The sequence below is a fragment of the Fundulus heteroclitus genome, chromosome 21 (genome assembly GCF_011125445.2).
Source record: "Fundulus heteroclitus isolate FHET01 chromosome 21, MU-UCD_Fhet_4.1, whole genome shotgun sequence".
NCBI classification, from domain to species: domain Eukaryota; kingdom Metazoa; phylum Chordata; class Actinopteri; order Cyprinodontiformes; family Fundulidae; genus Fundulus; species Fundulus heteroclitus.
In genome coordinates this window covers 39,386,601-39,458,689 of record NC_046381.1, presented here as the reverse complement: position 1 = coordinate 39,458,689, position 72,089 = coordinate 39,386,601, and the positions used below count along the sequence as shown (strand labels likewise).

The following is a 72,089-nucleotide window of genomic DNA, read 5'->3' as shown; positions in this document are numbered from 1 at the left end:
ACATTAAAGTTTATCGGTTGAGCATTAGATATCTTGTCTTTGTATTGTAATCAACTGAATATAGGTTGAAAAGGATGTGCAAATCATTGTATTCTGTTTTATTTACATTTTAAACAATGTCCAAACTTCATAGGAATTGGTGTTTTCGCTTGTTTTTTTGTTTCAGATATTTTCATTTTCACATTATGTTTTTATGGAAGATTACAATCAGGCATTTTAAGAAAATATAATGATAAATGTATTAATATTTTAGTACCAGAAAACATTCACAGTTCTACCATAAATAGTTAACAGTTCTACTTTCTTCTGTTTTTCTGTAAGTTTTGCTGTTTTGTGATGCACTGAGAGCTTTTTATAATTGCCTGTTGTTATGCACTCAAGTTCAGTTTATTACACCAATTAGTAAAACAAAGGTTTGCTAACTGGTGACTCAAACACTTGCATCAAACTGTTATCTAGGTAAATCGTAAAACATAGTGTAGAAAGTCTTCTTCTTAAGGATGACAGGAATGGTAGGCACGACTGTACATGAGGCTCCACAGTTTAACCAGTGGGTACGCCAACCAGTGAGGGTTCTAGACCAAATTTAGCAGGGGGGGCAGGGTGGGGTCAGTGTTTTTTCACAGGGGCACAGATTAAAAGATTTGGGGGGGGGGGGGGGGGGGGGGGGAACTTAACAGGTCAACATTTCATCGTTTAATATATTAAGTAAGCCAAAGAGCGAATTGTGGCTCTGGAACTGCAGGTTGCAGACCCCTGATCTTTTCTCAATACAGCAGAAGCGTAACGTGAAACAGCTTAATTTTTAATTATTGTTATTTTTTATGTTTATTTTTTAATTATTTTGTTATTTTATGATTGGGTAAAAACATAAACGAAAAAAAAAATACAACTGATCCAAATGACCAGTCAGTCACAGTATCTTTGTCAGCATTTATCATCCTAAGAAATTTAATATCATGTCTTTAGGACAGGGGCCATAACAGGGGCAGGAACAGTTCTACAGGGGCACAGGCCCCTGTTGGCCCCTGTCTAGAACCGCCCCTGACGCCAACACTAAAAGACATTTGCTTTCATTGGTCCATCTTTGCATCTTTAAGCAGCAACATCAAGAGCTCCCTTCTCCGTAGCTCCTCCACAAAGAGGCAGTGCACGCTGGTATACAAAAGGCTTTAAGAGGCTGACCTTCACTGGAACAGTGCAAATTGTTGTGTATACATTAAGCAACATTGTAAAAAACACTGTAAATGTCCAAATTCAGAACAAAACCTGACACAGAGAAGTCCAGAAATACAGACTACACTTCTGACAATCACAAAATTATTCTTCTTTACACTGAAATTATTTTCAAACTATTTTGAAATGCATATTGAAAACAGGCCCTCAATAATTGTTGCAGCTCAGCACTGTTTAGAGAAAGATAACGTCTAAATCCCCTGCAAACATCAGGTGGTACATCTGTGAGGCCCCAACCTTGTACCGCAATCATTTAAGTTTTGATAAGTCATACAGAGATTAAACGAAAAAGGACCCATGCTTCATGCCTAGAATAATGAGCATACTAACAGGATTCTTACTGATGATTTGGAAACTCATGTTTGCTGGACTTGACAACTTGAATTAAAAGAAAATTAAACTTTCAAGTAATGACTTTAAGTTTCTCTGCAAAGCAATTATTACAATTTGGTTGAATTTAGCATGTCTATAGTGCTTATTCACTAACTTTCTATCAACGAAATGTCTTCAGGTTGCTATGTCAAAAACAAGAATAGGTCTCATTAGAAATCTATCTTTGCAGAGACAAATTTACCAGAGTCATTTCTAAACAATTATAGTTTAGGTTAAAGTTCCTTACTACATTGGCAAACAGATGCTTGAAAATCTTTGACGGTTATGGAGTCATTGTAAAAATTGCACATCTTTAATTTACGTTATTTCATGTAGTTTGTAGTCAAAGAGGGTTTTTAGTTGTTTCACAAATGTTTCATTTCAGCTTTATGTTTTATGGGTTTATATTATTTTTTCTGTTTCTGATTAGTTAAAGTTGGATTCAAATATGAAACTTTCACTGAGATATTTTATACATTATAAGTAACCATACAATAGTAGTTTCTTTTACTGTGTCTTAGTTTGTACATGTAGGATGTTGTACCTCTAAACATCTTCCACTGATGGTGCCCGAGCTCCCTCTGCTGGTTTGGAGGTGTAATTTAAATTTCATCACAATTACAAGTTTAGTGATATGTTTCCACCATGTAATTTGTACAAAGAAATAATGTATATTTTACCCTAAACTGACTTATTCTAAAAATGCATAATCAGACATATTCTTTTCTTGGTAGAGTAGCTTTATGTATTATTCTTTAAGTATTCTCTCTGGTCTTTACCCCTGCTTGGTGTTCAGAGCCAAAACTGTTGTGGTGGTGTTCATGCAGCGCCCTCTTGTGGTTGAGCCTTGAAACTGGAGGGGCAGGGTAATAAATTAGACTCACCACGTTAAGAGAAAGTCTGGCCAAATGGTTTGGACATTAAAGCTACGGTATAGCTGGTTACCCTGTTCAGGAATTCGTTTTATTATTCTGGATGAAATCATCCCTCTATTCTAACAGTAGTCAATGCATTTTGCGGCAAGAGTTCTGATGAAAATCAACAAGAGGGATCATATTTCTCCAATTTTAGCTTCCCGGCTTCCTGTTAAATCAAGAATAGAACTTAAAATTCTTCTTCTAACGTATAAAGCCCTTAATAATCAAGCTCCATCATATATCAGAGCTCTGATTACCCCGTATGTTCCTAACAGAGCACTTCGCTCTCAGACTGCAGGTCTGCTGGTGGTTCCTAGAGTCTCTAAAAGTAGAATGGGAGGCAGATCCTTTAGCTATCAGGCTCCTCTCCTGTGGAACCAACTCCCAGTTTTGGTCCGTGAGGCAGACACCCCGTCTACTTTTAAGACTAATCTTAAAACTTTCCTTTTTGACAAAGCTTATAGTTAGAGTGGCTCATGTTACCCTGAGCTACCTCTATAGTTGTGCTGTGATAGGCCTAGGCTGCTGGAGGACATCAGGGTCTAATTTTCTCACTCTACTGATTTCTACTGTTCTTCAGTCTACTGTTCTCCAGTTTTGCATTGTATTACATTGAAATGACTGTCGTCATTTCAGCTTTTAACTTTTTGCTCTCTCTCTTTTTCCTTCATAGTAGGTACACCTGGTCTGGCGTTCTGTTAACTGTGACATCATCCAGAGAAGACGGCTCACCCGCTACTACCATCTAATGTAGAACAGATTACTGGATCAATGTGTGCTTCTGTGCTTTTTTGTCTCTCTTGTTGTGTCTCTGCTCTGTCTTCTGTAACCCCAGTCGGTCGAGGCAGATGACCGTTCATACTGAGCCCGGTTCTGCCGGAGGTTTTCCTTCCCGTTAATGGGGAGTTTTTCTTCCCACTGTCGCTTCATGCTTGCTCAGTATGAGGGATTGCAGCAAAGCCATGTACAATGCAGACGACTCTCCCTGTAGCTCTACGGTTCCCCAGGAGTGAATGCTGCTTGTCGGGACTTTGAAGCAATCAACTGGTTTCCTTATATAGGACATTTTTGACCAATCTGTATAATCTGACCCAATCTGTATAATCTGATTGAACTTGACTTTGTAAAGTGCCTTGAGATGACATGTTTCATGATTTGGCGCTATATAAATAAAATTGAATTGAATTGAAATTGAATTGAAATTTTATGTTCAGAAAAAGGAATGAAAAAAGGTGATATCCGTGAGAGCTTCATCACTGTAAAAACGGACTAATCATGGCATTCAGGCAGGGAGAGAGAATGAGAGTGAAGTGTTTAACAAACCAAGAATTTATCCATGATAATATTCTTAGTTGTAGTCCATCCTTGTCTAATTAGTCATGCAAATTAATGTAATTATATTTTAGGATTTTTGTATGTCATAAAATACAGTCTACATTGTAAAATATTTTGTCCTGAATTAGAAAAAATTACAAAAGTAAGCTTTTTATTAGTTGTCAAAATGGCCTGAAAGAGAAAAGGTTCAGAGTAGCTAAATACAAAGTAAACAGATAAGTTCAGTAAATCACACTAAAAGGATTACAATGAATTTCTAATACAGGAACGCTAAACTAGCCTGAATTTCTCAACAAAATTAAGTGATTCAATAAATTAATAAATTGGCAGAGAGCTTATAATAATCTACTTGGAAAAAATACACACAAAACATGTCGAAAAAAATTTGTATTATACATGTGAGAATTTTTTTATTCAATTTGATTTGATTTATATAGTGCCAATTCATGAATCACGTCATCTCAAGGCTCTTTCCAAAGTCAGCTTCCATCAGATCCTCCAGGTTGGTGAGAAAGTTTCCTCTCTAAGGAAACCCAGCAGGTTGCATCAAGTCTCTCCAAGCAGCATTCACTCCTCCTGAAAGAGCGTAGAGCCACAGTGGACAGTCGTCTGCATTGTTGATGGCTTTGCAGCAATCCCTCATACTGAGCATGCATGAAGCGACAGTGGAGAGGAAAACTCCCCTTTAACAGGGAGGAAAACCAATCATGAGATATATTAACGGTTATTACTTTTTAGTGATAATTCCCATGGGCTCTAAAGGAGCTTCTAAAGCTCTAAAGGAAAGCTTCATTATTTTTGCTGACTGTAATTATGCATTCAGCCACTAGGTGGTCTCATGTGCAAATGAAGCTTTGAGATATGATCCCTGTCCTCAAGGAAATACAGAAAGCTGTTATACAGTATCCTAAGAACGAAGGAATATATTAAAAGATTTAAATTTTATGCATGTGTGTGTACATATATATATATATATATATATATATATATATATATATATATATATATATATATATATATATATATATATATATATATATGTATATATATATATACATATATACGGGTGGTGGTCCCCCTATTTAAAAAGGGGGACCGGAGGGTGTGTTCCAACTACAGAGGAATCACACTCTTAAGCCTCCCTGGTAAGGTCTATTCAGGGGTTCTGGAAAGGAGGGTCCGTCGGATAGTCGAATCTCGGATTCAGGAAGAGCAGTGTGGTTTTCGTCCTGGCCGTGGAACACTGGACCAGCTCTACACCCTCAGCAGGATTCTTGAGGGGGCATGGGAGTTTGCCCAACCAGTCTACATGTGCTTTGTGGATCTGGAGAAGGCATTCGACCGTGTCCCCCGGGGGATCCTGTGGGGGGTACTCCGGGAGTATGGAGTACCGGACCCTTTAATAAGGGCTGTCAGGTCTCTGTACGACCGGTGTCAGAGTCTGGTCCGCATTGCCGGCAGTAAGTCGGACTCGTTTCCGGTGAGAGTTGGACTCCGCCAAGGCTGCCCTTTGTCACCGATTCTGTTCATAACTTTTATGGACAGAATTTCTAGGCGCAGCCAAGGTGTTGAGGGGATCCGCTTTGGTGGCCTTAGGATTGCGTCTCTGCTATTCGCGGATGACGTGGTCCTATTGGCTTCATCAGGGCGTGATCTACAGCTCTCACTGGAGCGGTTCGCAGCCGAGTGCGAAGCGGCCGGGATGAAGATCAGTGCCTCCAAATCCGAGACCATGGTCTTGAACCGGAAAAGGGTAGAGTGCCTTCTCCGGGTTGGGGAGGATGTCCTGCCCCTAGTGGAGGAGTTCAAGTATCTTGGGGTCTTGTTCACGAATGAGGGGAAGATGGAGCGGGAGATCGACAGGCGGATTGGTGCAGCGTCTGCTGTGAAGCGGGCGCTGTACCGATCCGTTGTGGTGAAGAGAGAGCTGAGCCAAAAGGCGAAGCTCTCGATTTACCGGTCGATCTACGTTCCTACCCTCATCTATGGTCACGAGCTTTGGGTCGTGACCGAAAGAACGAGATCCCGGATACAAGCGGCTGAAATGAGTTTTCTCCGTAGTGTGTCTGGGCTCTCCCTTAGAGATAGGGTGAGGAGCTCAGTCATCCGGGGAGGACTCAGAGTAGAGCCGCTGCTCCTCCACGTCGAGAGGAGCCAGTTGAGGTGGCTCGGGCATCTGGTCAGGATGCCTCCTGGACGCCTCCCTGGAGAGGTGTTCCGGGCACGTCCCACCGGGAGGAGACCCAGGGGAAGACCCAGGACACGCTGGAGGGACTATGTCTCCCGGCTGGCCTGGGAACGCCTTGGGATTCCTCCTGAGGAGCTGGCCCAAGTGGCTGGGGAGAGGGACGTCTGGGCCTCCCTACTGAAGCTGCTACCCCCGCGACCCGACCCCGGATAAGCGGAAGACAACGGACGGACGGACGGACGGATATATATATATATATATATATATCCATTTTCCACCATGATTGTTTTAGGATCTACTTAATCTGACTGTATCGTCTGATTACTGGACTAAATATGAATGGATCACACTGAAGTCCATTTGGCCAAATTGAACGAAATATAAATTAGATTATACATCCTTACACTCATAATTTGTCTAGTCATTAAAATGTTAAATACAATTTAAAAAACTGCTACTTTCCTTATTTGGATTGCCATACAGGTCTGGGTAATTATATTTCCTGGATCCTTGAAACGGACCAATACCATAGATTTATTTCCGCCTCACTGCTCCATTTGACCAACATGTTAATTGGCTGTATCACCTCCCAGGTGTATTTCCTTTTAGAGAGCCGTTAAAGCGGTGTTACAGTAAAAGAAAGCAAACTTTAACATGTTTAACATGTCTAAACACAAACCCATTCCTTCCTTTCCAATGGGCCACAGCAGGTGAATGTAACAAACACAACTGTGTGGTGCACCAGGGATGTGTAACCTCTCCATTTGTGTTTACATCATACTCCAATGACTGTGTTGGTTCTGAATCTGGTCCAGTATGAGGTTAAACCTTCAGAGGAAACATCTGGCTCTGTTCCAGGCAGCCAAACAGCTGCAGGGGGCAGATGGTGTGACGCTTATCAGCTGCTAATTAACACTAACGGACCCCTGCTGTCACCCATAGTGAAACCATGAAATGGGTTGGTTACTAAAAATATCCCTGTGTTCACATAGTAATCTCTGCTGCAAAACACACGGTGCTAAAGTTTGTGCACAGATTCCTCAGCGCCTTAATTTTATCATTGTGTTCATTTTTTTTGCAAAGCAACAATAAAACCCATCCTTTAATACGGGAGAACCTGCTGGTTTGGAAATTCAACAGTTAAGTCCAAATCTCTTCTCTCAGGAAACTATCAGACCAGCAGATGTGAAGCTGGACACCACACAGGTTCTGAAACCTGAGTCCATTTTATTGAACTCAGGAAGATGGGAATGTAAACACAACCAATATAAAACTTCTTCCATCCCCCTCGTTAACATTATCGATTCAGTATTTAATGACAGAGGTGACATGATAACAGTTCTCACCTGTGAGGAAAGAATGAACCTGACCAGGATATTTCTTTGGCCCGGTGAGACGGAGCGGCACAGGCAGGAAGACTTAATGACGTTCTTCAGGAGGCTGTGGCTGAGGGTGAAGTAGAGATGATGAGCGTAATCTGACTGATAAAAACAAAACATGATAGCAGCTAAAGAGAAATAACTCTGAGTACATGAGAAACAGAATAACTAGCAAACTGGAAGATAATCTAAAAATGAAAACTTCAAACGACAATAAACAGAGAAAATTCAACTATGAGGATAAAAACTGCAGAACATAACAAAAATCCTGAAGATCACAACCAAACTATTTTCTGTAATGGAGATCTTCATTACTTTTACTGAAACAAATTTAAAATGTTGACTTGTCTTGAATGTTATATTAATAAGTGGAATAATTGCACAATGGGAAACAGATTGAAGTATTTTATTGTTTCTGCTTCTGATTGTGCTTTGGCAGCTTCTTCTCAGCTGGCCCTCATAGAGGCTGATCCTGTGAATAAAACGAATAAATTAAATGGACAACAAAAGTCTTTAAAAGGAGTTGTAAAAAGGTGATGTTTGGTAATACTTGTGCAGATTACTTACCCGTCTCTGCAGGGTGTTAAGGCTAAAGGATTCCCCCGGATGCTGAGCAATTTCTGAAGTTTCCAGAAGAGTTCATTTATTAATTTAGAAGGGAGAAGATAAACTCAGATTTATGGCTTTATATTGTAGATTTAAAGTTTAGATACTCTCCAACGTTAGATATTTGTATAAATAAAATATTTATTATGTTTGTTGTGCATGCTTTAGTTAACCTCTGTTTTTTTTTAGGGTGTTATGGGTGATAAATCATTGCCTGTTAACACGTGCTGAACCTGATTGTTTTACCTGTTCAATGTTGGATGATGAACACCTGGGTGGTCAGCTCCTTCTCTCTGCCTTAAGCCTGCTGCTTAAACCCGGCTGCTAACGGCCGTTTCTACATCCCTGAATGTTCGTTCAGGAGGAGGGATTGATGCAAAGTCAGAGCCTTGATTGGCTTTGCTTCCTTAGATAGAAAACAGATTTACCTGTTGGTTTTATAATACCTGTACTTTTTAATTACTGGACTGAATTATCTTTGTATATTAAAGTTATGAGTCTCATTAAACCCAGCCCCTCGCCCAGTGAATGCTGGAGATAGGCACCAGCAACCCCCGTGATCCCATGAGGGATTAAGCGGGTCAGAAAATGGATGGAAGAAGTCTCATAAAGAGCCTTTATGTTACATTTGTTGTGAGTCAGAGCTTCATGGATAAAATTATCTGAAAGGCAATTAATTAGATTTTTCAGCATTCCTGTTCCATGTGGGGTCATTATTAATGCCCTTCTAAATGAAATCCTTCAAAGCTGAGAGAAACTAGATCAATTATTGTATATTTCTGCTTGTAACCTTTTGGCTTCCATGTGACGTCACGCTGGTCTCTGATTGGTTATTTGGTCTCTTTGGGGTACAGCTTTCTCCTCCTGGCAGATTAGAAGCACATAAAGTCACTCAAACATACGAATGCAGGCGGACGAGTTGGACCATAAAAACAGTAAAGACAGGAGAGAATAGCACAGTAAAGTAAAATTTGGTCATTTATATATAAAAAATAATTTTAAGTGGCTTGTAATGGAGGAAAAGCAGGCAAAGGAACTTTGAAGGGACCGACCAGACCCAAAAATGCTGCAGAAAAAATGTTTTTAATTACAGTTGGTCATCTCTGACCTCTTGTGCGCATCCTGAAAATATTTTATCTCCAGCCGCCACTGCTCATACGTCACTATTTACTAGCAACTTATGAATTTAGCAGAAAACAAGACACTGAGTCATCTTGTACCAACTTTTCATGTGAAACTGATGAGCCACCTCCCAGACTGATTGGAAGAATCTTCTGGGCTTCTGAAACATGGTCACTGTCTCCTAGACCTTGTTGATGATTAAGAATAAATGAATGTTGCATGACACCAGCACCTGCTTTTCATCCATAACTGAGACAACAAGGACATCTGACATGACTCATGGTTTTAGTGATGATCTGCTCTGTACACCTAGAAATAAAGATGAGCTGTAGGAACTCAGGCCAGACGTAACTGGATGTATACTTTACAAATACAAGTTATAAAATGCTGGCAAGACACTCGTCATCTAAACAACTCTTCTACTCTAATAGAATTAGAGTAGAAGAACCCAGAAAGACAAAGAAACCATGTTTAAGTTTTTGTTTCACTTTGAATATTCTATCAGTTTAACATCTAATCCAAACATGCATCAAATGTAACAAGATTTGCATATAGTACCGTGTAGAACAAGTCCACATGTGTACATTTTCATTTCCTGATGTCAGCAGAATAACAAGAAAATGTTTTTTATCTTTTTCAGACATCCCTGAAGAGATTAAGATTATTAACAAGCAGGAACTTAAAATGTCGTAAGTACATGTCTGGCAGCTGATGAAAAATCTTTCATCTTTTTTGTCTCTTACTGATAAATATCAGGACATGTTCAAACTAGAAATGAACTCTCTCAACTCAACGTCATCTTTTGTCAGTGACAACATGGTTTTGGTGACATTTAGAGTTAAGCAGGATTTGTCAGACAGCATGATAAAATCCTCCACCACCTGACCAGGTGAATCCTTCTCTACCTGTAACTGCCATCAGCAAATGCTTGAAAACTCCTGCAATCATTGGTGCAAACACCATAAAATAAGGAGAAGGGACGCAGTACTGAGGACCACTAGTGGAGAAAAATCACTGAAACAAATCCAGTAGTTTTGTAACCATTGATGTAATATATATTAATGTTAATAACTTGTCAGACATGTCTCTGACTTTAGATGCATGGGAGTGTTGAAAGGTAAATTGGTCCCTGGATCACAGCGCAAATATACAAACTTTGAAGCTTATCGCCACAGATCTATGCATCCTTTTCTCTGTGCGTTTTGGAATCTGGGTTTTACTTGTAGTCCGTGGGCCAGAATCTGTGGGACGCTTCCTTAAGAAGTTTCGTATGAACTGTCAGGGGGCAACTTTCTTCCACTGGGAAAAGTTGCTACACATAGCAGTGATCTCAAAACACCAATGTTCCCACATTTTCACTTGCACATTAATAAGTTATAGCAGATAAAAAATCTAAACTGTGGCGCTCCGGTCAATGATGTCACGTGATTCGATTTTTGCTGCTCAGCCAATCAGATCGCTGTATTGTCAGCTGAGCGAGTTTACCACGTCATCATGGCTGCGCCTGTAAGATGTTTGTATGCATCTGTTTCCAGACGAAGAAAGCCCAATAATGGCATTTTCTGGTGCCAGCTGGCAAAGATCTTGATGGCAAGAAAAAAGAAATAGCCCAGACAATCCATCCATCCATCCATCCTTCCACCCCCTAAAAGCCTTTACTGCAGCCTTTGGCTCCCTATTTTCTGCTTCAGCTTTCCAAACCCTCAAACACTTCATGCGCTTCTCATACATTTGTACTGCATTACTTGGGAACTTTTATGTATTTTATTTTATTTTCCTTTTTTTCCTAATTTGGATATCTTGTCCATTTATTAACACATGCAAGACACCCTGGTCCACGTTTCTTTAACATGTCCCTACAAATGGGACTGTCAGGAGGAGGATCAAGACTCTTTCTGTATCTGGATCCCATTATAGAGTTAGGCCTTCCTTCCTTCCTTCCTTAATTAGGTGTAGAAATGCTAAGAAACCTTTAACTTTTGGCACAATTTGTGCCTTTACAACAAGAGGGGGCTCGAACCCCATCTGTTTTATTCCAGGGAACTTTAACCCGTCTGTCCAGCTCCTTCTCCTGACAAGACCAACTAACACTGTAGATTGATATTTATTACTTTATTATTTTTGGAATGGAAATGGAGAAGGTTTTCATGGAAGGGCCTTTTAGCCCTTAGCCGGGGCCTACCAGCAGGTTCAGTAGGCCCTGCATATGACATAACATTTGGACACATGTTGTAATTTAGTATTACATTTAACCGTTTTGGAAAACATTTAAAAGTAATTTATTTTGTTAACACCAAAATAGCTTTGCTTACTTTGCAGTCATATGGACATTGTCACTTTAAAATGATTAAATCTACCAAAGAAGACAACTCCCCTCCAAGCTCACAGTCAAACCAGAGCTAAACTTTTTCTGAGATACAACGAGTCTCTGCCAGTCAGAGCTTTCCTCGGTCCACTGCAGATTAAATGAACGTTGTGTGGTTGTGGTGCAGCATGGCCACCCTTTTATCTTATTTGAACTGGCAGAGAAATACACTCATGAACAAATAGACTTAAACTTAATTGAGGATGCATTCTCCAACCAGATGCTAACTTTGATCTAACTGCTAAAGTCATCAACTTGGAGGACCGTCACTATCAAAAAATGCATACATGTGTCCTTATTGACCCGTCTGGAAAATGCTGCCTAATCCGGGCTCTTTGTGGAATGGGATTATAATCCTGACTACTCTGGACACTGACCAGGCTCACCCTATCGATGAGGCCAGACCTGTAAATCTCTGTCTACCCTGCTACCAGACCAACAAGCTCATCACAGTTCTGAGTCCTAAGTGTTTGTGATTGGCATGGACACAGATAGGTCTTTATAGTTCTTTAACTTGAACTATAACCACACAAGTAAGCGCTAAAGCACACTGAATGGAACTTTTTCTTTTTACTTTTTTGTATCTGACTCTAACAGTATTTTATCTTTACTATTTACAATTTTCTCCACAGAGCAAAGTCTTTCCTGTAAGTGTGACTAACAATATGTTTTTGATTGTTATCAGGAAAGCATAACTGGAACGCATTGTTGACGCCTGATGCCAATGTTTTCTTTCTGTTTTCTACAAGCCTGTTTTTGTTGCCTCAAGTTCCTAATAATTCTTACATTCACATTTCAGACAATATTAAGCAGTTCAAAGTTCTACACATTTGCTGATCAACACATTATACTGAATCATCATGTTAATGAATGGTCTATTTTAGTCAGGTTGGTTTATTGGAGGTAAAATCTCACCAAGAAGTAGGTGTGGATTTTAAATGTAATTTTGAAGACCAGTAAAATCAGATAAACCCAAAAATAGTCAGTTAAATGTGGATTTGACAGATTTATTGAGTGCATATTTGGTTATGTTAAAAGAAGATCATGAGCCTTGGTACAGATCTCAGAAGGCGATCTACACAATGTGGAACCCTCAACAAGAAAAAACAAATATTTTAACAGAACATGACATTACAACTTTACATTCCCTAGTGTGACGTGAATACAGAAGATAATTAGTATCTTGTTCATAATGCAGACATACCATCTCTCTGACATCAGAAAAAACTAAAAACATCAGCTGTCTCTAGACTTTGTCTAACAACACTTTACAACAAAGTACACAACATTTGATTAACTACTTGGGTTCGAATTGGTAGTTAACCAGTACTTACTGATGTACACCAATTCTTATTAGAGAAGTACTGGTTCTTTTAGGGAATTAAAGAGGAATGAATCAGTAGCTAATGAGTAGTGAACCAGCCTTATTAGGGGACTGCTAGTTTGTTACCAAACAAACAAAATTATTCTCCATGTGGTTTCTGAATAACCCTGTACGAGTGAGGTCACAGTTTCTAATTGTGAAAAACCTGATGGATTACTGATTTTTTTAAATTCTTTCTTTTGTAAAGCTGTTGATGAAAGACATAAGCATTTTTATATTCGTGTAGTGCTGTCATGTCATTATGTCCAATGTTAAGCAATACCTTTTTGATCTCTTACAAATAAACAGTGAGGGACGTTTATGTATAGACTCTATAAAAGAAGGGGGCCCTGACTATAAATCTGGTTTTACTCCCTTAACTTTTCCCTTTCTACTTGATGAAAGAGGTAAGCTGCATCGTGAAAATGTATGTGATTGTGCCTACTAGCTTAAACTTGGGTAGGTTGCTAATGTGTTGTAGTGTCTTTTAATTTGTGTATTGCTGAAGCTATAAGTGGATTGTATTATATTTCAGGTATGTTGTCAGGTATGTCTGCAATAGTTCTAGTTAGGCTACCTAATTTGTAATTTTTGTGTTGTCTTTACTGGTTAAACAAATCTTACATCCTGATTGAAAACTGTATAATTTCTCTGGAAATCAGGATTTCAAGATGTCAACTCTTTTCTATTCTGGAAGGACAAAAGCCAAGGATCAATTCTGGTGGTCAAAAATATGCTCATCAAGCTCCATGCTACGCTGTACCATTCAAAGCCACTCCATACTGCCTACCAACACAAATAAATTCTCAACCAATGGGAAACACTGTCATAACACTTCCAAAATATTCATATCACATGTTGACATTTTTTATTTATGTGTAGCATTTTCATTTATCAAGGTGCTGTTTGAGGCCAAAAGCTCCCCTTTTGCTTTGTGAAAAGCATGAGAGGGACTTTCCTAAAAGTAACTACTTTTATTTAAATTAATATTTTTATGTAACTATGTAGTAACAGCAGCATGTGTGTGTGTGTGTGTGTTAGATTGCTCGCGCAGCCAGAGTAATAATAATTGAACTTTATTGATCTCACAATGGAGAAATTCACTTCTGCATCGTAACCCATCACCCTTGGGGAGCAGTGGGCTGCCATGTGCGGAATCAAGGGTTAAGGGTCTTGCTCAGGGACCCAGAGTGCCGTGACTGGGAATCGAACTGGCTACTTGCATCCTTCTCTGACTGCAAGTGCGCGTCTCTAACCACTCGGCCACGAACTCCCGAGTCTGATAATGAAGGAGCATTATCAGGCAGTCCAGTAGCGCTCTGTTTCGGGTCACAGATGTCACAGAGTGTCTGGTTTACATAACATCCAGGAGAAATTAAGATATTCTGCCTTTCGAGGCTGACGGACCCAGAGTCTGATAATAGCATTTGTTTTGGGCAGGCAGACTCTTGTTATTCTGTCTGCCTTAAAGTCTCAGTGGTTCTTCTCAATGGCAAGTCCAAACAGCCAAGCTTAAGGTCATTCTGCCAGGGTCCAGCTTCCAGCTTGCAGTTATGCTTACACAGCATTTCAGTCTGAGTGCTGGTAGCGGACATATCCCTCACATAGTTCAGGCAGCTCTGACATGGGCCAAAACAGCTGTCAATGTTTTCAGAATTTCTTGATACTTCAAGTAACCGCATGCTCCAAAAAGCAGAAATCCTGTTATCATAAATCCAATTTTGAACACATTTTCAACATCAGCGACTGGCAAAATGGACAGTCGCATGATGCTCCTCCCACCATGTGTCCAGTTGCGCATATCCCATTAGGCACAGGGGCTCTCCTTCACCCAGTCTACTCGTTGAGAAAATGTGTTCAATTGCGTCAGAGTCCAGCTGACCAGATTCATAATTTAGAATTTGGAAGATACGTAAAAAGAGGATCCAAAAAGGATTAATAGGAACAGGCAGGGAAATGGAAAAGGAGAGGAGAGAGAACAAATGCGTCTGCCTTCACAGAGAAGCAGGAAGAAAAAAAAAACAATTTGTGTTTTCGGTTAGCTCCGCAATCATACGATAGTGCTACGAGCGTTAGTACAGTATTAATATGAAACATTACATACATTACATAAATAAAATCAGGTGTCCTAAAGGTTATTGACTTTTATTTAGTAAATCATTCGTAAAAATGTTATGTCCTCAAATAATATTTTATGTAACTTGGATTTACATTGTAAACTGGTGGAACCCGCATCAAATGTTGTTTGAAATTAATTAAACTAATTTTTAAGATTAACTTTAGTTCAACTTAGATCTGCAGTGAACCAGGATTCACTGAATAATTCTAATGATGGTTTTAAACTATTTTATTTGTTCTTTTTTGTGTATATAGTTCCTTGTTTTTTTATCTTAATTTTAGTTTAGTTAAGTTTCACTAGCCTAGTGAAGAAGATTTGTTGGTTGAAATATAGTGTTAATTCAGATAACCATCATTCTATAGTGGTGTTCTCTGGATGTTCATTTATTTCTGTTCATAAATTCTTATTTATGAACTTATTGAAGAGAAGGTGTCACTCATTTATTCCAAACAGTAAATAACTTAAAAACATGTGTAGTGACACAACATGAGGCTATAAATGCTTTTTGCCAGAATCTATACCCTCCTACCTGCAGGCAAAGACACCTGGGAGGGCATAAAACAGACACAGTGTTGGCATCTTCTTCTATGAAGCTACTTCTGCAGCTCATGGTAAGTCTAGCTTTTTATTTACGTTTTGGAAGTACTACCTGCTTCTAGATTTCTTTATTTTCTTCATTTACCCTTTTTTTTGTAAATAAACATATATTTACTGCAACCCTATTTCAAAGCAACATGTAGAGTATGTTGAAGTTATACTTAATTATTGAAAATACACCATTTGGATAAAAGAACACTGTAGCTGACGCAGAAAAAGGGTGTTTTATTTTGTTATTTATTTATTTTGTGTGTTTACTAAGACTACAAGATTTGTCATGTTACTGACATCTATTGGTGAATTTGAGTACTGCGCCAAGAGCTGAACTGGTACGGAGCACATGTTCAATTAAGAGACTTGCTGCATACAGAAGGAAGACGAAGACGGCTAGCTGGACATTTTTTGATTTAAAACACGGACATATGGTTGGAAAACTTCTCCTAAGTGTTTGGTCAGAAGGCGCACACGGTATGTTTATATATTTTATTGTGTAAGGTTTGTTTTGTTGTAAATGCTATTAAGCTAACACCTGTGTTTATAATGTTCATTCATTATAGTTTTTCACGTGTTTGCTGGCAAAAAGCAAGATTTGCTGTGTGGCTAAGAGAATAAAAGCTGGTCAAACATCAGTTGGAGCGTGGCTTTAATCTGAACCAGACGAAAAACCTTTGGGAGCAGTTACAAACACTATCAATTAATTCATTCTTATATTGTAACATTTTCTAAATGTCTAAATGCAATAGGTTAAAAAAGCATATTGAATTACACAAAAATACAATTGCTTTGTTATCGGTTATTCTGTTTCTTCAATAATGTCTGTTGTAAAACCAAGTTCAATCACACAGCAATAACTATATATAAATACTACCAAAAAAGAATAATTTTCGATATAACACATTCTATAGAACCTCATCATATTTGAAACCATTAATACCATTTATAAATGCATGTTTTTGGCAGATTTTTGACTGTCCTCTGATGCAATTCTGATTTTAAAAAGAATAAATGCAAACCATGTTTTTTATATTTATCAATGTAGAACTGAATCCATCAAACACATTGAATGTTGTGCTGCTCTGAAAGGGAGGAACTGGAAAAAAAGTCCCCCTGGTGAAATAAGATAAAAATCATCAAACTCTTCCTGTCTAAGGCAAGGCAAATTTATTTATATAGCACAATTCAGTACAAAGACAATGCAAAGTGCTTTACATGATTAAAACATAGCAAAATAAAACAGAATAAGAGCAAGTAGGAATAAAATATAGATAGAAAATAGAACAAAAAAGTGGTGATTCAGTTAACTAGGACAGTTGAAGGCAATTTTAAACAAATGTGTTTTTAATCCTGATTTAAAAGAACTCAGGCTTTCCGCACTTTTACAGTTTTCTGGAAGTTTGTTCCAGATAATTGGAGCATAGGAACTAAAAGCTGCTTCTCCATGTTTGGTTCTGGTTCTAGGTATGCAGAGCAGGCTGGAGTCAGAAGACCTGAGTGGTCTGGATGGTTTATACGCTGATAACAAGTCTGTGATGTATTTAGGAGCTAAGCCATTTAAGGATTTATAGACTAACAGAAGTATTTTAAAGTCTATTCTCTGAGATACAGGGAGCCAGTGTAAGGACTTTAGAACTGGGGTGATGTGCTCTACTTTCTTAGTCTTAGTGAGGACGCGGGCAGCAGCGTTCTGGATCAGCTGCAGCTGTCTGATCCACTTTTTAGGAAGTCCTGTGAAAACACCGTTGCAGTAATCAATTCGACTAAAAATAAACGCATGGATTAGTTTTTCTAGATCCTGCTGAGACATCAGTCCTTTAATCCTAGAAATGTTCTTCAGGTGATAGAAAGCCGACCTTGTAACTGTCTTTAGATGCTTTTGAAGGTTCAGGTCTGAGTCCATCACTACACCCAGATTTCGGGCCTGATTTGTGGTTTTTAGCTGAAGCGACTGAAGCTGTGTGCTAACTTTTGATCTTTCCTCTATTGGTCCAAATATTATTACTTCAGTTTTGTTTTTATTCAATTGGAGAAAATTTTGGCACATCCACGTATTGATTTCTTCTAGGCATTTACTCAGTGCCTGAATTGGTTCATAGTCACCTGGTGACATGGTGATGTAGAGCTGTGTGTCGTCTGCATAGTTATGGTAGCTGATGTTGTTATTTTTTATTATCTGGGCTAGAGGGAGCATGTAGATATTGAAAAGGAGGGGACCCAGAATGGACCCTTGGGGAACCCCAAATGGGATTTTTGTCATCTCTGATGTAAAGTTACCTACTGTTACAAAAAAATCCCTGTCCTTTAAGTAGGATTTAAACCAGTGGAGAGCTGTACCAGAGAGGCCGACCCAGTTCTCCAGGCGTTCTAACAGAATGGAGTGATCGACAGTATCAAATGCTGCACTAAGGTCCAATAGTACCAGCACGGTGGTTCTTCCACAGTCTGTATTTATATGGATGTCATTAAACACCTTGATCAGGGCAGTCTCTGTACTGTGGTGAGCGCGGAAACCTGACTGGAAAACGTCAAATCGGCTGGTCGTTGTTAAGAAGGTGTTTAATTGTTGAAACACAGCTTTTTCAATAATCTTACTGATAAAGGGGAGGTTTGAGATGGGCCTGTAGTTCTGGAGTAGAAGTTTGTCTAAATTATTCTTTTTCAGCAGTGGTTTGATAATTGCTGTTTTTAGGGACTGGGGGAAAACACCTGACAGGAGGGACGTGTTTATTATCTGAGTCAAATCAGACGCTATGACAGGTAAAACTTTTTTAAAGAAAGCTGTGGGTAGAACATCAAGACAGCATGAAGAGGAACTTAGCTGCTGAATGATCTGCTCTAAGCTTTTGTAGTTTATTTGGCTGAATTGGGACATTTTGTCAGGATAAGTTCCAGCTGAGTACGGCTTTGGTTCTGGAGCTGGTGTGGAAGTACAAACTGATCCTCTAATTTTTAGGATTTTCTCAGTAAAGAAGTTAGCAAATTCATTGCAGGCCCTGGTGGAGTGGAGTTCTGAAGCCACGGACACAGGAGGATTTGTTAACCTGTCGACTGTGGAAAATAAGACACGAGCATTATTAATGTTTTTCTTAATGATCTCAGAGAAGAAAGATTCTCTTGCATTTTTCAATTGTAAGTTATATCTGTTAAGTCTCTCTTTATAGATGTCATAGTGAACCAGGAGTCTATTCTTTCTCCACCTGCGTTCAGCTTTTCGACATTCCCTCTTTTCACTTCTAACTGATGGAGCATTTCTCCAAGGAGATTTTTTCTTCCCGGAAGCAACTTTCACTTTAACTGGAGCAATGCAGTCAATGATGTCTGAGACTTTAGACTGAAAGTTATCTACTAGCTCATCTACTGAGTTGCAGCCCAAGGTTGAAGTAGCAGAGTAAGCTTGAATAAAAGTTTCAGTGGCATTGTCCTTAAAGGTGCGTTTTCTTACGATGTCCCTTTGGCTAAATGAGTCACTGGTAATGATACATTCAAAGGTAACGGAGAAGTGATCGGATAGAGCAACATCAGTTACATTGACCTGTGAAATGTTTAGACCTTTAGTGATGATTAAGTCTAAAATATGCCCCTGTTTGTGTGTTGGCTGTTTAACATGCTGAGTTAAACCAAAGTTTCTAAGTGTGTCACACAGTTCTTTTGCACTTCTGTCTTCAGGGTTGTCAACGTGAAAGTTGAAGTCTCCCACAATAATTAAACAGTCATAATCAACACAAATCACAGACAAGAGGTCACTAAAATCATTAAAAAAGTTTGATGTGGACTTAGGAGGCCTGTAAACATTCAGAAACATAGTTCGTACCGGGCTCTTTACCTTGAGAGCCAAATGTTCAAAAGAGTCAAATTTTCCCAAAAACATCTTTTTACACTTTAGTGAATCATTAAACAATGTTGCTACTCCTCCACCTTTCCTTTGCTGTCTGCTCTCACAAAGGAAATTGTAGTTTGGAGGTGTTGACTCCAGCAGTATTACTTCTTCATTAGATTCATGTAACCATGTTTCTGTTAAAAACATAACATCAAGATTGTTGTCAATAATAAAGTCATTAATTAAAAGGGATTTTCCTGACAGAGATCTAATGTTTAATAAACCTAGTTTATATGATTTGGTGGTTGATGATGTCTCTGTGGCAGGTTGCATCTGACAGTTAATGACTTTCAAGTATTTGTTCCTGTTTATCCTTTTGTTTTTCTTTTTTCTGCCACGAATCATCACAGATATTCCGTAATTCCCGGGAAAAGACCCAAGCTGATTCTTGAAGCTGTCTTGTCTGATAAACGTGCAGCGAGGGCCCGCTGTGTATCACAGCGAAGTAATCTGAAGGTCTTGAGGACAGGCATGTTCCGTGATACGTAGAGGAGGATCTGGGGCTCTGCGGCCTTTGGAAGATGCTGGTTTAGTCACAGAGCTGTGGCTATATGGAGAGGATGTCATCTGTAGGCCAATCTTAAATACTTTGTTCATGTTGGGAGAAAATTCCAGAAAAGGAACCTCTGGGCTTTGTGGAGAGGAAGGCGAGGCGGGTGTAGTCTGGATCGGTGTTTGTGACGATGGCGATTCTTGGTCCTCTCTTTGTCCTGCTAACATCTGGGATGAATCCTCCTGTAGCTCTGAGAAAGCCTCTTTCTGTGTCATCTTTCTGGCCATGTTTATCTTGGCTTGTTCAGGCTGCACCGGGCTTATCTTTTGTTTAGACACTGGATGTACATTGTTTTGGGACAAAGCTGATGACAAATGGTTCACAGAATAGAAGATGTTTGAAATCAGCCGTTTTGCACCTGACCTATTTAGAGAGAAGCCATCTCTGTTGAACAGATGTCTTCTTTCCCAGAAGATGTTAAAGTTGTCTATGAAGGTTACAGTTGTTTCTTTGCATGTTTTTTCCAGCCATTTGTTTAGCATCAGAATTCGGGAAAAAATCTCGTCTCCACAAGCCACGGGCGGGAAAGGGCCGCTCAGAAGCACCTTGACATTTTTGCCATGAACTAAGTTCAACAGACGAATGTAATCCTCTTTCAATACTTCTGATTTTCTTATCCGGGTGACGTCGCCCAGGGCTTCAGCTTGTATTATGAGTTTTTCCAAGGTCGGGCGCTCTTTCAAGATCCTTGGAAGGATGTCTAATAAATCAGACACCAGGCCATAGTTTGAGTCGACCTCTGTGTTTTTCTTGTTACAGAAATGTTTAATCCCACATACAGACCCACTGCATAAAATCAGGGTCCTTGGCCCCGTGGCATGTCTTTTCTCTGATGTATTAGAGCGAAAGTCGTTGACGTACCTCTGAGTGTTGTCATGATTCTCCTGGGTCACATTTTGGAGCGGAGCGAATCTGTTTCGTAAAGGAATTCCAGCATTTCCAGCAGGTTTACTCCTATCATTTGTTGTGGGAACAGTCCGCTGTTGTTTCACTTGTCCTGGGGCATCTCTCTGTAGTCTGGGCCAGTTTTCTTTGTCTAGGCGTGGGGTTCGTTGATTCTTTGGTCTTGCACCCTGAGTGATCCAGGGATTCTCATTTTCCTCAGGGATCTGTTTGTTCAGAGAGTTGCTGGGCTGGTGGTCCCCGTTTGGAGTCGCAGGCAGGGTTGTTTCATTTCCATACGCGCCGTTTACATCATAATTCAGTTCGAGTCGGCATATCTTCTGTTCTATAACGGCGATCTTTTGTAGAAGCGTGTCAAGGTCCACTGTGGTGAAGGTAGGCATCTTTGCAAAATCAAAATCAAAAATAAATAAAAAGAAAATAAATAAAAATAACTAAATCCAACTTTCCGTGGTTTTGGCAAAGAGATAAAAAGGAGATAAAAAGTAAAACGCAGGAAAATGCAAGCAAGCAGGGAGCAGAGAAAAAAGCGTCCGAGCAGGCAGAGAGGCGGAGCAACAAGACTTCTAAGAGAAGTCTAGAGCAGCAGCAGATTTACTGGTAGAAGAAACTATGATAACATGGTTGGCATGTCTGAGTGATTGATACCCTGGACTTTTTTAAAGATCTTCTAAATAAAACTACTTTAATAAAACATGTAAAAAAAAATTAAAAAGCTCTGTAAATCAGACCCTTATATGACGTAAAAATAGTAAAAAAGTAAACTTTCATCCTCTTCATTTAGGGAGATAATGTCCATCATGAATTTGGAGATAAATACAAGCCTGACTTTAATTTTAAAGTATTTTTAAAATGTGCAGCAACAGGCATGTTCTGTTTGAAAACCAAGAACTCAGTTACAGATCAAAGAGACAATCTGATGGTTAAAAAGGCAGACAATAAACCACTAGTGATAGAAAAAAGTAATAAAATAGATAAAAACATGTAGTTATACCCATAATAAAACTATGAAGAATTAGAAGTGAGAGAAAAATCAACCAGTAATAGGGAGGGAGACCTGTTGTAGCACAGTCATGTGGATTAGTGACGAAACGCTGGAGAGAAATGACACAGTTCAGGTAAATACAGGTAAATGAACAAAATATTTAAAGTCTTAGAAGACCGTAGATGAACCAAAACAGCCTAAACATAAACTTACTTAAATGTCCATTATATAAGCTCCACAGTTTAGTAATAAAGGTCAAGGGAGATAATAAATCAACAACAACCAGCAGGAAGAGAAAATGAGATAAACCCAGAAGTCACATGAGAAACGAAAACCTTTCAAAATAAAACACACAGTTGTTAGTTGACCTGATGTGCATATACAATAACACAAAACACATTATTTTAGATACCTGTAAAATGTATTGATAATATATTTATGGTAATACTGGCCTCTTTGTGGCAGACATTGAAAGTGGTGAGAGGAAAGAAAGAGAAATACATTTTTATACTACAAATCACATTTGAACAATTTGACAGGAAGTAAATTAAACTAACTCTGCACTTTGTGTTTTGGTAAAGGGAGCTAGGTTTCAGGGGAAATCTGGATAAAAGGTCACTCTACTTATTTTAAAACTTTTATTCATATTCATTTTATTCATTATTATTTATATTAAAGCACATATATTCATTTCAGAATTCAATTTACTTTATGTATTTAGCATAAATTCATAACAAATGTCATTACTTTACAAAAAGTATCCAATTCAGACAGAAATATGAAGTAAATTCAAACCAATTATACAGAAAACCAAAGTCTATTACATAACTTCCAATTTCATAATTTGATTTATATAGTGCCGATTCACAACACATCATTTCAAGACACTTCACAATGTACCATTGGGATATGTTCCACAGGCTTTTAAAGTAGCTGTTATTTACTTAATTCTAAAAAATCCACTTTTTTAGCCCTCAGATAAATTTATTTGTGTCCTGACTCTGCAAGTCAATGGCTCGATGCAACCTGCTGGGTTTACTTTGACAGAAACCAGCCTGTCTGTATGTTTTGATAGAACTGACCTTGTGATTTCAGTTATGCATTGGCGCTATATAAACACAGCTGAATTGAAAGACTTGAACCAAAAAAAGTTTCATAATCAACAGTGACAGTTTAACCCATAATTAAAATGTGTGAAATGAAATGTAATGAGATGTTTGGTTTGTTTCAATTTACAGAAACCAAGGAGCAAGAGAAGCAGAAAAACTGAGAAGGAAGATCTGGAAAAAGATCTTGTTTTGGGCAACCCAGAAGGAACAAGGATTTGTCACCATCTTTAGACCCAAAATGACGCAGAGACCTGCCTGTGCATCATACACAGGCCTGTGTTGTTGCTTTGCGTCCACTGACTCAGATTCAGACAGTCCTAAAGGCTTTGGAACAAGTTTGGATTGTATTGATAAAACCGATTCAAATCCTCAAACAAAGCCTCTTTTTCCCAACACTATCAAGACTGCAGAAGATGATGCACCAGTTGATGATGCATCTCCATTACATCATCACAGAAACTCATGTGTATCCAATCACAATATTTCCTTACCATGTTCAGAGGAGATTAACCATGACTGTGGAAGCACCTCTGACAGCCCTAAGTCCAGATCATTTGCCGCTTTACCTTTAAAACACCCAAATATGAATGACAGCCTTGAAACAAGCGACGTAAAAAATCCACTTCAGACCTTATTTGCTCAGTCAGATGAATTGAAAGAGATTAAACCATCAGATGGAACTGCAGGCATCTCAATTCCAAGCAATTTATGTCATGCTGATGTTCATGAAAATGCTTCAGACTCCGGGTTGAATAGAAGAATAGACCAGGATCCTCCTGCAGACGTCAGCAACTTACCCCAAGCTGCAAGTTTACCCAACATGAAGCTCCAAAACATCTATGAAATATTACCTCCTGATTTCACTGGTGAAGATGATAAAGCCTGTCGGTTCCAGTGCACCAGTCCAAATCTGAACCAGTGCAGAGAGAGTGGCCTGGTGCCTTCACGTTCTGGTATGATGGCAGAGGGAGATGCATTTATCAGGATTGATACTTGGAGCAGCAGCTTACTGAGCCAACATGGCAAGAAACCTGCAGGACTATCATTTTTCTCTGATGCATCCAGTTTGGATCATTCTCCCCTTACACAACCAGACATAATAACCACAGAGATAAAAATGGTGTCAGAAAAGGAAATACAGAGAAAACAAGCTGAAGATGAGCAGGTGGCCAAAAGGGAAGGAATCAATGAAACAGAAAAGAAAGATCTAAAAACAGGTTCTGAAATAATTGAGGAAAAGGGACTTTGTGATGAAGCACACGAGAAAGAAATTGCACCGGGTTCTGTTCAAAAGCCTCAGAGTGAATCCATTGACTCACTACCAGAGAATGCAACTCCAACTGATGAACATCTGTATTCACTAACTAGTGGAAACATGGTTGAAGCATCTCCTTTCAGGTTGACAGAACATCCAACAGCTGATGAGGAAGAACTCAGGAATTGGGACTCAGTCCCCAACGATTTCACACCAACACCTCTTAAACAGCCCCTCACCAAAGATTTCTATGAGAAGAAGGAACTGGGGAGGTGTTTGATGGGTCAGAATAACTGTCCTCCCTCTGATCCTTCTCAGTGCAACCTAGTCCCAAACAGAGCAGCCCAGACTGACCTTCCTCATGCTTCAGAGTCTGCTTTGAGGAGAAGAGAATCTACTTTTATGTCTCCTTCAAATGTCGTAGGCATCAACATCTTACCCCGAACTGCAAGTTTACCCGACATGAACCTGCAGAGCAGATTTGAGGAGTTTACTCCTGATTTCACTGGTGGTGAAGATGATGAAGATGATGAAACCTACTGGTTGCGGTGCTTCAGTCCAGGTCTGTACCAGTGCAGAGTGAGCGGTCTGGTGTTTGCCATGAAGGCAGAAGGAGACGTGTCCTACAGGATTGTTTCTTGGAGCAGCAGGTTACTGAGCCAACAGGGCAAGAAGCCTGCAGGACCTCTGTTTGACATCAGATGTCAGCAGCAGTCTGTGGCTCAGCTCCATCTCCCTCACTGTGAGATCCGCTCCACAGGTGGATGTACCTACCTGTCAGTCGCTCATGTAGGTGATGAAGGCATCGAGTTCATCAAGGCTGAGGAGATCACAGAAACTCACGTCATCATCAACCTCACAGGGTTTTCTGCTTTTGGTGTCGTCAAGGATAAAGATTCTCCTCCAGACCCGGTCCAAGCCTTGGTTCTGCTGTTCTACAAGCCTCCAGCTGCTCCTAGTGTCAGATATCAGATTAATGTGTTGCTGCTGCCTAAAAACGTTGCTCTGAGACATGTGTTGCATTTTAGAAAGAAAATAGATAGAGATGAGAAGTTTCTAGAGACACCTCCACACTGCAGACTGCAGCCGAAGCGGCTTTACACTCTGTCCACACGTCCTGGAAGAAAGTCGGTTCTGGTTCAGCCCAAAGAAGCAGAGTTTGATGCAGAATCGTACGACAACTACCTCCCAACGTTCCAGGTGGTTTATGAGAATTTCATGAGACGCAATGAACTCTTTCTGAGGGAGGGCAGCTTCAATGGCATCTGGAATACAGAGGTTTGTCTGTCTACTGCTGGAGTAGGAAGTTCCTATGGACCAAGCGAGCATCTTGAGGAAATAAGGACCAACTTCATTGAGGGGATATCAGGACCGGTTCTGAAGAGTCTTCTGGACAAACTCCTGGAGATAAAAGTCCTCAGTGATGCTGAGAGGGAGGCAGTAGAGGGGGAGAGGGCCAGAGGAGACAAAGCTCGAGTTTTAGTCAACATGGTGAGGAACAAAGGTGACGATGCAAGTTCAGAGATGATCCGCTTTCTCTGTGAGCTCAACCCGTACTTCTCTGGACATCTGGGGCTGATGTGAGGAAAAATGAACAGAGCTCTGTTTTCTGTTAGACTCTGAAAAGGTTGAAATGTCATTGAACCTTCATAATCTGCTTCAAATGATTCAAAATGAGGTCAAACTTTGTGAAGAAAGAGAAGAGGTTCAGAGAGCTGGAAAAATAATTGAAAAGATAGGGTGTTTGTACCAAGGTATCTGGTTGTCAAGTAAGTCTCTCCATTACTTTCTGTTTTGATTGATTTATTTACTTATTTTTCATTTTCTTTTCACAATGGTTTTTAAAATGTTAAATCACCAACAAAAGACATAAAACGAAATTACAACAACAAAATTTGGTAAAGACAGAACAGATGAGACATATTACTGAAAGGGAAGCGAATTCCACTTTGGTGGTTCTGTTACTGAGGTACAGAGATGAACATAAAAAATCACACCTTCAAGAGACTAGAGGAAAGTCCTTAACAAGAAAATGACCTCAAACAGAAAAACCAAATTCACTTAAGAGAGGAAGAGAACAAGAAAATAATCCACTATATAGTTTTGACTGCTTCACTTTTTTGTTTAGATTTAAAAAAAATACTAAATGTAATTAGAATCTAATGTAAGGTTTAATCAATGGTAAATATGTATTTACAAGCTAGCTCCATTGTTCTGGACTCTGCATCACCTGTGTGGTTCACGGTTGGCTGGACTGTTGTCCCTGAGAACCAATCAGCATTGCCGTCTGATCATTGGGTTGATCAACTACAGCTGTTTAAATATCCAAACTGTCTTTCTGCATGGTTATAATACTCCTGTGTCTCTAATGTCTGCTCTGAATCGCTCTGGATGAGACACTCGGTTAGTCCATGTTGTCCTAGTATTCTCCCATTTATCCCCCTGTCTCTCATTCTGAGCCCCTTATCCAGTCTTCCTGGGAGGTCACATGTAATAGGGTGTTTTCAGCTGACGTCACGCTCACGTGACTACTCAGCGCGTCCGCCATATTGGGTGGCAGTCGTTTCGCACCGTTGACCTGCATTGTATGACGCCTTAGGCAGTATTGGAAGTGAACAATGGGGAAAACGTGTTTAATGGTTGGTTGCACGGCCCGTGGAGGTGGAGATCAACGCTCTTTCTATCGCCTACCAGCCGTAATAGTGAATCAGTGTGAAAAAAAAAAAACAGCTCTCTGAACAACGCCCTCACCTATGGCTGACACGGATATCCAGGTCCGATTTGGACGGTGTTAAGCTGGAATACGCCAGAGTCTGCGGTGCTCACTTTGTCACAGGTAATTAACTGTTAAGTATGTAAAACATGTAAGAAGAATATATTAATAATAGGGCTTGGGCGTTATGACTTATTACTTTCCGCGGCTGTCATGTTGACTGCCTCCGCCGCCTCTACTGCCTATTACTACCGCATACTGTACTCCCTCTCTCAGCCGTGTTTTAATTTGATTAATTTCACCTTAACTTGATTTCAACCATGGTAAACCGTTGCTGTATTGTGGGCTGTAACAGCGCAACACATGATCGCCATGGGAAAAACATAGAAACAGATTAATTTTCCACCGCTTTCCTGCCTGGAGGCGCAACCACGGAGAACAAGAGATAAGATAACAAAGAGTCGTCGACTCGCTTGGATCGCGGCTGTAAGTCGACCGAACATAACTTTCCACAGTATCCCGATGTCAATGAGAGTGTGTTCTAAACGTTTGAAACACATAGCAGCTAGTTAAAAGTACATTACATGCGCGAGAGGTTGTTAGCACTGACGGTTAGCAGCTACTAAACTAGCATGTGCCAGCCCGTCTGAGCACAGCTTACCTTTGAACGAGTTGCTGTGTTCCCACTGTTTGCTGGCTTTATGATCTGCAGCTCTTACCGGCGCCAATACGGTAAATACAACTTAATTTTGCACTGGTCATTGTTCTGCTTAAATAATTAAAGCCGCGAGCGGCGTCGATCGGCCCAGAGCCCGTCCGCCCTGCGGCGGGCGGTGCGCCTTCGCGCACCGCCGGCCGCCGGCCGCCAGCCACCGCAGAAGCATGCGACACATTTGCGTCGGATTGTTTACATTTTTACCATCTTATTAAAACTCACCCGTCCACGTATGATGGCGATTTCCTTGATGTACATAACCAGATGTGAACTGGTTGTGAGCCTCTAGACCCTTGTAAGCTCTCATTTCCTCAAGAGTGTGCAGAGGGTTTTCACCGAACACCAGGTAATGCATCTGGATTACGGCTAAACAAGGCACCGTGGAGGGCATAGGGGTCCATATGGTCGATCACGGAACATTTCCTCAGATATACGTCCTTATCTGGTCGCTCTAGCGTGCTGGCGTACTTATCCATTCGCGATACGATAATACGTGTAAGACAACTAGAGATAAGGAAGTGTGCCACCCAATATGGCGGACCGGAAGTTGGCCAGTGACGTCAGTGAAAACACCCTATTACCCCTCAGAAACAGCTAACATATGTATTAGTACTGTAAATTTTAATTTAAAGTGTTCTGATATATCAATGTTCATGATTATTTAACATTAAAAAAGTAGATGTTTAATATTACTCAGTAAACCACCAACTACCTTTATAATATATTGTGTCATGCATGCCATTGTTTTTCTTTGTATTTCTATATCAAAAATAAAATAGCCTCTCTCCATTTTAAAGCTCTTGTTACCAGAACAAAAACATAAAATTCATTGTTATTTCCAGCTTGTATAACCAAAGTTATATTATTGTATTACTAAGTATGGAACTTAATTATAGTTGCAATAATTACACTTGAAATGTATATGAAGAAAAGTTTACTTTAAAAACTGATATTTTTAATAGATTTATGGCAGATGATTTAAATGTAACACATTAATAGGATGGACTAAAAACCAAAATTAAAATAGATGCATTTATCAGTAGCTAGCAAACATAAAAAACAATGTATGGTGATGACGGTTGAGGGATTTACTGTTTTTATGCAGATATAGAGGATAGCAGGTCACATATTGGTGTAATAGAAATCAGTGAGAACTGATCATACTATTTCTTTTCTCAGTTGAATGTTTTAACCACAGCTGTACAATGGCACAGTTGGTAGCAGTGCTGACTTCAGCAAGAAGGTCCTGGGTTCAAATCAAGTCTTTCTGCATGGTGTGTAGACCAAAAGACAACACAGACTAAAACGGTGACTCAGGTCTGTTGTTTACTGTTAATTGCCAGTGTGGTTGTGTGTTTCCATTGTCCTGAGATAGACTGGTGACCTGTCCAGGGTGCACCAGGTCCTGTCTTGGCCAGGGACTTCTGGATATAGGCACCAGCCCCTATAAGCGAGTATAGAGGATGGACATTTTAACCACTTTTAGAATAAATGAAAAAGGGATTCAGACCTTTTAGAGATCTAGACTCTGTAGTTGGAGGAATATCTGGTGTTTGCATGAATTTCATTGTATGTGTGTTTTTATTACAATCCCCTCTGTCACTATTGAGGGCCAAATGTGCCACAATCTGAAATAATTATATGTGAAATTTTAAATAAACCTGTAATTATCTGTAAATGAAAAATAAATATATTTACTAACATTTGATTCAATAAAGATGTGTTAAATTTTGTGAGTGGACAATATTTTCTTAAAAACACTACTACTAGGGGGAGTAGTGGCCTAGTGGTTAGAGCAGCGCGCTTGCACTCAGAGAAAGAAGCAAGTACCCGGTTCGATTCCCACTGCCTGCACTCTGGGTCCCTGAGCAAGACCCTTAACCCCAGATTGCTCCCCGGGCGCCGCACATGGCTCCCCAAGGGTGATGGGTTAAAAGCAGAGAACACATTTCATTGGAGTGTATGTTTCAATGACAATAAAGATGATATTACATGTTACATTACATTCGTGACACTGTTGATTATTTATCTATCGTTATTGTTCGGGTGTTGCAATTTGCAGACGGTCACTAAGAATAGTGAACTCTGCATAGAGCAGTGATTTTCAACTAGTGTGCCGCGACACACTAGTGTGACGTGAGAGATCGTCAGGTGTGCCGCGGGAAATTATCTAATATCACCTAATTAACCATTGTCGGGTGTCTGTGCTGTAATAAAGTGTAACAGATAATGTAATACTCTTTTATTTCAGTGAGTGGCAGCAGATGGCAATAAATGCCTGTAAAGACAATAGAGTTAGTGCTGCACGACACGTGACAGTTTGGGATCTCAGCAAGACGAGCAAGTGACAGTGATGGAGAAGTTTTTAAAAAGGAAAAATGCAAATGCCGAACATGGCCCTGGACAAAATTCTGACACAGATAAAGGCCGTAGTATGAGTGGTCAAAAGAAAAAAGACAAGACGGTGAGCTCGAGGCAATACAGCGAAAGTTATCTTTCATTTGGATTTACTTTCACAGGGGATGCGACAGCACCGACGCCGCTGTGCTTGGTGTGCGGTGAGAAGCTATCCATAAGCGCCATGGTGCCAAACAAGCTTAAACGCCATCTCCAAACGAAACACCCTCCGTTCAAAACAAGCCGATGGACTATTTTGTACGCTTACGTACAAACAATGAGAGACAGGCAACTTTTTTTTAGAAAAACCACAAAGTTAAGCAAGAGAGCGCTCAAAGCTAGCTACCTTGTTGCTGAACTCGTAACTAAATCAAAAAAGTCCCACACTGTGGCAGAAACATTAATACTGCCAGCTTGTAAAGCCATTTTAAATGAGATGCTCGGCCCTGACGCGGCCAAAGAGATAGCTAAAGTGCCTCTCTCAGATAACACAATTCACAATTTTAGAAAAGATGCGCATCAGTGAGAAATTTGCCTTGCAACTTGATGAGTCGACGGATATCAGTGGACATTGTCACCTCTTGGCCAACATGTGTTTTGTGGATAGAGAAACCATTAGAGAAAACTTACTATTTTGCAAGGTACTGCCAGAAAAATCATCAGGAGAGGAAATATTTCGGGTCACGTCGGAATATCTTGACAAAAGCGGACTTACGCGGGAAAACTGCACAGGTGTCTGCACTGATGGAGCCGCAGCCATGGTCAGGCGCATCAAAGGCTTCGTAAGTAGGGTCAAAGAAAGAAACCCAGATGTTATTGTGCTGGTCCGTGTGTATGAGCTGCGAGAGGAACTTAAAGTATTTCTGACAAACGAGAGGTCTGATTACTCAAAGCTGCTTGCAAGTGATGAGTGGTGTGCAAAGCTGGCATACCTGGCTGATATATTTTATGATCTGAATGAACTGAACACATGGATTTAAGGCCGAAATGAAAACCTGCTTACAAGCACTGATAAAATGAACGGATTCCGTTTAAAGGTGCAGCTCTGGCAACAACATGTGCAGCGTGGCAACCTTGAGATGTTCCCGCTCACCGAGAAACGTCATGATGGCAACACTGCTGTAATGTGCGAGGTGATTGGCACACATTTGAAAACTCTCGAGGAGAAGTTGTCATTTTATTTCTCCTTAGCCTTCACAGAATTCCTTGACTGGGTTAGGGACCCATACAGCTCAGCGTCTGTTGCTGGAAAGGACATGACTTTAAAGGAGCAAGAGGAACTCATTGAACTGAAACAAGATTGTGGTTTAAAGCTAAACTTTGCTGATCTTCCTTTGAACATTTTTTGGTTATCTGTTGCCAAGGAGTTCCCCATTCTGGCCAACAAAGCTTTTTTGACATTGCTCAAGCTTGACTGCGATAAAAGCGAAAAACAGAGAGAGACTGAGAGCTGTTGAGGAAGAGCTTCGTGTGTGTCTTTCTACCATTCCTGCCAGGATATCCATTTTGTGTGTTTATCGAAACAGGCCCAGGTTTCACACTGAGTATAAATACATTTAGAAACTATATTATTAACTATATGTATTGTATGTACTGTGCAGTGACGTGCGGTAGGGTTCATAACTGGTGACGTCATGAGAGTCAGATTTACAAATATATACACTCTACAGAGTAGACTCAGTGAAAAGTGCTGAAGGAGACTGATTGAGCCAAATAAATTCACCAAGATACATGGAAAAAATATTGATTATTTGTAAAAAAAAAAAAAAAAAAAAAAAAAAAAAAACTAAATTATTTGTCATTTGATTGGTAACAGTTTATGAGTTATGATGGATTTCTGCATTTGTAACACATTTAAAAACTATAACCCACATCACGCACATTTTATTACAAAAACAAAACATGAATAATTATCGCTGTCTTACCTCTACTTATAAATGAAGTCCATGCGCAGCTCTTTCTGCACAAACATATCGGTCACTTCCGGTAAAAATTCTCTTTATCTTCTTCAGTTTTAAAAGTCTCTCAGTCTCAGTGGAGCTCACTGCCAGGGAGGAAAGCCTTCCTTCATCACTCCTGTTCCGGCTGGATGTTTAGAGTCTTTTTAGTTCTTTACTTGTTTAGCATAACTCGCTGATAAAACACCCATAACTTGCTGTCACTCTACAGTTTTAGGATCAGGAGCGGTGCTCCTTGAGCGCCCCCTGCCTAGCGGCCAAGGAACTGCCGGCCTCACCTACAACCAGTTCTCTGCTGGTTATGATCGCCCAGCAGCACGAAAACACACAGTTTAATGACCAAAACACAATTTGTAATCCACATATATTAAAGTGTGGAAAGTCAGTTCATAACTGTTTGAACAATTGAATTTATGATCTATAGACAGGAAGATGCATTCACAGAATGGAAGTCAGCGCAGTCAGGGGCGCCACCAGGGGCGCCACCAGGGGTGCCAGGGGTGGCCACCCCCTGGCGATGTCCTGGCCACCCCACTCGCCAGTGTAAATGGTAGGTAGCGTCAGTTTAGTGTTTCATCCTATTATGCAGAGCCATCAACACTGCCGCTCTTCTTGACCTTCTCGCGCACCGTAGCTCACCAGCCGCTCCCCTCCCCCTCCCGCCCCCACTCCGTCTCATCGAGCAGCAGTTGCGTTCTCCAACAGCTACAGCTTAGGGCGTGCCCGCCTTCAACGGTAATTAAAAGAACTCATACAGAAAGCGAATAAGACTAACGGTAAGTAAATAAGTGAAATCGTTCGTTTGTAAAAAAAAAAAAAAAAAAAAAGAGGGGCATAAATGAACTGTATCAGCTCCTGTTACAGCGACTTTGGGTGTCTTTTTGACAAAGTTACGTAGCTACTGTTGTTAGCTTGTGCTTATGTATGGTTTGTCAATTTCCAGACAATGAAGAGAAATTCCAGAGATATATCTTCTTATTTTAAGAAGAAAATAACAGTGGAAAGATATAAAGAGATGACAGGGGATCAACAGAGAGAGAGTGAGAAGGAGGAGAAAGAGGAGGTGGATGGAGGGAAGCAACAGATAGAGCAGCATGATGAGGAAACAGAGTCAGTGATAGTAGACAGTGATGAGGAGAAACATCAGGCAGCAGAGCAGGAACAGTCAGCATCACTGATCAGTGAAACATGGCAGGACTCAACAAAAGCAGGTGTTCCTGGACCGACAGGTGAAGTTATGACCATGTGGCCATAACAATGAAATTAATGAAATTAGTGATTTGTCTAGAAAGTAATATCTTCGAAAGAAATGTATGTTTTGCTTATTGTGTTTTCATTAAATCACAAATCATGAAGGACTCACTTAAAGATTTTTTTATTAATTTTGATTAATAATATATATATATATATATATATATATATATATATATATATATATATATATATATATATAATGTTGATGGGTTAGTTTTCATTTGTCTGAATCAAAATGCCTGTAGGCCATTAATACAGCTATAATTAATCATTACGGTGGAGAGGCTGGTATTATTATCATTTATTATTAGTGTCATCATTTTGATTTCAGAATAACAGACTTTTGCTCCTGTTTCATTGCAGATATCTCCCAGTCAAGAGCAGAACAGCCCAAGCAGCCACAACTAGACATCTTCCCTAGAACCTTTCATGGGGACAGGAAAAGATGTTTTTCTAAAGAGTGGTACAGCAGATATAAATGGCTCGAATATTCTCAGAGTAAAGACTCTGCCTACTGTTATGCCTGTCGTCACTTCAGTCTGCACTCCTCAGGTGATTCTGTATTTACATCTGAAGAGGGCTTTAAAAATTGGAAAAAGGCAACCTTTAAAGATGGGGGACTTTTAGGCCATGCCAAATCTGAAGCCCATACTAATGCCATGTTAGCATGGGCAGAGTATGAAAAATCCACAGCAAGCACATCCTCTCTCTCCGCTTCCTTAAATGCAGAATACAATAAATTGGTGAAGGAAAATAGAGAGTACATTCAAATTATTGGAGAAACATTGCTCCTCACAGCTACACAGAACATAGCACAGAGAGCACATAAAGAATCAGATGGTGAGAATAAAGGAAATTTTCTCTCTATTATGGAACTGATAGCCAAAAACAATCCCACAGTCAAAAAAAAAGACAAGTCAAAGAAATGCAACATATCTTGGGCACGCAAAATGAAATAATTGATTGTCTAGCTGAAATGGTCCGCTCTTCAATAACGAGTGAAGTTGCTCAAAGTGAGGCTTTCAGCATCTTGGTTGATGAGACTAAAGACCTCAGCAAAAAAGAACAGATGTCCTTTGTAATAAGATACTATTACAATGGGTCAGTATGTGAGAGCTTCCTTGCCTTTGAGGCAGCACAGCGCCTCCATGCTGCATCACTTTCACAGAAAATAGTTCAACTTTTGCAGAAGCATGGTCTTGACTACAAAAACCACCTTGTAGGGCAAGCATATGACGGCGCCTCAGTCATGAGAGGAAAAAAACACAGGTGTGCAGGCACGCATGAAATTAGAGGCCCCATTAGCCTTTTATGTGCATTGCAATGCACATTGTTTGATTTTAGTATTAGTTGACAGTGTGAAATCCATCCCTGAAGCTAATTGTTTCTTTTCTATTTTGCAGAAACTTTATAGCTTTGTGTCAGGGTCATATGTGCACTAAAAATGGCTTGAGGTACAGAGAGAGATGTTTCCGGGGGCCCCAAGAGAGTTACAAAGACTGATAGAGACACGATGGGCATGTAGGTATAATGCCTGCAGACCTCACTGGACGCCAGCTGCTCCTTTTCCACCACATCCTGAGGTATGGTGATGATGTGACCACCGATAATGGCACTCATTATCCGCACTCAGCCGCCGCCGCGGTAGCGTCTCGCCAACATAAAAAAAAATAATAATAATAATAAAACTCGACACGCTTGCATGTTTATTTGACGTTAACACGCGGTTCTTTGTTGTTGCTTTGGCGCGTGCATATAGTGAATGGCAGGGCAAAAACACATGGAGTTCTAGCCGTAAAGCAAGACCGACTCTCGCGGTCTTGCACGAGACTTCTGAGCCTGTGGGTGCGGGCAGAGGGCTCCTGCAATGGCGTACTGCGAGCGAGCTATTTTTAGAAACGTAACGTCACAATGACGTCAAATCAACGTGCGTTACCCTTGGTTTTACTCGGTAAACGACTGCTTTTTCCAAATCTAAGACCATGGTTTTTAAACATTGTTGCTATGGAACCTGCAACAGCGACTCGAGTTACACTGATCGGCCGCATATGAAGGATGTTTTCTTCAAGACTGCCAAGGAGAAATGTGTGCGCTGGATTCACCGGTGCGGTCGGCCTACACAACAGTTCAACCCGGAAAAAGTTACCAAATTCACCTACATATGTAGCAAGCATTTTGTCGGAGGAAAGGGCCCAACCGAAGAACATCCTGACCCAATTCCAGCGACATCAAGTAGTGAACAGGTAAGAGTATTTTGGTGGCCGACATGTTAATAATGAAGCGCCTGCTACCATGATAGCATATAGGCTATCATGGTAGCAGGCGCTAACATGATACCCTGCTACCAGGATAGCTTACTCAAAAACATTTCAAAGCGACAGGGGAGAGGACAAAGCGACAGGGGAGATGAGCGGCTGAGATCTCGCGAGAGCTGTGCGTAAGTATAATGGAGGCGTTCATGTAATTCAAATCAAACAAGCTAAGGTAAGAACGAACCAATAACTAAAAATAATACAAAGTTAAAGCCCAAACATTTACAACTGTCTTATTTTCTACGAGGGAACAAACTGGACGAAGAGACGGTGACGAGCCTGGAGTGCTACCTGGACGAGTGTTTTGATAGCATCGTGATGGGGAAGGCCCAGAAGCCTACAGCTGCTAGCACACCGTCACTTAAGCGCACTCGTTCTAATTCCACCAGTGCTTCTTCTTCCACTTTATCCCCAGACAGGAACTTCAGCGACATCTTGGAATCCATCGACAAGAAGCTTACCAGCCTTGATGCGCGTCTCGCCTTGGTAGAGGTTCTACACAAGGAGTTTCAGTCTCTCAGGGAGTCGGTGGAGTTTAGCCAAGCCCAGCTAACAGCTATGGCCGCCGAGAACGACGCGCTGAGGGAGAAGGTTACGGAGCTGACCGAAGGGATTATCCAGCTTTCCGGCGAAAATAAGAAAATGAAGGAATCCATTCTGGACATACAGTCGCGAAGTATGAGAGATAATCTCGTCTTTGCAGGCATTCAGGAGCAGCAGGGAGAGATAGCAGAAGAAACGGTCCGGAACTTTCTCCAGCAGAAGCTAAAAATCCCGGCGGATCAGGTAAAAAACATCACTTTTCATCGAGTCCACCGGCTCGGAGGTAAGAAACCCGACAAAACCCGTCCTCGCCCGATCATAGCTAAATTTGAGCATTATAAACAAAAAGAATTCGTTAGAAGTTGCGGCAGGGAACTGAGAGGGACAGACTTTAGTGTTAATGATCAGTTTCCTAAGGAAATCCTAGATCGCAGGCGAGTGCTGTTCCCAATCAGGAAGAAATACATGATGGACGGCGTTAAAGCCACCATATCGGTTGACAGACTTTATATTAATGGACAGTTGTTCAGGGATCAGAAGATCACCCCTTGGCTTTATTAGTTACACCACAGGTGGACTTAAAGCATGTTTCAATGATTTAAAATAAATAAATAAAATAAATAAATAAATAAGACGCACAGATCGGTACACGGTGATAAATTAAATACACGCACAGCTAAAGAGTACGTTGGTATGGTTGGTGTTCACGGTTGGGTACAGAAGGCACGGGCTATGGTTTATCCCTTTACACACTCTCTTACTCTTTGCACTTTTTTATTTTTTTGTGTATTTCTATCTTATCTGTCTGCTTCTTTCCTGAACATCAGTCAATCACAAGCACATAATATGATGCTACCTGGGTCTATGTATGACTATTTTCTCAAGGGCATGCACCTTCTAACTTCTCACTCACATCTATGGCGAATGTAAAGTTTGTGACATGGAATGTGCATGGGGCTGGCACCAGAGAGAAAAAAATGAAGATCATTAACCAGCTTACTAGATTAAAGGCAGATGTTGTATTATTGCAAGAAACCCACAAATCAGCTACAAATGCAAGTGAGCTTAATTCACCTGAGTTCCCTAATGTGTTTGCGGCCTGCTATAACTCTAGACAGAGAGGTGTAGCAATCTTAATCCACAAAAGCGTTAGTTTTAAAATATTAGATAAAACTATAGATCCTGAAGGGAGATACATAATAATTAAAATAGCTATCCATAACCAGAAGCTATGTATTGTCAGTATATATGGTCCAAATGTTGACGACCCCTCTTTTTTCCACCAATTCTTCCTTGCACTTTCAAAACACGGGGATTGTTCACTAATTATAGGAGGTGACTTCAACTTTGGTTTAAATAACGATATAGACAGGTTGAATAAAACAGGGACTCAGCGTAGTTGGCAGTCAGTAAATGTAGTCAAACAATACATGAGTGATTTTGGTCTTTGCGATGCATGGCGTTCTCTTCATCCTATTAGTAAAGAATACACTTTTTTCTCAAATGTTCACCATTCGTACTCTCGTCTGGACTACTTTCTTATAAGTAGCTCACTGCTGTCGGTCGTTTCAGAGACGGTAATTCATCCTATTGCTATCAGTGATCACGCTCCTGTTACTCTCACCTTAATTAATAAAAAAATAACCACACAAAACAAAAGCTGGAGATTTAATACATCACTGCTTAAAGATGAAGAATTTATAAAATTCATTAAAGAACAGTGGGCTTCATACTTAGAATACAATGATCAACCAGGTACATCGGCATCGATATTGTGGGAAGCTGGAAAAGCAGTGATGAGAGGTAAAATAATTTCTTTCTCATCTCATAAAAAGAAAAAAGAAAACAAAAAGATTCAGGAATTAGAAGAAAAACTTAAGTTACTAGATTTATCTCAAGAAGAAGGGAAGTTAGGTAAAATCCGTGAAGTAAAATTAGAATTAAACCACTATATTGAAAAGCAAAATAGATTTCTAATACAAAGGCTCCGAATAGAAAATTTTGAACATGGCAATAAGTCAGGAAGCTTTCTAGCTAATCAGCTTAAAATAAATAAGGAGAAAACTACTATATTTGCAGTTACAGATTCAACTGGTAATACAGTAAGTGAACCAGAGTGTATAAATAATACCTTCCGCGATTTCTACAAATCTTTATACACACCACAGATAAATCCATCAGAGATGGATATTAAGCAATTTCTGGATAAAATTACACTTCCTAAATTATCAGATAACCAAAGAATGACACTGGATTCCCCGCTGACAACAGCTGAAACCCAGGAAGCTCTTAAAAGCATGCCTAATAAAAAGGCTCCAGGTCCAGATGGATTCCCCACTGAGTTTTATAAAGAGTTCTGGAATATTCTAGCCCCAACGTTCCACAGAATGTTGCAGGAAATACAGGAAAAAGGTAGATTTCCAGCTAATATGAACTCTGCCACCATCAGCCTTCTGCTCAAGCCAGACAAAGATCCTGTGTTGCCCACTAGTTATCGTCCCATATCCTTAATTAATGTGGATATTAAGATAATCTGTAAAGCTTTAGCAAAAAGATTAGACAAAGTAACTCCTCTCATAATACATCCAGATCAAACTGGTTTCATCAGAGGAAGGCAGTCATCCACAAATACACGCCGATTACTTAATTTAATTGATTATTCCTACAGTAAAAACATTAAAACCAATATATTGTCTTTAGACGCAGAAAAAGCATTTGATAGAGTAAATTGGAAATTTTTATTCGCTACTCTTCATAAATTCGGTTTTGGCGATTTATTCATAAACTGGTTAAAAATTCTATACAATTCTCCAACAGCCTGTGTCAGGACAAATAATCAAATATCTTCCAGTTTTTGTCTACAGAGGGGCACCAGGCAAGGATGCCCTCTTTCTCCATCACTTTTTGCCATCTTTATAGAACCTCTAGCAGCAACTATCAGACAAACAAAAGCTGTAAAAGGTATAAAATGCATGAAAATAGAGCACAAGATTAGTCTGTACGCGGATGATGTATTACTTTATCTCCAGCATTCAAATAATTCTCTTTTACAAGTAATTAGAATACTAGAATCTTTCTCCAAAGTATCAGATTACTCGTTAAACTGGTCTAAATCTACGATACTGTCAATTAATTGCTCTCTCGAAAACTCCCTAAATTTACAAATGCAATCCGGAAATATTAAATATTTAGGTATTACTGTGTCGAATAAATTAACAGATTTACTTAAACTTAACCATGCCCCACTTTTAAACAGGATAGAAGAGGACCTTGAAAGATGGAAATCGCTTCCAATCACACTTATGGGTAGGGTAGCTTCAATAAAAATGATGGTCCTACCTAGAATTAATTATTTATTTTCAATGGTCCCCAATAAACCATCATCTGACTGGTTTAAATCTCTAGACTCTGCCATTTCTAGATTTCTTTGGAAAGATAAACCCCCACGTATTAGCTTAAAGACAATACAGAAGACTAAAGACAGGGGAGGATTAGATCTGCCTAACTTCCATAACTATTACTTAGCAAATAGGCTACAATACATCTCTAAATGGATAAAAAATAGTCTTTTAGATGAGCCTTGGTTAGATATAGAACAGGAAATGTGCAATAATATCATGATTTCAGATCTGCCGTTTATAAGCTCAAATATAAAACGGCATACATGCTTCAAATATATCAACATTAGTTCTACTCTGACAGCATGGTGGGAGTTCCTCAAAATGACAAAGTCATCCCTTATCCCATGCAGTCGTACACCTATCTGGAATAACCCTGATATCCTACAAAATAATAAAATGATAAACTTTACATACTGGAAGAATAAAGGTATTAAATATCTGGAACATCTACTTGACGGAACCGAGTTCATCAATTTTGCTAAACTAAATATGCAATATGGCATTAGTAAAAATAAATTCTTGGAATATGAACAACTTAAATCTATAATTAAAAATAAATATAAGCATATTAATGGTGGTTTACAAGTCCCAACTAATATAATAGAGTTCTTAGATTTAACCCCCCCCCAAACTACTGTCTAAATCATACAGGACACTGACTAAAATAGATGATTCGATATCTCTTCCTATAATGAAGTGGGAAAAAGATTTATCAGGCACCTTTGAACAAAATTTCTGGGCTCAGACATGTCTAAGAACTTTCAAATTGACTAGAAACACCAACTTACAACTAATACAATACAAAATCCTTCACAGAGTACATTATACAGGACAAAGATTATTCAAGATGGGTCTGGCACAATCTAATATCTGCCCACACTGCATAGGCAATCATCCTGATAATTATTTTCATGCGTTATGGTTATGCACACCAGTCCAGAGGTTCTGGACACAGATATGTAAGGACTTATCAAGGTGCTTGAGCTGTAAGATTACACCATCCCCATCAGTTTGCCTGCTCGGTAATTTTGAGGAAAGTCCTCTGAAAAAAGAAATAGTTTACATGGTTTTTACTGCTTTATGCATCGCAAAGAAAACTATCCTCATGAATTGGAAAAGTAAACAAAATCTCAGTATCAATCAGTATAGAGATCTTTTGTTGGATCATATTAATCTAGAGACAGCATCTGCTTCCACATCTGATTGGTCTTTTTGGGCTCCTCTGATCAACACCATCACTTAGTGGAATAGGGGGCGGTGGGTTGCTTCCTGCAGGACGCAGTGGCTGGATGGAGGGGTTCCTGGGGCCCTGGGGGCACTTGGAGTGGGGCGCCTGGTGGATCCGGCTCCGGGGTCTGTTGCCCCCATCTGGGAGGAGTTTGGGAGGCCTACGGGTCGCCTACAGCAGCCGCTTGCGGCGCTCTTTGGGAGCTGCGTGTTGACGGACGTGGGTTACTGACCTGGTAGCTGTGCTGCCGCTGGGTGGGGCCGGGGTGGGTCTGGGGGTCTGGGGTCCCTGGGGCGCGCCGCCCTCGGGCGCGGGCCCCGGCGGGGCCTCGGGGGTTCCGGTTCCGGGGGGTGTGCCGCTTTTGGTGTGGGCCGGCGCGCGCCCGGGTGTCCGCCACTGCACGGGGCCTCTGGTGCGCTGGGGGGTCTCGGAGCCCGTTGAGCTGGTAGGGGGGCATGGTCATTAACACCTCTGGGCAGATGCTCTTCTCCTTTATTGGATAGGCACTCTGCCAGTGGGGGGAGGGGGAAAGGAGGGGGAGTAGGGATCTACCCAGCCTGGATGTCTACTGTCGAATGTATGGTGAGTTGTTTGAACGTTAGTGTTGGGGAGGGATTAAATCCACGGGTGGGGGGGGGGGGGGGGGGGGGGGGGTTGACGTTCTGGTGGGCTTGTGTCCGGCCCCCTGTCCCGGTCCTGGTCTGTGTCGTCTTCCGGTGCGGGTTTCACCTGGGGGGTGGGGTTGGGGTGGCTCGTGCGGGCCGGCTGGCCAGGGTCCCCCCCTATTATTATTATTATTATTATTATTTTTATTTATTTATTTATTTATTTATTAATTTATTTATTTATTTAGTTTAAGTAGGCTTGGTGGGTGGGCTGGGGGGGGCTTAGGTGTTGGTCCTGGTGGGTGGTTGGCTGGCGGGCCCTGCGGCCTCTCCCTGGCCCCCGGGCTACGGTGGTGCCGCTGGCGAGGCCCCCTTCTCTAGGTGGGGCTTTCGGGGAGCGGGGGTGCCTATTGGAGTCAGTAGGGGAGCTGGCTCCCTGGGTTGGCTTCCCAGTCATTTGCTCCCCATCCCCGGACTCCTCCCTCTGCCTGCTCCATCACGCCGCCACACATGCAGGTCATGAGGGAGGGGGCGTTACTGGAGGTTGCCACTTTCTGGTGACGCCCCTCTCCCCAATTTTATTTTGCATCTTAGACACTTTCACTTCAAACATTTTTCACATCACACACTCATATAGGCCATGGTAGGGGGGGGGTGGGGGGAAGACGTCTGGGAGGGGGCTTATGTTGTGTGGGCCTCACCTCGGACGGCTCCCTTCACCTCCTCTCCCACTTAGACATTGAGGGTTCTGGGCAGTCACACGGAAGGGGTGCGCTGGCAACAGCTACCTTCCGAAAGGGGGGTGGGCTGTGCCGTGCATCCCCTTCGGCGCTCCCAGTTTTTAAACGCACTTGAGAACAACATGCAACAACACAACATTTGAGCAGGCGTAGGGAGGGTCGGGGTCTTCTGCACACCCCCGTTCTCCGATGGAGGCAAGGAGTCTGGGGCCTGGAGGAGGTGCGGGCCACTGTGTCAGGGGTCTTGGCGGGGGGCTGCGGTGTGCAGTCAGCGGCCTACCAGGTCTGGGGCTGATGCCTCCGCTCCCCCCAGGGGGCGGGGGGCAGGGATGGCAAGGGTAAGGTGGGGGGAGGGAGTGGGTTTATTAGGTATTTAGGGGGAGGGGGGGGGCTCTGGCCGGGTGGCTCGTGCGGGTCGTGTTGGCCCGCCCTCTTGGGGGGGCCCGGTCCGGGGGGCGTCTGGTCGGGGGCCGGGGCCGGGGGTCGGGCACAAGCAGTCGTATAGTCGATTTGGGGTGTCCCCCCCCCCTTTGGTCAGTGTTGGATGTGAGTGTTATGTGGGAATGTGTGTACAGCGTCTTTTTTTTTTTTTTTTTTTTTTTTTTTTTTTTTTTCTGTGTGTGGCGAGTGGGGCACAAGGGAGGGATGGGGTGAATGAGTTTTTTTTTTTTTTTTTTTTTTTCAGGTATGGGTGTGGTCCGCTCCCTCTCCCAAGAACATCTCAAGTCTCCGATAGGTGCGGAGCCCATCCCCCCACGTCCTGCCCTCCTCCACTTCGTTGGCGGGCGCCTTGGCCCCCTGGCGCATTAGTTGGCTTCGGGTTTGGGGCGGGTTCCCGGGCGTGCGCCGGCCCGCTCCTGGCGGCCTCTTCGCGGGGCCTGGCCCCCCGGGGGGCGGCCGGGGCCCTCGTCGCGGGGGCGGGGCGCCCCTGGGGCCTCTGGCCCTCAGGGCCCATGGCCGGGACCACTTCAGCGGGGCTGGCTGCCGGCGGAGCCCACGGGCTCGTCTCCGCGGCTCTTGAGGGCGTCGGCATTGCGGTGGCTGGGGGATTTCCTCGGGGTCGTCTCTGCTCCTTCCTTGGGGGGGGGGGGTTGCAGATATCCTGTGTCGGCCCCTCCTGGGCGACCTGCTTTAGGGACCCCTTTGGGAGTCCGGGGTTACGGGTCCCCTGACGCCTGCCTCTGTGCTCGGGGAAGGTGGGTCTTTGGTTCTCCACAATCACTATCAAGCTATTTCTGGATAATCTTCACCTAAACTAGTGCACTTTCACATCTCCCACAGGTGCTGGGTCCCAGGTATTAAGTGTTCACCTATATACAGTAATCTTATAATTTATTTATTTATTTATTTATGTTGTGTCACTTTCTTTTTTCAAATATCACATTACACATGTCAGCTTACATAATAATATATATGATTTAGCAATGGCATCTAGGTGTTATTAGAGTGTATCTGTTGCTTTATGTCTGTTGGTTGTGCTGTTCTTTTTGTGTCTCTTTCCAGGTGATGGAGCAGACAGAGGACATTTTATCATTCTCTTCCTTTTATCTCCTCTTTCTTTCACCTCTACTCTTTTTTTTTCTTTTCTTTCACTTTTTGTTCTTCCTTTACTCTCCCATTGTCATGTCCATATAATTTGAAATTCTCCTTGCAGGAATCATAATAAAGCTATTTACAAGCATAAATCAAGTGGAGCACTATGGCGAAAGCTGTTTGCTCCACTTGTAAAAGCAAAATCTGTCGAGCTTCATCTGGCATTGAGATATCAATTCCTATTGCCATAGTGCTAGACAGGACACTGGAAAAAAAAAAAAAAAAAAAAAAAAAAACATTTCAAATAAGACAAACATTAAACATATACCGATCCCTGGACGGACGCCATGATCGCCGCGCAGGAAAAAAACAACAAAGCTTACCGTTCGATCAACTCGGCCCGTTTTCCGGTCTTTTTAGCCATCGTTTGTAATAACTGGCTGCTACGGGCGTTCTCTACCTGTATGTCCTACCCAGCGCCATAGAGATTGAAAAGAGTTGCGGCACTCTTTGATGTCACCGCCAGGGCAGTCACGTGGTTCGTGTAAACCGCTATAGTAGCAAAATATACGCTGGCTGTCATGTTCTTCTATGGGACAGACAGCAGCGATTGCGTTATTTAACGGTAAATATATATATAAACATACACCCTACTACTTTTTCAGCTGTTATTGCATGATTACATATTTGTTAATGTCAGTTTTCCATTTTGAGAGGCAGGGTGACAACTAAAAGCTGTATATTAGATACGTTTTACATTTTGGGGGGGGGGGGAAGCTTATGTTCATGTTTGTATGGACAGGAGTACAGGCTAGAACGGCTCTAACTTAAGTTTTCTTTTCCATATCATTCATGTGATGACAGATGTCTCATGATTTTTATTTTATGGCGACTGGGCTGTATTATTGATTACCGTGATTTTGCTTATAAATTCCGATTCAGCCATTAGCTTACCTTGGTGGTAGCATTAGGTCTGCCGTGGTCCATTCAGCATTCGCCTTGCAGCTAGCTCACTTCTGATAAGTGGTCACCCCCAGACCACAACGTGAAACATGATCATGTCAAGACTAAGAATATAATTTTAATATTAAGCCATTCACATATTATCAAAAGCATTATGCTTATATGTTTGGGTCTATAGGTAAGTGCAGAGCTATTAAGATTTTTCTCTACGTCTCTGGATTAATGCACAGAGTAAGAGTAAGGTTAGCTGCAGAGAGAGTGATAGAGAACAGTGACAGGCAACACTCCCATTGGAATCCGTTGTTGCTTTTTGCTTTTTTGAGAAAGAACAGTCCATTCGGCATTTACACCCACTTTTTCTGATGAGGCAGGAGTTGGCCACACAACAATGATAATTTTAATACTAAGCCATGCACAAAGAATCAAATATATTAAAGAATAACAACTCATTAAGCTTGGATGAATGAATAAAATATTGTTTAATAAAAAATACTGAGTGAGACAACAAGATGTGTGTGTGTGTAAATGTGTAAAAGTGTGTATCTAACTGGAAAAACAAGAACAAAGTGAAGGAACAGGGAGGAATATTATAAATACATTTAAAAAAAAAATCCTCCACATACATCAGGCTTCAGAGTGCATCAGGGCTGAAGGGAAGGACAACATTAATAATAAAGGTACCTGGCATAAGATAAAAATGAACAATGTGGAACAAAAAAAATGGGAACAAGCATGAATAATATCAACAAATATACGTACAGTATGTGTGAACAAGAACAACAAATGTGTAAACAGGCGTTAAGAACAGGTATCGTAACCATTTTTTTTGGGGGGGGGGCTCCACTGAAACGTGTGATGGCCACAACAACGATACTGCTGGTCCAGCAAGATCTGTTGAGACGGGCACAAATATGTTCATTAAAGCCAGTTCATTCAGGACTGCCTAGAAAAATACTTTCTCTTGCATACATCAGACTCACACCTGTGGAGTTCCACTTTGCACTATGGCCAGCCACTGTAGGGCAGTTCCTCTCGACAACGCATACTAACATCCTCTTCATCTGAGTCCTCGACACTAAAAAGCAGATGAAGCGAAATAGGGCGACAATATATTCAACAATGGACACAGCAGGTAACACTATATATAGGGCAAACCATTCACAGCATATTATAATGTCGCAAATATACTATACTTTACCACACTTATAATAGCTCTGAGCAAATTCAAAAGTGGTTGAGGAGAGAGAGGGAGGGAGGATCCTTGTTTGGTTATGAACTCTGACCTCTTACCTATTCTCAAAAGTCAGAGGGCATAGGTGGTTGAGGAAAAGTTGTCACCCGCTCTCTGTGATGTTCAATGGTGTCGTGGTTCATTGGTTACAACTAACATTTTGTAGATCAGTGGTCATACCATGGTTGGATGTGCAGCATTTGGATGCACCAATCGGTCCGAGAAGGGTTACCGCATGTATGGCTTCCCCAAGGACAAAGATCGATTGAAAAGATGGATGACAATGGTCAGCCGCAAAAACCTGCAAATGACCGGGACCAGCAACAACCGAAAACTATGTCATGTAAGTAATGTTCAGAGGTGACATCCCTTGCAAGCATTTTAAAGGGCATCATATTTCTAAGTGTAGAGAATTATGACTTTGCTGTTATCTGAAGTGCAATGAAAACTGATCTTACAAGCCTACCTTCAGGTACACTTTGAAGATGACCAATTCACTGCCACAAAAACCGGAGGCAAGTTGAAGTTGAGGCCAGATGCTGTGCCAACGATATTCCTTCATCGGCCTAAGCCAAAGAGGAGGAAACCCCGTTCTGGAAGGGTGCCACCATCACCAACCCAAAGTATAACAGACCACACATACGGCAAATTAAACTTCGGTATGATACATGCAGCAACAATATTCCCCATTTAATGTAGTTCAAGGATAGACTATACTCCTAATGAGACATTACATTCATATTAGTACATCCAGCTTCAGGGATTCTCTGAGGATTTGCATACAGAATGTAGATAATCTAAAAGTTTCTACCAAATTAACCATTGCCAATAGATGAGTTTATACATTTTTTTGGTTTCTGATTGTGGCAGATGATTTGATTCACATTACAGTAATTTTTCGCTTTAATTTATTTTCTATAGGAGTGTAGTGTACCCTTTTATTGAAGATAACAGTAGGTGCAAATGCAAAGGCAAAATACATATAACAGCAACATTACCTTGTTATTGTTACAGAGGTTGAGGGAGAAATTGAGGTGGATTTTGAGGGCAAGGAAAGGGACATGACAGGAGACAGAGAGAGCGACCAAGAGGCTACTTTACCAGGGGCAGGTGATCCAAGGATGTGTGTGCCGAGGGCCAGTCAGTCAGGAGCCAGCAACGATGAACCAACTTTGCCAGGGCCAGGTGCTCCAGGGACCAGACTGCCAGGGTCTAATAGTGCAATTGTGGAGGACCTAATAAGGAAACTTAAAATGGAGAAGTTAATGAGAAGGAGAGCAGAGAGGGCTCTAGCACAGCAAAAAAGAATGAATTTGGCGCTAAGAAAGAGGAACAATTTAGTTAATCAGAAGTTCACCCAAATGTTTAACAGAGACCAAATGACAGCCCTTGGACAGGAAAAGAAGAGAGGAATACGGTGGGGAAAGGAGACAATTAAAAAAGCTATAAAAATAAGATTTACCGCTGGCACCACCGGTTATAAAACCCTCCAGCAAATGCAAATTCCACTGCCTAACATCCGCACGCTGCAAAGGAGGATGCAACATGTAAAGCTGGAGCCGGGAGTTTTGGGGGAAGTGTTTGAGATGCTGATGCTGAAGGCAGGTGGCATGAGTGAAATGTAGAGAGAGTGTGTGCTTACCTTAGATGAAATGTCCATTACTCCAGGCGTGGAGCTCCATCTGGGAACGGGGAGGCTATTTGGCAACATCACGCTGCCTGACCACCAAGGACAAGCGACGCATGCACTGGTGTTTATGCTGGCTGGAGCTACAATGCGGTGGAAACAAGTCGTGGCTTACCACTACAGCGGCAATTCCACCAATGGTGCAGTTTACATCATAGTCAGCATTGTTGAAGCGGCAGCATCTGTAGGGCTTCATGTGCTTAACATCACCACAGACATGGGGAGCCCCAATAGAGCAATGTGGAAGTCCTTTGGGGTGACCTATGACAAACCATGGATCCAGCATCCTGTTGAGCCAAACCAGCGCCTCCATTTCATGCCTGACGTTCCTCATCGCGTCAAAAACTTGAAGAGTGCCATTATCCGTGGTCACATCATCACCATACCTCAGGATGTGGTGGAAAAGGAGCAGCTGCCGTCCAGTGAGGTCTCTGTTGCCCCTTTAAATGATCTGGTGTCCTTCCAAGAGGGCATGGCACTTAAGCTGGCACCCAATTTGTCCAGAGGTGTCCTAGAGCCTAGCCATTTCGAAAAAATGAAGGTGAGTTCAGCAATGCATGTGTTCAGCAAAGCAACAAGTGCCGCCCTGAGGTACATGGTACAGGAGGAGCGCAGACCAGAGTCCTACCTTACAACGGCATGGTTTTTGGATAAGATGGACCACTGGTTTGACCTCATGTCGTCCCGCAATGTTGTCACTGCCCTCAGTCACTTCAAGATGGAAGAGTATGAAAAGGCCATCAGCTTCCTCCGTGACTCGATCCATCTTTTTCAGGGCCTGAAGATCGTTCCCCAGGGCAGCTGGAAACCAGTCCAGACAGGACTGATGATGGCCACAACGATCCTGGAGATCCAGGAAGATCTGTTGAGACAGGGGCACAAATTTGTCCTAACAAGCCGGTTCACTCAGGACTGCCTAGAAAAAACTTTTTCTTGCATACGTCAGAGGAACTCAGTCCCGACACCTGTGGAGTTCCACTATGCACTACGGGCTGCCACTGTAGGGCAGTTCCTCTCGACAACGCATACTGGCAGTTACCTGGAAGATGCATCAGACCACTTGGCGGACTTCTTGGACAACAAGAACAGCAACTGCAGTGCTTCTGAGGTTGTGAGAGTGGAGCAGCTGGTAGACCCATCACCACCTGACCTCACAAAGACCGAGTCTTGTGTCCTCTACCACCTGGCTGGATACGTAGCGAAGAGGGTCATCAGCTTCTCGCTCTGTGAGGAATGCCAGTGTGCACTGGTTGAAAAAGTAACCAACACAACAAGTGAGAAAGCTGTTTTACTACAGTTAAAGGAATTTAAAAGGGGTGCATTATACCGGCCATCCGATGAGCTGTTCACTCTCCTGCAGCACGTGGAGCACCTCTTCCGTTCCCAGACGAGTGATTCCCTTATGGAATCCTCCAACGTAGTGGAACAGCTGAAAGAGAGGCCATGAGTCTGGACAGCAACCTTCCCTCATGCCATGAGCTGAAAAAAAAAATCCTTTCAACATATATCAGGCTGAGGTTAAGGATTCACTCAAAGTGCATCGGAGCTGAGAGGAAGGCAAACAGCCGTAATAAGGGGTACCTTGGCAGCAAGAGTCAGACCAAGAAGGCGATTTCCACACAGCAGACCTCCTCACCTAAGGTCATACCATCTAGGCCACTGACGAACACCTTACTGGTTGCCATGGATGTACTCGGCCACTCCATTCCCGGCACACCGTCCGCAGTCTCCACAGCCTCAAGTCTCCTCTTATTCCAGCAGTCAGCAGTCGCCACCAGCAGCCATGGCCAGCACCAGCTGCCAGCGCCAGCAGCCGCCATCACCATCCTTCGCCAACATCAGCCAGCTCAAGCAGTCATCGCCTCCAGCAGCAGCCACCTGCAGCAGCAGTGTTTGGAGAACAAATTAGTCACACTACTGTCTGAGTAATAAACATTTTAAAGCTTATTATGGCTTATGATATTTTTTTGTGTGGAATAATTTGTATTCCTACATGCAATCCAGCTAAACAGCCCTTTCAAGGGTGTGATTAAACAAAACTTATTTCTACTAGCATCAGATACCCAGTACTCAGCTGACTGGCTAACACCGCCAGGTTCAGCAGATACAACCTAAAAAAACGTCCTAGTCAACCTTAATGATCCTAGTGATATAACATCAATAACTTACTTAATAAAAGATGTCAAAGATTCACTAATGAACTGCGTAATTTCTGGTGTAGCGATACCTTCTTCACAGCTGGCAAAATCGAGATAAAAGTAACAGGCAATGACTGAAAATCGGTTGTCTACCAAGTTAAGAATATATTTCTAAATTGCACTGTGCACGTACAAATAAATATAAGCATCATAAAGGGCCTATTTATATAATATACAGAGTTGACAATTCAAAAGAGGTAGCTATTTAATCAACTTACGCCTGGATATAACGTTAGTGCTACCTTTACAGAGGGCGAAGTCAAGCTAACAAACTAGCAGGCAATCGGTGGTCTACCAAGATAAAACATATATATAATTACGCTGTGTACATACAAATAAAGATCAGTATATGCATCATAAAGGACCTCTGATAAAATATAGACAGTTGACAGTTCAAAATAGGTAGCTATTTAATCAATTTACCCCTGGATATAACGTTACCATCACAGAAGGCAAGTCAAGCTAACAAACTAGCAGGCAATCGGTCGTCTACCAAGATAAAAAAATATATATAATTACGCTGTGTACATACAACAAAAGATCAGTATATGCATCATAAATGGCCTATGATACAATATAGACAGTTGACAATTCAAAACAGGTAGCTATTTAATCAACTTACCTCAGAAGTTACTCGACAGTCAGCAATGGAAGTGAATGATGTCCAACGCCATAGAATAGCTTTTTGGAACTACACGAGGCTGCATACCCCGGAAGTATGCAGCAAAAAGCGTACAACGCAGTCCAATGGGAGTGTCGCGACTCTTTTTCTCTCTATGGCTCTGGCCCTACCTAAACGGCAAAAGGGGCGTTGCTCTTGAGACGGTGACGTCACGTGCGCGGTATGCCATTGCAAGTACGGTATTTCCCCCACAGACCACCAGGGCGACCGAGAAAATCTTTGTTCGACCTGAAATGACTCATTTAATCATCAAAAACGGTATGGAACACATTAATTAACTGAAAAATGTTGCATAGTATGCCTTTAAGCTGATTCTTGAAAGGAAGCAAAGTAGTGGTCAGGAAACACCAAAGAAATTAACAGAGCTCACTGTCTTTCTGGAGCCATATAGGAAGGTCTTCCACCAAATGTTTAAACTGTGCAAAATTGCACTTGCGTTACCTGTGAGCACTGCAGCCTGTGAGCGTAGTTTTTCAGTGTTAAAGTTAATCAAAACTGCCTTGAGAAGCTCCATGACTGATGGGCGTTTAAGCAGTTTGGGTGTGTTAAGTGTAGAATCAAAAAGGGCTAGGGCCATTAACTTTGATGACTTTGTGGATCTGTTTGCCAAAAAGCATAGCAACAGGCGAATAAAGCTGTTCTGAAGCTTGGTAATCAGAGTTGGAGACTGTTGCTTGGAAGTTCTTTTTGTAAAAGTAATTATTATTTTTATATAATGTATATTTATATAATATATATTTTTATATATTAAGAATAAGTTAACATATAAGTGTTTCTTGTAATCTTTTTTTTTGTATCCTTGTAATCATTATATGACTGTTGTTCCCTGTTGGGAAATTCCTGTTACATAAATAAAGATATCATTTCTTATTTTTATCTGCCAGTATCTGCTTTTCCCGAGTATAATTTAGTTTTCAATAAATGAATAAAATTCGCCTTATTCCTAACGTGATTAGATAATACAAAGCAATTATTGTTCAACTCAAAATGTTAACTGTACTGTTATTGGTCTATATCAGGGGCCTGCAACCTTTACAGTCTAAAGAGCCATTTTGCCTACAGTCCACTTGAATTAAACTTGTTCAGAGCCCCAAATGTTGCCTGGCCTTTTGAAAAAGGACAAGTTATATTTTAGATAAAGATCTGCTGTAGCAAATATGTTGTCATTGTTGAAGAAACGCCCTTTTATGTCTATTTTGAGGTTTAAAAAAAGATGATGATGGGATGCTGACATTTGTGGATAAGAATGTAAAATAAATCATAGTTTCCAACATAATGGAAAAATATTGATTTAAAATTAAATATTACTGGCACTTTCACCATCATTCTGTTGTGAAAATTAATAGCCATTATTCCAAGAAAAAAAACAGCTAAAACCTGTATTTATTATCATTATTACATTTAATTACCACAATAAAAATATAATGTGTAGCCAAAGTTATTAAGAGCCACTGTGGAATGTCCAAAGAGCCACTTGCCACAGGTTGCAGACCTCTGGTCTATATCTATGCACATTAGATCATTAGTAACATTAAAAATCACACAATAACCCAAAATATATCAATAGGTGTTTAAGTCTTCCCGGTAATTTTCTACAGGCAGCTTTACTACAACCGTAGAATAAAATCCTGAAAATATGGCCATTAGCTTCAGTGTGCCACCCCAAGAATTTAAGTGGCCCCATCTGGCCACCCCTATGAAAAATTTCTGGAGGCGCCACTGAGCGCAGTTAACATAGGATTGCGCCATCCCAGGGGAGGCCAAGCTGACTGCATGTCACTGGTACTGTGTTAGAGTGTCATTTTGATTGGTGGTGTGCCCCAGAATTTTGTAAGTGTAAAAAATGTGCTGTGGCTCAAAAAAGGTTGAAAATCACTGGCATAGAGTCCAAAGTAATTCTCCCAGCACGGTGGGAGACTCTTTTTGAGGAAACGATGATTGTAGCTCACTGTCTGCCAACTTACATAGACACATGAACACGTCAGAAAACGCATAAACATATTTTTGGCACTAATGGAACCCCATAGTTCTCTACTGACAAGAGTCTACGTTATGGGGACTGATGGCACCAGACACGTTTTATGAAACAGGAAGCGTGAGAAGTCGCCCCGACCGCAGCTGAAGAAGAAAGGTAAGTTAAAAAAAAAACGTTTCATCTATAAAAATGCTTAAAGTAATTTTGTATTTTGTTTTACATTTGAAGTCTAACGTGGATGGATGGATGGAAACAACGCGTAGTTTAATCTGGGGTCTTGTTAAAGAAGAAAAGGAGCAGGCTGTGTAAAACATGACACTTTCTAGATATCAGCGACATGATAGTTTGTTTTACAGGAGAAATAAAATGTTCAGCATGAATCTTCTCATCCGGTCTGAAGCGCGGTCTCTTTAAACTGCAGCACATCGTCTGTTTACCAATTAAAGACTGTTTCTGAGGCAGAAGAGTATAAGAACCCCCCTTAACTATACAACTGGAAAATATGTCAGCTCCTGCTGCTACAGATTAGGCGTCATACTTTTCTTTTTGGTTCACTTTGTTAATAATCGACGCCCTTCCTGTTGACTTGAATTCAGTGTCAATAGGCCGTTCAGATGATGTGGCGGTTTTACTTTATGTATACAGACAGTAACAGGAACGTATAAGGCTGTTCCAATTTCATAATATCCGTAGAGTAAAAGCTAGTAGATTCTCACGGGATTGTTGCTTTATTCACTGTTTTTCATTTAAAACTGTTGATCCTTTTTTAATCCGTTCATTGATGTAGACGTTGGAAGAGTTAAATACAGGAAGCACTGAACTATGAGTGAAGTTTCTGTTCTGTTTAGTGAAACGCTGTGCTTGCTTTGCAAACAATACAAGATCACGCTAATGAGTTACACATGTGAATAAGAAGAATATTTTATCTGTCACCTGTTATCTTATTTAAAAAAAAGAATAGAGTGGGATTACAACCCCAGAGGTTGATAGACAGGTGTGGCCGGGGACTAAATCTGCCGCCTCCCTTGGGGTGGTTAGAGATCTGTGCCCGTATTCACAAAGAATCCTAAGACTAAAAGTAGCTCTTAGTGACATCACTTTTACTTTGGTAAAATAAAAATTATTGCCAAAGCATCTTAGGCCTTCAGAGAGCTCCTAAAGTGAAAAATTTTTAGGAGAGAGGAGAACTTTTATAGTGAGCCTAGAGTGTCTGAAGCAGGAAGATGGTGGAAACAGAGAGAGCTGATTGGCTGATCACGACCTAAACAGTGGAGGAAATTAGCACATAAACTTCTTTAACAACCATGCAATTATTAATATGTAGATAAGATAAACTTTATTATCCCCATAGAGGGAAATCAGTTGGTATAGTTAGTATAATCTCGTACCACTAGTCCACTGAGTTTGTTCGTGCTTGTTGACAGTTGGTGCAACCATCAATTTTGCAGTCCAACTTCTCATGTTTGTGTTGAATAATGTTTTTATATACATTTGGGGGAAAAAATTTATTTAGTCATTTGGTTGTAATAGTAGACCTGTCCAGGGTGTACCCCGCCCCTCACCCGGTTAACGCTGGAGATAGGCACCAGCACCCCCCCGTGACCCCATGAGGGAATAAGCGGGTCAGAAAATGGATGGATGGGTTGTAATAGTACTTTAAAGCGGGAATAAGTAATAATGACACCTACAGTAGTGTTTCAAATCGGAACAACACATAAACGCAGCCTTCCAGTTCCCCAACGGTCCGTTGCTGCTGTGAAATCACACTGAATTTTTACTTCCACAGGACAGGTATATGATGGTGTTTTCCAGATTCCAGGGGTAAACGAGCTGCCAGTAGGGGGTGCACGAGATGAAAACTGTAATGGCGCTCTGACAGTGTTTTTTCCCCCCACATCATAAAGATGTGCAAATAAACATGTCCTTTGAAAAAAATTTAAATCAAAAACTGTAAATTTAATCAATAAATAAAATGTATTGTAATGATCTGTATTAGACTTTATTGCTAACTGCTGTTGCACACTCACTGTTCCTTTAAAGTCTAACTCTTGGACTGAATGTATTTTAACGCAGATGCAGTCAAATAGTCACCAGAGTAAAGAAATGTAAATTATATGTGAATTATGTGCGGCGTTTAGAAGTAATTCCGATAAAACTTGCTGTATAAGAGAAAGAGCCTGAATATTCTTCAATCAGGCTGTTTCGGAATGTGACGTCACAAACAGAACGAGTACCGTGCATCCGGCTGCTAACACTACGACTTTCGCTAGCGATGTATTAAATTTAATTAATAACTCGTACTCTACGTACAAAAAATTTATATTAAAAAAAAGTCTGATACATCTACAAACTCCACCTCAAGCATCGGTGACTCCGATACCCAATATATATACGAAGAAACGGAGTTTAAACAAGGTGAACCTGAGGAGACTATATCTAACGCTGCCCAAGACATAGAGCCCATGCTCCATTGTAAGTACCCCTCACAATCCTCGCTCGTGAAGTGTGAATTGCATAAAACACTTTTGTCACTGCCGGCAATCCAGTCCTTTCGCGTTTCTTTTACGAATTTATCCCATTTCTTTCGGACCTTTTGATCCACCGGCAAAGTATGTAGCGCTACTTTCTGGCCTGCACTAGACCGCGGTGAAGTTGGTTTGACATTCAAGCTCCGCGGAGTCAGCGGAGCACTCTAGAGAAACAAAAATCTAATCAGATTTGTTGACGGTTATGCTGCTTTGGATTTATACTGGGAGAAATGTGTGGCTTCCGGGTGAATAGGGGTGGTTCGTGGGGACTAGCGGGGTGAAAGCTCTTCCGTTCTGTTCGTCCTAAAATAAAGTGTTAGCAGCAAAACCTCGGTCTGGTGCCTGGGTGTGTGAGGCAGCCTGGCCAAAGTGGCTAAAGAAGGCAGTCAGGCAAAAGATGTCCAGTGCAGCCGGATGGTTTATTCACAAAAAAGTGGTGAACAAATATTTACCAAAAAAATAACTAAAAGATTTAACATGGCTCAACAGATCAAAACTGAACATAAAGCAACCGAAATTAACGTCATGTGCACGCAGCTACACATACCTGGTTCTGCCCCTTTCTCTCTAACCTCTGGCTCCACACTGAGCCACCAATGCACCTGCAAATCCTCAGGTTCCTGTTGTAGACTGTGTAACTTTATTGCAATTTAATTCAAATTATATTCTAATTTTATTTTCATAACCTTTGTTATGATGGTTGAGTTTTAACTGCAACTTGGCCAGACTGGGGGTGCGTCAACCAGGGCCGTGCAGAGACCGTTGGAGGGGCAGGTGCTCAAAGTTAAAAGAGGGCACATGGGGCACGGATTTAAAACACGATACAGAAACATACCTTGCTATACAACCGGCTGAAATGTACCAACCCATACTATGAAGAATGTAACATGGAATCAAGGACGTAGGTTTGATTTGAACTTTGGTAGGGACACTATTGGTCCAAAGCTTCATTGGTCCTACGCAATATGCATGCTCCTATTTTTTGATGCTTGATTTGAGCATTAGGACGCGTTTTGCCTGTCTAAAAAGAAAAGGCAGCATTATTTGCTACAGTTTTTCAAATTTTATAAGCACAACACACACTAGATGCTGTCTGTTTATCTTTAAAGCATCACTGGATCTGATTAATGACTTTTTCCCACTTTGAAAAAGTTTGCATTTGAACTTACCAGCAACAGAGACAGACAGTTAATGCGGGCCTATTAAACCAAATATATTCAAAATATGTCTGTTGTCTAGATTTATCCTGTATTTTCTTTTGAAGATATAGAAATGTGCAGAGATAAACCCCACCCTTATTCTTTTTTTATCAAAGATACTCTGTCTGCATCATAAAACAGCAAAATTATTCATTCAAGGGACTGCAAATAAATGTATTGTATTTACTTTGCACTGGAAGTAGAAGTGTCACTGACACTGACAGCATTTCAAATATTAAATTCAAACTTCAACAAATGTACAACTGGGTTGTATTTACTCTGTGTAGCCCATTTCATGTAATTTATCTTAACATTCCAAACACATTTCTTACATCATATATCTGAAGTGTAGATAACAGCTTCTCCTTACCTACATCTTCTCAGACAACTAATTATTTCCATAACAATAGTGAGTTGTCAACGTTTAAATGTGCAGTAAGTCTTAATACATAAGGAGCATGGAGGACCCAATACTGTACTTTAAGTAAGATTAGTGACACTAAAACTGATCTGTTACATGAGTGGTTGTCCATTTCATCATTGAAATGAGAACATATTAATATACTAGTGGCATATACTAGTACGACAGCAGATTAAACTTTAAGATATGTAAAGGCCTATATTAAAGGCATACTATGCAACATTTTTCAGTTAATTAATGTGTTCCATACCGTTTTGGATGATTAAATGAGTCATTTCAGGTTGAACAAAGGTTTTCTCGGCCGCCCTGGTGGTCTGTGGGGGAATTACCGTACTTGCAATTGCAGGAGCTCTCGGCCCGCACACACAGGCTCAGAAGTCTGGTGCATCGCGAGAGTCGGTCTTGCTTTACGTTGAGAACTCCATGTGTTTTTTCCCTGCCATTCACTATATGCACGCGCGAAAGCAACAACAAAGAACCGCGTGTTAACGTCAAATAAACATGCAAGCATATCGAGTTTTATTATTATTTTTTATTTTATTTTTTTTTTGAATGTTGCCGAGAAGCTACCGCGGCGGCCGCGGCGAGGCGGCCGCCTCGCCAAGATAGCGCTGCGGGAAGCCTGATGTTCATACCTTCACTGTGTTAGTCATTGTTTGTACTGCCGTTTTTTTTACTTTTCGTTGCGTTCGCCTGTCTGCTAAGCTCAAAACAACCGCGCCTGGCTTGATGGAGAAACCAGAACAGCTGAGCATCTTTACGACAGTGCACTTTTACTTTCGCCCTCTGGGGGGAGCCTCGCTGGAAAATCAACCCCGGTTGCATAGTATACCTTTAAATTAATTTTGCGACCACATCAACAGATTAAATAATTTTTACTTTTTTGGTGTACCAAATGATGAAATATGTTGTGGACTAAATCCCTGATGAGAATGTCTAACTCCGCCTCTGGTTTGCACTCATTTACTAATGGACGATGTGAAAACCTTTGTAAAATAAAAACAATGTAAATGGTGTTTCCTCGTTTTATTTATGTTTATTCTAATTCTAGAAGTAGAAATAGTCAAATAAATAGCACTATTATTATGTGGAATCCTAATTAGTCTAAACAAAATATAGCAGTTGTTTAGGTGGCATCTATAGTGTTCTTATACTGTATATTATGTAAAAGAAATAACACCTGCTATTTATGCCTGAACTGCCTGAAAGGGTCGACAATCAATGAAAGCAACAAAAACAACAAAATATGGTAAAAGCAAACCCTCACTTTTTCTTTTTCAGACGGCTGTGGCTAAGAATCTGAACTTTTAATTACGACGGAGTATTAGGGCCACACATGAAGGGAATTTTTTTTTTTTTGCCATGTCGACATTAAACTCAACATTTCGAGAATCTCAAATTCAGAACTGCGAACCCGGGTAAGCATCACTAGGGAAAGACGTTACGTTATTGGTAGGCCACCGCTTCCAGGGATGATTAAACAGTTGCAGCACGGCAAAGACTACCTTCACACTTAATTAAAACGCAGAGACTGCAGCTGTGGAGCGCGGTTGCTCTTTTCTCCAAACTTTGGAATGTCGAGATTAAAGTCGCAACGATAAATCAACTTTATTCTCGAAATGTTGAGTTTAATGTCGACATGGCGACTTTAAAGTCGCCATGTCGAGTTTAATCTCGTCATGGCAAAAATATTTTTTCTCGTCATGTGTGGCCCTAATACTCCGTCGTATTTAATAGCCTACAGTCTTTGCTTTTCCAGCAGTCTTCAGAACTCCTGCCTGGCACAGAATATTCAGTTTTATAAAAGAGATTAGGTTTTTGCTGATAAATGCATTATACTTCAGAAATAAATGCTATTTTGAGATGCTAATGTTGGTTACATTTCTTAAGTTCCACAAATCCAGACAGTCTCTCCTGCTTCTTTACAGAACTGCACTCAGCAGCTTTCACCTATTTTAGCGCTGATAATATTTAGTTTCTTAACTGGGACTAGTTTTGTTGTCAAGTATTAATTGTGGTAACGGGAGTATCTCTGTAATTTAAATCTTGCGCTCCAAGCAAACAGGCACGCACACAGTACTAGAAATCAGGAAGAGGGAAGGCGGGATTTAAGGCAGTACAACCAATGAGAGTGGAGTTTAAAAAACCCCACAGAGCACAGTCACGTGTGCTGCCGATTTAAAGGGGCAGGCAGTCAGAGAGTGGCAGCAGCAGCCGCGGAACTGCGAGAGGAGAAGGGAAGAGTAAGGCACGTTATATGGATCATGTTACCGTGCCACGGTTACCGTGGCACGGTAGATCTAAATCATTATTATTTTGGACATGCACACACACACACACACACACACACACACACAAATGCAGATACACACACATTAAAAAAACTGTGTGTGTATTTGCATGGCGTCAACCCAGCCAGGTTGACGCCACGTCCCTGGCATCAACCTGGCTGGGACATGGAAGAGATGCGCGGCTAAAAAAGTTTGGGAACCGATGTTGTATTCTGTTCTATTTCTTGTCTACTTCTCTTATTGACTTCTTCTCATTGTTAGAAAGCTGTTGAGCAATGTGAGCCGGCAATCTTAAAACCAAATCAAAGTAAAACGTAGGTAAGAATAAAGCTCCACAGCCGTTAACTATGGTCTCTTGTGGAGCGCTAACTGCTACTGTGTGTGGATGTTTAGTGAGATCCAGGATAGTGATGTAAAAGACACATAAAATGCGATATGACAGTTCAGTACTATTTGAAAAATAGTACCATATATGGAAGTGGCACAAATTGGATTTATTAATTTTATTGGTGAAAAGATTGGAATTGGGCAGTGGAAAAGATGGATATGGGTCGCATATGAGCAAAAAGGTCCCTGTTCCAATCCTAACTGATATAAACAAGGTTTAGGAGAAAAAAACAAGTAAACATGTCTTTTTACATAACATGTGTGTTTGTATGCAAATAACAGCTTTTAACAAATTATTTCACTGATTTTAATTCCCAGGGTCCAGGTTCCTTTGGCTACAGACAGATCCAGAAGGCTTTAGGTTCCGAAATGAAAACAAAAAAAACTAAGATGAAGAAGCAAAACGTTAGGAGAGTTAAAGTTTGCAAGAAAGAAGATGATCTAGAAGTTGAAGGAGACAAAGAAGCAGATGGTTTCAGGAACAGACTGAACTCTGAGTATCAGGACCGAACTAAAGACGCCTCAATCCGTGATGAAATCTCCATGGCTGCACAAAATCTTCTCCCTGACACCACAATGGCCGTCACAGAGACAGACACAGATAACGATAAAAAATCCAAACTTATGCAACAGAGACAGAAAATAGTCTCTTCAATCCCTTTAAACATGTATTCTTCAGTCCCAGATAAACACGACCTCCACTACCAGGTCAAGCAAAGGTATTCTCCTCATGAAGTAAAACAGGGCAACATCATTTTCCCACCCCCAACAGATTTATTGGATTTCAGTGCTAATTGTCCTAATTTGGAAACAACAAAAACAGACACATATTCACCAATGGAAGGAAATAAACGGCGGTCTATTGAAACGGGACCCATTATTGAGCTGGACCCTGGACTTCCTGTTTCTGGTATTTTATCCAGACAATTTAGCCCGGTTTTCCCACATCCCTTTTACCAAGGAACAAGGGCTTTCAGTGTAGGGTCAGTTTCTGACACTTCTCATATTCAGCAAATGATAAAAATGGATACAGATTCAGCAATGGAAGATAGAATTATAAGAAAACCACCTGTTCTCCCTAGCACCACAATGACCACCACAGAACCAAACAAAGATATTGATAAAGAAACACCAAACAAGACATCAATTAATCGGCCGTCTTCTTCTGGCTGTGAGCCTGAAACTCCTAAGGAAAAACTCCAGAACCGAGCTGATGTTATGAATTGGAGAGATTTTCAACCATCCAAATTCACTTCATCCCCTTCAGAAATGTATTCTTCACCCCCATACGACCTCCACCACCAGTTCAAGCAAAGGAATTCTCCTCCTGAAGTAAAACAGGGCAACACCTTTCTCCCACCCTCCACACATTTATGGGATGTCAGTGCTGGATCCCATTCTGACAGTTCTCATTATCAGCAAATGATGAAAAGACTCATAGATTCAACAATGGAAGTAGAAAATAGAAGAAAACAAAATGATCAACTAAGGGGTGAAAAAAGAGGGGCTTCTATTAAACGGGAACTGGATCGGAGTGAATTAGAAATGACTGAACCTGATTCCATCAGTACTGTTCCAAGTCCAGCAGATACCATAATACCAAGGAGAAGACAAAAACTTGGGATCGATGAAAACATGTCCAATCATCCTTTGGTAACCAATCCATCAACAGCTTTATTGGATACTCTTCACAGTGATTCATCCCTCTATGAAATTTCGAACATCATTACTAACTCACTGAAGCTCACTGCTCCACACCTTTCTGAACCCGAGAACAAAACAATACTAACTAAAGAAGCCAAAGACATGATCTTTGGATGGAAGACAGACCCTGCAGCCTCTTCCTCACTGAGTCAGGACATTACCAGAGAAATAAGGAACTCAACACCAGCTGCAGCTACCAGGTCATCTCAGGTGAAGCTACAGAGCAGCTTTGATAGCAGAGAACAGGATAACTTTAAACCGTCTGTTCAAAGCAGTTCCCTGGAGGAAATAAAAGAGTCATCTGGACCCGTGAACTACTCAGTTCCAATCAGATCAGTCCGTACTGACCTCCCCTACGCTTCAGCTTCAGAGTCTGGTTTGAGGAGAAGAGATCGCAGTGACTCGTCTCCTTCTCTCTGGTCTCTGATTCTTCAGGATCCTCCTGCAAACGTCAGCATCTTACCCAGAGCTGCAGGTTTACCCAACATGAAGCTGCAGAGCAGTTTTGAGGAGTTTACTCCTGATTTCACTGGTGATGAAGATGATGAAGATGATGAAACCTACTGGTTGCGGTGCTCCAGTCCAGGCCTGTACCAGTGCAGAGTGAGCGGTCTGGTGTTTGCCATGAAGGCAGAAGGAGACGTGTCCTACAGGATTGTTCCTTGGAGCAGCAGGTTACTGAGCCAACCTGGCAAGAAGCCTGCAGGACCTCTGTTTGACATCAGATGTCAGCAGCAGTCTGTGGCTCAGCTCCATCTCCCTCACTGTGAGATCCGCTCCACAGGAGGATGTACCTACCTGTCAGTCGCTCATGTGGGTGATCATGGCATCGAGTTCATCAAGCCTGAGGAGATCACAGAAACTCACGTCATCATCAACATCACAGGGTTTTCTGCTTTTGGTGTCGTCAAGGATGAAGATTCTTCTCCTGACCCGGTCCAAGCCTTGGTTCTGCTGTTCTACAAGCCTCCAGCTGCTCCTAGTGTCAGATATCAGATTAATGTGTTGCTGCTGCCAAAAAACGTTGTTCTGAGACATGTGTTGCAATTTAGAAAGAAAATAAATAGAGATGAGAAGTTTCTAGAGACACCTCCACACTGCAGACTGCAGCCGAAGCAGCTTTACACTCTGACCACACGTCCTGGAAGAGACTCGGTTCTGGTTCAGCCCAAAGAAGCAGAGTTTGATGCAGAATCGTACGACAACTACCTCCCAACGTTCCAAGTGGTTAATGGGAATTTCATGAGATACATTAAACTGTCTCTGAGGGAAGGTGGCTCCAACAGCGTCTGGAAGAGACGGATTTGGCTTTCTACTGCTGGAGTGAGAAGATCCTATGGACCGACCCGACAGAATGTCGGTCCAAGCGAGCATCTTAAGGAAATAAGGACCGACTTCATTGAGGGGATATCAGAACCGGTTGTGCAGAGTCTGCTGGACAAACTCCTGGAGACAAAAGTCCTCAGTGATGCAGAAATCCTGAATGTTTTTGGTTCTGAAATGGAAACTAATACAAGAAAAACTAAGATGAAGAAGCAAAACAGTGGAAGAGTTGAAGTTTGTATGAAAAGAAGATCTTCTGAAGATGATCTAAAATTTGAAGGACACAAAGAAGCAGATGGTTTCAGTAACAGACTGAACTCTGAGTATCAGGACCGAACTAAAGACACCTTGATCCCTGATGAATTCTTCACGGCTGCACAAAATCTTCTTCGTGACACCACAATGACCGTCACAGAGACAGACACAGATGACGATAAAAAATCCAAACTTATGCAACAGAGAGAGAAAGAATTCACTTCAATCCCTTTAAACATTTATTCTTCAGTCCCACATAAACATGACCTCCACCACCAGGTCAAGCAAAGATATTCTTCTCCTGAAGTAAAACAGGGCAACACCATTCTCCCATCCTCGACACATTTATGGGATTTTAGTGCTAATCGTCCCAATTTGGAAACAACAAAAACAGACACATATTCACCAATGGAAGGAAATAAACGGCGGTCTATTAAAACGGGACGCATTATTGAGCTGGACCCTGGACTTCCTGTTTTTGATTTTTCAGACAGACTACTTGGTCCGTTTTTCCCACATCCCTTTTACCAAAGAACAAAGGCTTTCAGTGTTGGGTCAGTTTCTGACACTTCTCATATTCAGCAAATGATAAAAATGGATACAGATTCAGCAATGGAAGATAGAATCATAAGAAAAAAACTTATCCTCCCTAGCACCACAATGATCGCCACAGAACCAAACAAAGATATTGATAAAGAAACACCAAACAAGACATCAATTAATCGGCCGTCTTCTTCTGGCTGTGAGCCTGAAACTCTTATAGAAAAACTCCAGAAACGAGCTGATGTTATGAATTGGAGAGATTTTCAACCATCCAAATTCATTTCATTCCCTTCAAGAATTTATCCGTCACATTCACGCTACCCCTACCACCAGTTCAAGCAAAGGAATTCTCCTCCTGAAGTTAAACAGGGCAACAACATTCTCCCACCCTCGACACATTTATGGGATGTCAGTGCTGGATCCCATTCTGACAGTTCTCATTATCAGCAAATGATGAAAAGACTCATAGATTCAACAATGGAAGTAGAAAATAAAAGAAAACAAAATGATCAACTAGTGGTTAGGGGTGAAAAAAGAGGGGCTTCTATTAAACGGGAACTGGATCGGAGTGAATTAGAAACAACTGAACCTGATTCCACCAGTACTGTTCCCAGTCCAGCAGATACCATAATACCAAGGAGAAGACAAAAACTTGGGATGGATAGAAACAGGTCTAATCATCCTTTGGTAACCAATCCATCGACAGCTTCATTGGATACTCTCCCCAGTGATTCATCCCTCTATGAAATTTCGAACATCATTACTAACTCACTGAAGCTCACTGCTCCACATCTTTCTGAACCCGAGAACAAAACAACACTAACTAAAGAAGCCAAAGACATGATCTTTGGATGGAAGACAGACCCTGCAGCCTCTTCCTCACTGAGTCAGGACATTACCAGAGAAATAAGAAACTCAACACCAGCTGCAGCTACCAGGTCATCTCAGGTGAAGCTACAGAGCAGCAGAGAACAGGATACCTTTAAACCGTCTGTTCAATGCAGTTCCCTGGAGGAAATAAAAGAGTCATCTGGACCCGTGAACTACTCAGTTCCAATCAGATCAGTCCGTACTGACCTCCCCTACGCTTCAGCTTCAGAGTCTGGTTTGAGGAGAAGAGATCGCAGTCACTCGTCTCCTTCTCTCTGGTCTGTGATTCTTCAGGATCCTCCTGCAAACGTCAGCATCTTACCCAGAGCTGCAAGTTTACCCAACATGAAGCTCCAGAGCAGATTTGAGGAGTTTACTCCTGATTTCACTGGTGATGAAGATGATGAAACCTACTGGTTGCGGTGCTCCAGTCCAGGCCTGTACCAGTGCAGAGTGAGCGGTCTGGTGTTTGACATGAAGGCAGAAGGAGACGTGTCCTACAGGATTGTTCCTTGGAGCAGCAGGTTACTGAGCCAACCTGGCAAGAAGCCTGCAGGACCTCTGTTTGACATCAGATGTCAGCAGCAGTCTGTGGCTCAGCTCCATCTCCCTCACTGTGAGATCCGCTCCACAGGAGGATGTACCTACCTGTCAGTCGCTCATGTGGGTGATCATGGCATCGAGTTCATCAAGCCTGAGGAGATCACAGAAACTCACGTCATCATCAACATCACAGGGTTTTCTGCTTTTGGTGTCGTCAAGGATGAAGATTCTCCTAATGACCCGGTCCAAGCCTTGGTTCTACTCTTCTACAAGCCTCCAGCTGCTCCTAGTGTCAGATATCAGATTAATGTGTTGCTGCTGCCTAAAAACATTGTTCTGAGACATGTGTTGCGTTTTAGAAAGAAAATAGATAGAGATGAGAAGTTTCTAGAGACACCTCCACACTGCAGACTGCAGCCGAAGCAGCTTTACACTCTGACCACACGTCCTGGAAGAGACTCGGTTAGGGTTCAGCCCAGACGGGCAGAGTTTGATGCAGAATCGTACGACAACTACCTCCCAACGTTCCACTTGGTTTATAAGAATTTCATGAGATGCATTAAACTGTACCTGAGGGAAGGTGGCTCCAAAAGCATCTGGAAGAGACGGGTTTGTCTTTCTACTGCTGGAGTGAGAAGATCTTATGGACCGACCCGACAGAATGTCGGTCCAAGCGAGCATCTTAAGGAAATAAGGACCAGCTTCATGGAAAGGATATCAGGACCGGTTCTGCATAGTCTTCTGGACAAACTCCTGGAGATAAAAGTCCTCATTGATGCTGAGAGGGAGGCAGTAGAGGGGGAGAGGACCAGAAGAGACAAAGCTCGACTTTTAGTTGACATGGTGTGGAGAAAAGGTGACGATGCAAGTTCAGAGATGATCCGTTCTCTCTGTGAGCTCGACCCATTCCTCTCTAAACATTTGGGGCTGATATGAGAAAAAATGAACAGAGTCCACTGAGAGCTGTTTTCTGTTAGACTCTGAAAAGGTTTAAACTTTAGTGAACCTTCATGATTTGTTTAAAATGATCAAACCTTGTGAAGAAAGGACAACAGCTCAATGTTTGCGAATGACTATAGTGTCTGTGTGTTACGTGTGAATCTTGAGCTAGTGTCTCACCAGAATTTCATCATTGTTATATGATAACAAGAAACTTTCTTGATTTTTAATAATGACAACAAAAGACTCTTTTGGCCTTCACTATTCAGACCCATTTTTGAATGAACCTGTAATTAACAGTAAATTAAATTGAGGCAAAGGCTGGACCAACTGAGGGAGGCGTTGTACAGATTGATGACCACAGGCAGGAATGATTTCCTGTGGCGCTCTGTAGTGCATCTTGGTAAGAGGAGCCTTCTGCTAAAGGAGCTCATCTGCTGGGTCAGTGTGTCATGGAGAGGCTGTGAGACATTGTCTAAGATGGACTGTAGCCTGGACAGCATCCTCCTCTCTGCCACGGTCATCAGAGTGTCCAGCTCCTCTCCCACAACATCACCGGCCCTCCTGATCACTTTGTTCAGTCTGTTGTTGTCGGCAGCCCGCTGCCCACTGCCCCAGCATGTGACAGTGAAGAAGAGTGTGCCGGCAACAACAGACTCATAAAATATCCTCAGCAGCGTCCCACAGATGTTAAAGGACCTCACCCTTAACATCTCACACGCCTCCCTGGCACAGCACTACCATCATTCAGGCTCAAGATTACCAGTGTGTGAAGAAATGGTGGAGAAAAAAATCTGCTTTACATGAAAATTGTCAACTTGTGGTGTCTCACCTGCTCACAAAACAAAGACAGGTAAACATTGGAGGCTCCGCTGAGGGAGAAGAGCTATAGTTTCCTCAGAACTTCCTCCCTCCAGCGTTTAAATAATTAAACATATAAATCAGTATTTAAAGCATATACGCTGGCTGTCATGTTCTTCTATGGGACAGACAGCAGCGATTGCGTTATTTAACGGTAAATATATATATAAACATACACCCTACTACTTTTTCAGCTGTTATTGCATGATTACATATTTGTTAATGTCAGTTTTCCATTTTGAGAGGCAGGGTGACAACTAAAAGCTGTATATTAGATACGTTTTACATTTTGGGGGGGGGGGGGAAGCTTATGTTCATGTTTGTATGGACAGGAGTACAGGCTAGAACGGCTCTAACTTAAGTTTTCTTTTCCATATCATTCATGTGATGACAGATGTCTCATGATTTTTATTTTATGGCGACTGGGCTGTATTATTGATTACCGTGATTTTGCTTATAAATTCCGATTCAGCCATTAGCTTACCTTGGTGGTAGCATTAGGTCTGCCGTGGTCCATTCAGCATTCGCCTTGCAGCTAGCTTACTTCTGATAAGTGGTCACCCCCAGACCACAACGTGAAACATGATCATGTCAAGACTAAGAATATAATTTTAATATTAAGCCATTCACATATTATCAAAAGCATTATGCTTATATGTTTGGGTCTATAGGTAAGTGCAGAGCTATTAAGATTTTTCTCTACGTCTCTGGATTAATGCACAGAGTAAGAGTAAGGTTAGCTGCAGAGAGAGTGATAGAGAACAGTGACAGGCAACACTCCCATTGGAATCCGTTGTTGCTTTTTGCTTTTTTGAGAAAGAACAGTCCATTCAGCATTTACACCCACTTTTTCTGATGAGGCAGGAGTTGGCCACACAACAATGATAATTTTAATACTAAGCCATGCACAAAGAATCAAATATATTAAAGAATAACAACTCATTAAGCTTGGATGAATGAATAAAATATTGTTTAATAAAAAATACTGAGTGAGACAACAAGATGTGTGTGTGTGTAAATGTGTAAAAGTGTGTATCTAACTGGAAAAACAAGAACAAAGTGAAGGAACAGGGAGGAATATTATAAATACATTTAAAAAAAAAATCCTCCACATACATCAGGCTTCAGAGTGCATCAGGGCTGAAGGGAAGGACAACATTAATAATAAAGGTACCTGGCATAAGATAAAAATGAACAATGTGGAACAAAAAAAATGGGAACAAGCATGAATAATATCAACAAATATACGTACAGTATGTGTGAACAAGAACAACAAATGTGTAAACAGGCGTTAAGAACAGGTATCGTAACCATTTTTTTTGGGGGGGGGCTCCACTGAAACGTGTGATGGCCACAACAACGATACTGCTGGTCCAGCAAGATCTGTTGAGACGGGCACAAATATGTTCATTAAAGCCAGTTCATTCAGGACTGCCTAGAAAAATACTTTCTCTTGCATACATCAGACTCACACCTGTGGAGTTCCACTTTGCACTATGGCCAGCCACTGTAGGGCAGTTCCTCTCGACAACGCATACTAACATCCTCTTCATCTGAGTCCTCGACACTAAAAAGCAGATGAAGCGAAATAGGGCGACAATATATTTAACAATGGACACAGCAGGTAACACTATATATAGGGCAAACCATTCACAGCATATTATAATGTCGCAAATATACTATACTTTACCACACTTATAATAGCTCTGAGCAAATTCAAAAGTGGTTGAGGAGAGAGAGGGAGGGAGGATCCTTGTTTGGTTATGAACTCTGACCTCTTACCTATTCTCAAAAGTCAGAGGGCATAGGTGGTTGAGGAAAAGTTGTCACCCGCTCTCTGTGATGTTCAATGGTGTCGTGGTTCATTGGTTACAACTAACATTTTGTAGATCAGTGGTCATACCATGGTTGGATGTGCAGCATTTGGATGCACCAATCGGTCCGAGAAGGGTTACCGCATGTATGGCTTCCCCAAGGACAAAGATCGATTGAAAAGATGGATGACAATGGTCAGCCGCAAAAACCTGCAAATGACCGGGACCAGCAACAACCGAAAACTATGTCATGTAAGTAATGTTCAGAGGTGACATCCCTTGCAAGCATTTTAAAGGGCATCATATTTCTAAGTGTAGAGAATTATGACTTTGCTGTTATCTGAAGTGCAATGAAAACTGATCTTACAAGCCTACCTTCAGGTACACTTTGAAGATGACCAATTCACTGCCACAAAAACCGGAGGCAAGTTGAAGTTGAGGCCAGATGCTGTGCCAACGATATTCCTTCATCGGCCTAAGCCAAAGAGGAGGAAACCCCGTTCTGGAAGGGTGCCACCATCACCAACCCAAAGTATAACAGACCACACATACGGCAAATTAAACTTCGGTATGATACATGCAGCAACAATATTCCCCATTTAATGTAGTTCAAGGATAGACTATACTCCTAATGAGACATTACATTCATATTAGTACATCCAGCTTCAGGGATTCTCTGAGGATTTGCATACAGAATGTAGATAATCTAAAAGTTTCTACCAAATTAACCATTGCCAATAGATGAGTTTATACATTTTTTTGGTTTCTGATTGTGGCAGATGATTTGATTCACATTACAGTAATTTTTCGCTTTAATTTATTTTCTATAGGAGTGTAGTGTACCCTTTTATTGAAGATAACAGTAGGTGCAAATGCAAAATACATATAACAGCAACATTACCTTGTTATTGTTACAGAGGTTGAGGGAGAAATTGAGGTGGATTTTGAGGACAAGGAAAGGGACATGACAGGAGACAGAGAGAGCGACCAAGAGGCTACTTTACCAGGGGCAGGTGATCCAGGGATGTGTGTGCCGAGGGCCAGTCAGTCAGGAGCCAGCAACGATGAACCAACTTTGCCAGGGCCAGGTGCTCCAGGGACCAGACTGCCAGGGTCTAATAGTGCAATTGTGGAGGACCTAATAAGGAAACTTAAAATGGAGAAGTTAATGAGAAGGAGAGCAGAGAGGGCTCTAGCACAGCAAAAAAGAATGAATTTGGCGCTAAGAAAGAGGAACAATTTAGTTAATCAGAAGTTCACCCAAATGTTTAACAGAGACCAAATGACAGCCCTTGGACAGGAAAAGAAGAGAGGAATACGGTGGGGAAAGGAGACAATTAAAAAAGCTATAAAAATAAGATTTACCGCTGGCACCACCGGTTATAAAACCCTCCAGCAAATGCAAATTCCACTGCCTAACATCCGCACGCTGCAAAGGAGGATGCAACATGTAAAGCTGGAGCCGGGAGTTTTGGGGGAAGTGTTTGAGATGCTGATGCTGAAGGCAGGTGGCATGAGTGAAATGTAGAGAGAGTGTGTGCTTACCTTAGATGAAATGTCCATTACTCCAGGCGTGGAGCTCCATCTGGGAACGGGGAGGCTATTTGGCAACATCACGCTGCCTGACCACCAAGGACAAGCGACGCATGCACTGGTGTTTATGCTGGCTGGAGCTACAATGCGGTGGAAACAAGTCGTGGCTTACCACTACAGCGGCAATTCCACCAATGGTGCAGTTTACATCATAGTCAGCATTGTTGAAGCGGCAGCATCTGTAGGGCTTCATGTGCTTAACATCACCACAGACATGGGGAGCCCCAATAGAGCAATGTGGAAGTCCTTTGGGGTGACCTATGACAAACCATGGATCCAGCATCCTGTTGAGCCAAACCAGCGCCTCCATTTCATGCCTGACGTTCCTCATCGCGTCAAAAACTTGAAGAGTGCCATTATCCGTGGTCACATCATCACCATACCTCAGGATGTGGTGGAAAAGGAGCAGCTGCCGTCCAGTGAGGTCTCTGTTGCCCCTTTAAATGATCTGGTGTCCTTCCAAGAGGGCATGGCACTTAAGCTGGCACCCAATTTGTCCAGAGGTGTCCTAGAGCCTAGCCATTTCGAAAAAATGAAGGTGAGTTCAGCAATGCATGTGTTCAGCAAAGCAACAAGTGCCGCCCTGAGGTACATGGTACAGGAGGAGCGCAGACCAGAGTCCTACCTTACAACGGCATGGTTTTTGGATAAGATGGACCACTGGTTTGACCTCATGTCGTCCCGCAATGTTGTCACTGCCCTCAGTCACTTCAAGATGGAAGAGTATGAAAAGGCCATCAGCTTCCTCCGTGACTCGATCCATCTTTTTCAGGGCCTGAAGATCGTTCCCCAGGGCAGCTGGAAACCAGTCCAGACAGGACTGATGATGGCCACAACGATCCTGGAGATCCAGGAAGATCTGTTGAGACAGGGGCACAAATTTGTCCTAACAAGCCGGTTCACTCAGGACTGCCTAGAAAAAACTTTTTCTTGCATACGTCAGAGGAACTCAGTCCCGACACCTGTGGAGTTCCACTATGCACTACGGGCTGCCACTGTAGGGCAGTTCCTCTCGACAACGCATACTGGCAGTTACCTGGAAGATGCATCAGACCACTTGGCGGACTTCTTGGACAACAAGAACAGCAACTGCAGTGCTTCTGAGGTTGTGAGAGTGGAGCAGCTGGTAGACCCATCACCACCTGACCTCACAAAGACCGAGTCTTGTGTCCTCTACCACCTGGCTGGATACGTAGCGAAGAGGGTCATCAGCTTCTCGCTCTGTGAGGAATGCCAGTGTGCACTGGTTGAAAAAGTAACCAACACAACAAGTGAGAAAGCTGTTTTACTACAGTTAAAGGAATTTAAAAGGGGTGCATTATACCGGCCATCCGATGAGCTGTTCACTCTCCTGCAGCACGTGGAGCACCTCTTCCGTTCCCAGACGAGTGATTCCCTTATGGAATCCTCCAACGTAGTGGAACAGCTGAAAGAGAGGCCATGAGTCTGGACAGCAACCTTCCCTCATGCCATGAGCTGAAAAAAAAAATCCTTTCAACATATATCAGGCTGAGGTTAAGGATTCACTCAAAGTGCATCGGAGCTGAGAGGAAGGCAAACAGCCGTAATAAGGGGTACCTTGGCAGCAAGAGTCAGACCAAGAAGGCGATTTCCACACAGCAGACCTCCTCACCTAAGGTCATACCATCTAGGCCACTGACGAACACCTTACTGGTTGCCATGGATGTACTCGGCCACTCCATTCCCGGCACACCGTCCGCAGTCTCCACAGCCTCAAGTCTCCTCTTATTCCAGCAGTCAGCAGTCGCCACCAGCAGCCATGGCCAGCACCAGCTGCCAGCGCCAGCAGCCGCCATCACCATCCTTCGCCAACATCAGCCAGCTCAAGCAGTCATCGCCTCCAGCAGCAGCCACCTGCAGCAGCAGTGTTTGGAGAACAAATTAGTCACACTACTGTCTGAGTAATAAACATTTTAAAGCTTATTATGGCTTATGATATTTTTTTGTGTGGAATAATTTGTATTCCTACATGCAATCCAGCTAAACAGCCCTTTCAAGGGTGTGATTAAACAAAACTTATTTCTACTAGCATCAGATACACAGTACTCAGCTGACTGGCTAACACCGCCAGGTTCAGCAGATACAACCTAAAAAAACGTCCTAGTCAACCTTAATGATCCTAGTGATATAACATCAATAACTTACTTAATAAAAGATGTCAAAGATTCACTAATGAACTGCGTAATTTCTGGTGTAGCGATACCTTCTTCACAGCTGGCAAAATCGAGATAAAAGTAGCAGGCAATGACTGAAAATCGGTTGTCTACCAAGTTAAGAATATATTTCTAAATTGCACTGTGCACGTACAAATAAATATAAGCATCATAAAGGGCCTATTTATATAATATACAGAGTTGACAATTCAAAAGAGGTAGCTATTTAAT

At 41.6% G+C, this 72,089-nt stretch overlaps 1 protein-coding gene and 5 long non-coding RNA genes across 10 annotated transcripts; 2 read left to right on the top strand and 4 right to left on the bottom strand.

Annotated features, from left to right (window-relative positions):
- The first annotated feature begins 24,740 nt into the window (after window positions 1–24,740).
- On the top strand, window positions 24,741–25,862 carry LOC118556799 (caspase recruitment domain-containing protein 8-like). Its single transcript, XM_036125133.1, has one exon. The coding sequence runs from the start codon at window positions 24,741–24,743 to the stop codon at window positions 25,860–25,862; it is 1,122 nt and encodes a 373-aa protein (XP_035981026.1).
- Window positions 25,863–32,685: 6,823 nt separating this feature from the next.
- On the top strand, window positions 32,686–34,828 carry LOC118556776. Of its 2 annotated transcripts, XR_004927360.1 has the most exons (3): window positions 32,686–32,837; window positions 33,679–33,867; window positions 34,719–34,828. It is a non-coding gene; the product is annotated as an uncharacterized LOC118556776 (long non-coding RNA). The 2 variants fall into 2 exon arrangements; XR_004927359.1 differs by lacking the exon at window positions 34,719–34,828 and having other exon boundaries at window positions 33,679–34,381.
- A 12,886-nt stretch (window positions 34,829–47,714) lies between these two features.
- On the bottom strand, window positions 47,715–48,258 carry LOC118556771. The gene is made up of 3 exons (XR_004927353.1): window positions 48,187–48,258; window positions 47,945–48,076; window positions 47,715–47,819 (listed from the first exon to the last, which is right to left on the bottom strand). It is a non-coding gene; the product is annotated as an uncharacterized LOC118556771 (long non-coding RNA).
- Window positions 48,259–48,394: 136 nt separating this feature from the next.
- LOC118556767 lies at window positions 48,395–49,427 on the bottom strand. Of its 2 annotated transcripts, none has more exons than XR_004927348.1 (4): window positions 49,140–49,427; window positions 48,886–48,987; window positions 48,598–48,782; window positions 48,395–48,420 (listed from the first exon to the last, which is right to left on the bottom strand). It is a non-coding gene; the product is annotated as an uncharacterized LOC118556767 (long non-coding RNA). The 2 variants fall into 2 exon arrangements; XR_004927349.1 differs by having other exon boundaries at window positions 48,598–48,741; window positions 49,140–49,423.
- Window positions 49,428–69,837: 20,410 nt separating this feature from the next.
- LOC118556770 lies at window positions 69,838–70,381 on the bottom strand. Its single transcript, XR_004927352.1, has 3 exons — window positions 70,310–70,381; window positions 70,068–70,199; window positions 69,838–69,942 (listed from the first exon to the last, which is right to left on the bottom strand). It is a non-coding gene; the product is annotated as an uncharacterized LOC118556770 (long non-coding RNA).
- A 136-nt stretch (window positions 70,382–70,517) lies between these two features.
- Window positions 70,518–71,559, bottom strand: LOC118556766. 3 transcript variants are annotated; one of them, XR_004927345.1, is made up of 4 exons: window positions 71,263–71,553; window positions 71,009–71,110; window positions 70,721–70,905; window positions 70,518–70,543 (listed from the first exon to the last, which is right to left on the bottom strand). It is a non-coding gene; the product is annotated as an uncharacterized LOC118556766 (long non-coding RNA). The 3 variants fall into 3 exon arrangements; XR_004927346.1 differs by having other exon boundaries at window positions 70,721–70,864; window positions 71,263–71,549; XR_004927347.1 differs by lacking the exon at window positions 70,518–70,543 and having other exon boundaries at window positions 70,849–70,927; window positions 71,263–71,559.
- Window positions 71,560–72,089: the final 530 nt, after the last annotated feature.

Bases quoted from the DNA above. Each gene is read 5' to 3' on its own strand.
- LOC118556799 (XM_036125133.1), top strand. From the start codon at position 24,741: ATGAACCTGCAGAGCAGATTTGAGGAGTTTACTCCTGATTTCACTGGT.